This window comes from Salvelinus namaycush, chromosome 35, assembly GCF_016432855.1.
Source record: "Salvelinus namaycush isolate Seneca chromosome 35, SaNama_1.0, whole genome shotgun sequence".
Taxonomy (NCBI): domain Eukaryota; kingdom Metazoa; phylum Chordata; class Actinopteri; order Salmoniformes; family Salmonidae; genus Salvelinus; species Salvelinus namaycush.
In genome coordinates, this window is record NC_052341.1 from 15,445,480 (window position 1) to 15,517,568 (window position 72,089).

Consider the following 72,089-nt stretch of genomic DNA (forward strand, 5'->3'; position numbering starts at 1 on the left):
TTCAAGTTTTAACCCAGGTCTGCTTTAACCACCACTCAGAGAATCTAAAGTAGTTCCTTACTGGGTGCTGAGGAGGGTATGACATCATTTCACACTGGGTGGCATCTAACTCTGTCTTTTATTTAGCTCTTACTTACTCTCTTAATTGAGCTCTTAAGTGGCTGATGCCACTTCAATTCTCATAAAAATGTGATGTTTTTAGGACTTGCTCTGTTTTTTAAAGAGTTGCTCTGTTTCAGCCAGAGAGAAAAAAATGAGCTTGTGGGGAAAGTTTTTTTTATGCTAATCATAACTTACCCCAGGGAACATTTTATAAATCCGAAGTCAACTTTGTCCATTTGTAAAAGTTTTTAATGGTAGTATATTCATTTAACAATGTGTGTACTGTGTTGGCCTCAGACTAAATGATGCTGTGTGTCAATAATATTGTATTACAAGTTCACAACATAACCTCTAATAGTGGGAAACTTCTTCTGACCATGTCCGAATCCCACCCGGGAGTCCCAACATTTTGATGAAATTAGTATTCCTGTTTTACAGCCTTGAATTTCCAAGTCCAGAAAACTGCAGCAATAATAGTTCCTAAACCTCAGAGCATAAAGCTGTCTGACAATGAAGTGCAGTACTGAGACGCCCAGTCTGCATCCGAAATGGCACCCTATTCACTATATAGTGCACTACTGTTAACCAAGGCCCATTAAGTGCACTACCTTTGACCATGAGCCCTATGGTCCCTCGTCCTAAAGTAGTGCACTATAGGGTGCCATTTTGGACACACCCCTAGTCTCCTTATGTACCCAGACTACTTGGTCAATTCAATAATTCGAACAAGGAAATGTTGGAGCAACCAAGGTTTCATTGTTAATACGTAGTACATTTGAGTGGAACATCGTCAAAATCTACAGCGCTAGAATAAATATTTCAATATAACTTTATAACAACAATCAAGGACAGATTATTCAATGTTTTGGTATTTGTCTTCTCTGTGGACAGTGTTAACTTTGCCTCACCGTGCCCTTAGAATTGATTCAGTATGCAAAGTAAAGTGTAATTCTGTTCTGAGGGTAATAAACAGCTTTGTGTTTTGCATTACCTTTAAACTCTGCATCCAAGATTCCAACAAGGCTGCGTCGATGGAACCATAGTACAGTCATTTGGATAAATGGCGAAGATGAAAGTGGGATTTTGTTTTTACATGCCTTCTAGACTGTTTGCACATTTTTGCTAAAGCACCAAAGTCTGGGTGTATAATTAAACTCTAAATGCTGTTTTTTTGTGTTTGAAGAAAATGTGTATCCCTGCACTCCTTGCACAAACATCTAACATTCTCCAAATGGCTGTTACACAGACACACCCCGGATCACATAGACTAAGTCGCTAATACTTTAGAAAAGCTACTAGATTGCTTGTTCTGATGAATCACTACAAACTCCTGACTAAGGAAGGAACAACTGTATTGGGTAAGACATGCAGCTATGAATGAGGAAGAGACCCATATCTTTCTTCTCTCTTTCTCGTTGCATTCCTCCATCGATTTGAAATATTTGACCCTTGGGGGTCTGCTGGGCAGCACAGAGGGCTGGAGAGAACCCTCCTATCGCCTCTAGTCTTTTAGGGAGATAGAAAGGCATTGCGTGTGATTTGTTAAATGTGGGGTGCCCCCTGTATTGTGTCCCCAACACGGGGACATCTGGCAGTAGCAATACGGCCCTGTGATAAAGGCCTCTGTGGTCTCTGTACTCTTTCTCAACCAGTGAGCTGTGCAGCATTGAAGCACTGCCCAGACATTCTCATGCTAATACACAGAAAGGATGACAGCAGATGTGAAACATTTGGTTCTGTTCTTGTTCACTTGTAAAGAAATAATGTGCCCGTTATCATTATTTTACTTTCTGCTGTTCCGCTCTGTGTTATAAAACAGAGAGAAAGAATGTTTACAATGGAGGCCATCTTCTTAGGTGGCCTGAGGCAGAGAGAGGGTTGACTTTATGTGTGACTGTTGGGAAAGGGAATATCTAAGGAGAGTGATGGCTCTGAGGGTGACTCAGTGAAAAAGCATTTTAGCTTCAGAATAAGGGTAAACTACAGTAATATAATCATACTAAGAAACATTTGAACAATGAGTTAATCAAACAGGTGTGTGTGTGTGTGTGTGTGTGTGTGTGTGTGTGTGTGTGTGTGTGTGTGTGTGTGTGTGTGTGTGTGTGTGTGTGTGTGTGTGTGTGTGTGTGTGTGTGTGTGTGTGACAGCCCATCAACAGGCAAGGCAGGTTTGGGACTAAGTTCCCTCCCTACTGCCATTTCATTGGATCCTGACATGCCTCTCACATACCTTTGCAAAACGTTTACACACTCTAATTAGATGAAGACATGCCCATCTTCCTCTCTGAAGTCATACAGAAGTTTGATACAACTGCCACGTGTTTAAAATGAAATAAAGGTGCTGAATTTATGCATAGTCATTTAATTTAAACAACAAACAGCCTACATGTTGTATTCTAATCGTGGCTAGAGTACTGACAATGCTCTTTTGGCAATACATTATTGGTTTAATGCGGGATAGCCAGCCATTGACATTTAGAATTGCACTGCGTATTCAACTGTTTTCTGACGTTGAAGTAGACTTACAATATTATTTATTATAAAGACTTTAACAGCTCGAGCGCTGGGACACATGTGAGGGTTATTTTTGAGTGAGCCGCGTGCAAGGTCTAATCCACTAGTGGATGCGGAGCAAGCTCCGGTAGCCTACGAGCTGTCCCCTCTATTTCTTAATGGCAAGACCCGATAATGTCTGCCTAGCATGGCTGTGGCTTCTGAACCGGAGACCCAAGGACCGTTATGGCTTTTAGCCGAGTCTATTCGGACCCCCTGTCCCGAGGAATTTTCAAGAAATTCGTGGTCATGCTGTGTTCTCTCCTCACCTCCCTGTACCTCCTCCACTGCCTCACGGACCGCTGCAGCAGCATGCCCACGCCGGTGAAAGCATCCAGCCAAGTCGTGGGCTTCTTCGCCTCGGAACTACACGACTTGAGGTCGCTGAGGAGGAAAAGACTGTTACAGAAATGGACCACAGGGTCCAAGCCGGGCTTGAGCTACGAGAGCGCCGACGACGCTAAACGCACCTCCGAGTACTCCCGGTTCAACGATGCTGATACCGGACAGGTTTTGTACGAACCGGGACATCAGGTGGACAGTGATAGCGAAAAGAACCGAGAACTGTCGCATTATATGCAGCCTTCTTTGGGTGATATAGTTTATTCGAAGAGATTAGCACCTCGGTTTATGGTGAAGACGGGGAGTACAGGTAAACTCAGTCCGCTTGGAGACGGGAGCAAGAAGCTTCCACAGGCGATGATCATCGGGGTAAAGAAAGGAGGGACGCGCGCGCTGCTCGAGTTCCTCCGCGTGCATCCAGACATCCGAGCTGTGGGAGCCGAACCGCACTTCTTCGACCGCAACTACGAGAATGGACTGGAGTGGTACAGGTAAATGTTTAAATAAATACATTAAATATAAGTGAAATTATTATTTTTGTTATTTTTTATTAGTAGTGGGCTTATTGTTAGTATTATTATTATTGGATTATGATAAGCCTATGCCTCTACTTATCCCAAATTCATCAGTGCAGAGTGAAATATTGTTTGGTGACAAGTTTTAAAAGTTGTGCTGTTGTGTTGTTTTAAAAGTTGTGCACCGCCAGTGCCTCTCACTGGCAACACTTGTTCAACGGACCAAGTTTTATAGCACACTTATTTTCTATTACTTTGTTGCCTTTTGTCTTTGAAGGGGCTTTAATTACAGTATACGGTCCTTTTTTTCATTACAATATACAGGATATAAACAAAGATATTTACATATAAATCATGGACAACTTGGTGCCCTATAGGCTACTTTATTCAACTGTTAAACTAGTGTCAAAGTTGTGGGAGAGCTCTCATAACACCTAAATATATCTTATAATTCACTACAGATTCATTTGATATTTTGGGTATTTTTGATATTAGGAAAATACGCATTTAAGATTAAAAAAAGGTATTTCTGTAGCCTACAATTAACACTGCGTAATTATGACCTATGAACTAGACTAACGACATGTTTTTCCTAACCAATTATATAGGCTATTGTCTTTTTCAAAGACCAATGATGGGGATTCATTTGTAACGATAGTTTACATGATTAAGTAGCCAACCTTATCAATAACCTTATCAATAAGGTCATATTTTATTTACTCAAAATGTATCTTGGCAAATTGGCTTCTCTTTAGGTTTCATGGCAGATCACAATATCACCTTATAAAATGTATCTCCCCAAAATCCTAAAGAAATATATTAGTGTATTAACGTAATTTATGACACTTTCCATTGCATTTAAAATGAAATAAAGTGAATACTTTTCATGTAAAAAATACACTTAATTGCTGTCTTGTAATTATTAATTATCAAATATAAAACATATATAAAAAATCGAATTGTTCTTCATAGGCCTATTCAACATCACCAATAGTTGAATGGGGAGATACAAATAAGTATTATAGGGAAAAGGCCCAGATTTAGATAACATGCATAGTACCGCCTTGCTTCCAAAGTGACAAGCACTTTAAATGCTGCGGGAGTAGGGTCAATGTCTGGCCTAAAATAAATATTCTGAACAAACTCTAAATACACATAAATACAGACATATACTCTCTCCCCCTCAATCCCCTCTCTTCTTTGAGAGTTACCATATTTTATCCCACTTTTCTCTCTCTCTGTGTTCAAGCCTATGGATTTGTGATCAGTAGGTTCACGTTGTTGTGTGTGCATACGTGTGTGTGTGTGTGTGTGTGGTTGTGCACATGCCCATGTGCGTGTGTGTGGTTGTGCGTGCATCCATGTATGTGTGTGGTTGTATGCGTGCCCATGTGTTTGTGTGTGTGTGGTTGTGCGTACGCCATGCGTGTGTGTGTTCTCTCTTCGGGGGTGCATGTCTCTCCCTCTCAGTGGGTCTGTGTGTAATGGGGCATTGCCGACGCTGCAGCTCTGTTTTTAAGAAGGATTAGGGTTATAACGAAGGGTTACCTGAGTGTCTCAGGAGGTTTGATTCACCTTTTGATTGAGTTAACACTATGCAGTTCACTCTAAAAGCTTGGAGAAACTTCTCCTCTCACCCGGGCCCCCTCCTTCTAACTCCCCCAAACCCCCCATCCAGCCTCGGCCCCCTCTCATACCCTAGCTCTCATACCCTCTCCCCACACACAGACACCTCCCTCTTTGTGCCTCTGTGAGCGTGAACACTCTCTCTTTTGGCCATCACTCTTTCACACCCTTCTGTTTACCTATTCATCCATTGTGGGAGTGTATATCCATGAGGGTTCCATCTATCCTGAGGAGTTGCCAAGATTCTTCTACATGGAATTTGGTCCATGAGCTCCAAGGACTAGCCGAACAAACTCAACCTCAGGGCCTGTTACACTTAATGCCTTCCATTAAAATGGGGAATGGGCCCTTGAATTAAAATGGCCGGAGCAGAAGAAATAAAGAAGGGTTACAACAACGTGACTGACTAGTCAGCCTGAAGGAGTGCATCTGCTGTGTAGAGGTCCACTCCTGTCAACTCTGTTCCAGGAAGTCTGAGAGAGACTCCCTTTATTAATAGTCTTTGTGTGTGGACGCTTTAACGCAGTCATTTAGACTTGAACTTGATTGAAGTGTGTGAAACTTTGTTGTTTTACTCAAGAAGTGTCGAACACGCAAATGGAAGTGGAATGCTGTTGCTGAACTGTTAATAACCTCTGTGTGTATATGCTTTTGATAGGAAGTAGCCCTCTCATTTAGACATAGGGCTTGATTCAATCAGCCAAAATCCGCCTAGCGGTTGTTTTGGAGGTGTCTCAGTTGGTTGTTTTGGAGGTGTCTCAGTTGGTTGTTTTGGAGGTGTCTCAGTTGGTTGTTTTGGAGGTGTCTCAGTTGGTTGTTTTGGAGGTGTCTCAGTTGGTTGTTTTGGAGGTGTCTCAGTTGGTTGTTTTGGAGGTGTCTCAGTTGGTTGTTTTGGAGGTGTCTCAGTTGGTTGTTTTGGAGGTGTCTCAGTTGGTTGTTTTGGCGGTGGTAGAGGTGGAACTATGTTGGAGCTGTCAAATCCACAAGAGGCTCCTGGTATTATACCTAAAGCGGACATTACCATTGGTTGCACGGAGTTGCATTAAGAGAAATCCCATGCAGCCTTGTTTACAAGTTAAAACAGTGGAATGTGAGATGTGATCTACACCTCCATTATGATGATAGAAACCCTCATTATTTAGTTTAATGATATTTCAAGTTGACCGTCATTTCTTTATAGCCTACACTTTCTCCTTCTGAACTTCTAATGCGAGTAGGGTGGGTGTGGCATCATGACAATGATCCCAAGAGCAGCTGCTCACCAATTTGACGGCTCCAACGCAGTTCAACCTCCAGAACCGCTATGCGGCTGTCTGCTGTCGTCAGTAAACGCTTGATCTGATTGAATCTAGGCCTTAGTTTGATTGAAGTATGTGAAGTTTCTTTTTCCCTCTATTCAAGAAGTGTCAAACGCTAATGGAAGCGAAATGGTGTTTCTGAACTGCAGTGCACTCGGAGTTCATTCACTTGACGTCAAAACCCTCTAAATCTGGGCTTCAGCTGTCAAGCTCTGAACATTTTTTTTCATTCTCTTTTTTGGTCTTTTGTACTGCTGCATGGAATGGCCCAAAAAAATCTGCAGATTATACAACACATATGACAATGTGATGGATTTGTGCAAATGGCTAAGCATTAAGAAAACAAACAAGAGAACGGTCCGGCGCTATTCATTCATGCTACTTGTCATTTTTGTGTATTGTTTCACAATTCTAGAAAACGGTTTTGGTTCTAGAAAGGCGGTCTCGGTGGTAGAGGGAAACAAGGCCATGGTTTTCTATAGCTAATCACTGCATCCAATTTCCTGGAATTACGTGATTCTTTTCATTAGTGTGTGTGTGTGTGTGTGTGTGTGTGTGTGTGTGTGTGTGTGTGTGTGTGTGTGTGTGTGTGTGTGTGTGTGTGTGTGTGTGTGTGTGTGTGTGTGTGTGTGTGTCTGTGAATAGTTAAAGGCAGAGAGAGCAGAGGCATCCATCTCATGGGACTTAGAGTCTTTGTTTAGAGTAATGGCCGATATGTGGACTGAACATGAATCACTATGGCCTGTCTGTCTGTCCCTGTGGGAATGTGTGTGTGTGTGTGTGTGTGTGAGCGAGCGTGTGTGCGCGTGCGCACGAGCGAGCGTACGTACGTACGTGTGTGTGTTTCCGGTGTGTTTGTGTGTGTCTATGGGAATGTGTGTGTGGGGGACATAGTTTAACACTTCGAAGTCCTAATGTGACATGGCATCAACAACATCCAGCGGTCTGTGTTTTCCTGCTTTCCCAGTGGAAACATAGACAGACATATTGTAGCCCCCAAGTCCCTAAGGAAAGTTATCACTTTGTGTAGAAGTTACCAAGATATATTGTCAATATTTGCATAATATTTTTCATATTATTTTCTATGTAATATATCCAACAGTTGCAGTGGCGATTTTAGTATGTAAATCTTGGTGGGGCAATCTCAAAAAGACACAACACAACACTAAACAATGTATTAATTGCAGTATAACGGCAATAAGCGATGCCCACAAATTGTTAGGGCCTACATAAAGCTGTCCCAACTGCAGAGCTTTCTTTCCAGCACCATGGAGTGAATCCTTACCACCGCTACACCTGGCTATCAGCGGAGCCTTGTCTGGCAGCGAAACAATTAATTCAGCCTCGTTTACTGCCTTTTTAAAAAACAAAGCTGATATGGCTGACTTGCTTAAACAAATGTGACAATTGAGATGATCAAACTATGGCATAAAGGGAACGATGAGCGGATAAGAGGCATTCCGTCATTTATTATTATTATTTATTACTTTAATGAGCGAGAGACGATGGAAGTAGTCAATATATGTGTTCAGCACTTTTGAAATATACAGCGACAGAATGCAGAACATGGGCAGCTCTTACAGTATTTTCCCTGTACACCAAGTCAGAACCGTAGGATAAATAAAGACTTTGAAAATAAGATGTTGATATGATCAGTCCAATCAAAGCTACTGTACATATAACGTGATTTGACGTCATTTTATCTGTGGCCAATGACCTTGAGCCTTCTTGGAAGGGCACTTGTAATATAACTCTATGGCAGCACCCAAAGGGCTGACATTTTGGATGTCTACCCTTACTAAGGACATAGACTTTGGGATGACGTACTGTCCCCATGAGTGACAGAACACTGAGCCAATCACGGCGCAATGCTCCTATGTTTGGCTGGCTCACCCCACCACAGAAAGCACTGAGCTAGGCTGAAACACCTGCATTTTGGAGCTGCCTTTCTCAAGAAAATAATAAAGAGACCATGTGTGTATGCGGCTTTATTATTTAACTCGATATATACACTACTGTTCAAAAGTTTGGGGTCACTTAAAATGTCCTTGTTTTTGAAAGAAAAGCAATTTTTTTGTACATTAAAATAACATCAAATTGATCAGAAATACGGTGTAGACATTGTTAATTTTGTAAATTACTATTGTAGCTGGAAACAGTAATTTTTTTATGGAATATCTACATATGCGTACAGAGGCCCATTATCAGCAACCATCACTCCTGTGTTCCAATGGCACGCTGTGTTAGCTAATCCAAGTTTATAATTTTAAAAGGCTAATTGATCATTAGAAAACCCTTTTGCAATTATGTTAGCACAGCTGAAAACTGTTGTCTCTGCCCCACCTGCCCTGATTAACGGGTCGCCACTGGACAGTTGTAAATAACGTTCACCAAGTTTTTGGAGTGAATTCAGCATACCCAGTGTATCTTCCTTCCCCTGACAAAGTGAAATCTGATTCACACCGAAGTTGTACTAATGCATTTTGTACAGCAAACCATTATCTTTTAGTCTTGTAATACATTGGGTAAAATGTATGATTTATGCATTTACATGTGTGTGTATCTGCCTCTCTGTGTACAATGTAAGTAGTTGTACAGTAGGTCTACATTGTTAGCCATTAAACAGGAAGTAGTTCTAGGTCTACATTGTTAGCCATTAAACAGGAAACCAGCGGCTCAGTGTTATATTTCACTACCCATCTCTCTACCTTGTACCGAGACAATCATGCTTGACCCGACAAGCTATTGTTGTGGAAATGTGATGTACTCCAAGTGAACAAGGTCACAGACAACACTCTGATGTAATGAAAGGTCCATGTTGATGGTAGTTTAGCGTTATGTCTGGGACCTACTAGGGTTACCCTCTAGCTCAGCCTTCTACCCTCTAACCCAGCCTTCACCTGTCAAGGCCAGGGGATTTGGAGGGGGGGGGGGGTTGAGCGTGGTCTGCAGGGGTCCGAGGGGGTGCGCTGTCTGACATCACCAGACTGGCTGGATTAGGCCAGACCAAACCATCTAATGAGTTAATTGCCCTTCATAAAAACACATGTGACCTGCACCAGACTAGCAGTCTGAGGTCCCTGCCTGCCAACACATCATCTATCCTATACATAGTATATTTCCAGAAACCCATGTTATTGTCTTGTTAAGCCAAGTCTTACAAGAAAAATAGATGTTATTATTTTGGATTCAGTTGTTTGCATGAAAAGTATGTTGTACCAAAAGCAAAGCACAAGGGAGTGAATTATGAATGAAAAAGCTCAGCTCCAAAAAATAGAAATTTGTGTAAAATTAGGGCCTTTACCTGTTTATTGAACTGGCTGTATTTTACAGGAAATTAAGTAATGGTACTAAAAGTGTTCTGATAATAAAAGCATTGACCCAGTCGGGACCCATAGAGAATGGTTCTTTGGGGATTTTCTGTAGTGCTGCTCTCTGTTCCTCTGGCTAGCCCTGTCTCTGTAGTGCTGCTCTCTGTTCCTCTGGCTAGCCCTGTCTCTGTAGTGCTGCTCTCTGTTCCTCTGGCTAGCCCTGTCTCTGTAGTGCTGCTCTCTGTTCCTCTGGCTAGCCCTGTCTCTGTAGTGGCCTGTGGTGAGAGGCCGTCAGATGTAGGGGAAGACACTATCAAAGTATGTTTTTACTGTACTCCAAATGCCAGGCATACATTACAAGATCCAGATGTAAACATTTGGAATAATATTTTGGACCTTGTCCCATATATGAATACCATAAACATTCATTTTTCAAACTCTTTTGTGATTATCATGATTTCCTACATGAGTCTAGTCGTCCAGCCAAATAGCTTCGCTGATGCTGCTCCATGTATGAAAAGTTGCACAAAGAAAATACATTGACTCAGTCGTCAGAACTGTTGGTGAAAAGTGGTTTAAATTCCCAGCATTTTCCGTGAGCTTCACTTCCAAGTTGTTCATATTTTGGCAGGGTTAGGTGTCAATTAAGTGGGTGGCAGAGTTGAGAGTGCTGCCTTGTTTGTTGCTCTCAGACATGTCACTCGTCATTGGGCCTGTGAAGAGGTCTGGAGGACACGTGGAAAGGAAAGGCTGGCAGCTTATTGGTAGGGAGGAGAAACATCCCAGCAGTTAGCTATATTACTGTGGACGCCTTGAGTAGTGTGAGGAATTTCTGTAGTTTTCCATTATAGCAAAGTCTATACAGGCACACAGAAGCAATGCATTTACAGTAGATGACTTTGCAACTATTCATATTTCATAAGTTCATTAGTTAGCCTTCATTGTGGTGTGTGCTGCTGGTTGTCATGTGAAAGCAGAACCATACCAAGCAAAGAGACTCCTGTGTGTGTGTGTGTGTGTGTGTGTGTGTGTGTGTGTGTGTGTGTGTGTGTGTGTGTGTGTGTGTGTGTGTGTGTGTGTGTGTGTGTGTGTGTGTGTGTGTGTGCATGCGTCCACGCTGCATGCATCCCCCCAGTGTACCACTGGCAGTCAACATTGCTTTGATCTGGCTTGGCCAGGAGTCCAGCTATGACATGTTCTTCCTCTCAGAGTTTTAAACAGAGCGAGTGAGTTAAAATGGGCAAAAAAATCCACTGCACACACTGGTTGAATCAACGTTGTTTCCACATCATTTCAATTAAATTACATTGAACCAACGTGGAATAGACGTTGATTGAATTGACGTCTGTGCCCAGTGGGTCTGTCTCTTTATTTCTCTCTCATACGTACAGTACACTAACTCTCTGGTACCAAGGTGTTTGAAGTACATTTAATACACTCGCTTCTCTGAGCCCAATTGATTTATCAGATTTTCCTTGAAGGTGCACTACTGAAAACACAAAGCTGCATTGAAGCACTCAGAACAGTGCTGGACAGGGTGGTAACCCGATCCCCTGAGAGAGCAAGAAAGAGAAAGAGAGAGAGAGAGCTCATGAGCATGAGACCCTGACTGCCTCATGGTTGTGAAAGTGATTATCATGGAGTATAATTGTACTTGTAACACAAGGGGCCCCTCACCTTCCACTGGAGGAATGTAACCCACCATCACCACACACATACACAAACACACACACACCAAGGTTATTATAGTTTTGTGTTTTTATTTCTATTAGACTAAGATTTTCGTTTGAAATGATGTTTCGTTTCAGTTAGTTTTCACATCTACTTTACTAGTTTTATTCAGTTTCACTTTTATAAAAACGTTTCTATTTCGTTTTGATATTATTTAGTTTTAGTGTTAGGGACAGAAAGTAGCCTAATGTGTGGGAGGCTAGAAGCCATTTATTAGTTGTTGTGTTTTTGGAATGTCACTTCTTGTCACTGTGGGTCAGTAATGCATAAGGTGATGGGTCAGGTTATAGGTTAGGTTAGGTTTAAAGGTAGACTCGGTGAGATGACATAGATAGTGGGTCAATTTCTGGGTCAACCAGGAGCGCTAAAGCGCCAGGCTCAACATTTCCACTGTTTCGGTCCCGTAGTTACCATGTTGTAGCAGCGTGAAGCGCACCTGTGCAGATAATCTGTGTGACTGTGAGAGCAAAGTCTTGCGTCATGCTCATCTCAACGGGTGCGTTCGAGCAGATCACTTTTGTCAAGTCTGTGACCATCGTTGGTCACGGCCTTTCTAAGTGTGTTGCATTCAGGGGATAAAAATGGTCAGACTGGCACCTACACTGCCTTCAGAAAGAATTCACACCCCTTGACTTTTTCCACATTTTGTTGTGTTACAGCCTGCATTTAAAATGGATTCAACTGAGATATTTGGTTACTGTCCTACACACAATACCCGATAATGTCAAAGTAGAATTATGTTTCTGACTTTTTTAATAATTCATGAAAAATTAAAAGCTGAAATGTCTTGAGTCAATAAGTATTCAAACCCTTTGTTATGACAAGCCTAAATAAGTTCAGGAATATACACTTGCTTAACAAGTCACATAATAAGTTACAGTGTTTTAACATGATTTTTGAATGACTACCTCATCTCTGTACCACACATGTACAATTATTTGTAAGTTGAGCAGGGAATTTCAAACACAGATTCAACCACAAAGACCAGGGAGGTTTTCCAATGCATCGCAAAGAAGGTCACATATTGGTAGATACTGTAGGTAAAAAAACAAACAGACATCGAATATCCCTTTGAGCATCGTCAAGATATTTACATTACATTTTGGATGGTGTATCAATGCACCGTCACTACAAAATACAGATGTCCTTCCTAACTCAATTGCTGGAGAGGAAGAAAACCACTCAGGGATTTCACCATGAGGCCAATAAAAAATATTCCAAAACATGCATCCTGTTTGCAAAAATGCACTAAAGTAATATTGCAAATAAATGTGGAAAAGTAATTCACTTTTTGTCTTGAATACAAAGTGTTATGTTTGGGGCAAATCCAATACAACACATTACTGAGTACCACTCTCTGTATTTTCAAGCATAGTGGTGGCTGCGTAGTTAGGCGTATGCTTGTAATCGGACTGCTGTTTTTCAGTAAAAAAATATATAGAATTGAGCTAAGCTAAGGTAAAATCCTCGAAGAAAACCTGGTTCAGTCTGCTTTCCAACAGACACTTGGAGATTAATTCACCTTTCAGTCAGACAATAACCTAAAACACAAGGCCAAATCTACACTGGAGTTGCTTACCAAGAAAATAGTGGATGTTCCTGAGTGGCCGAGTTACAGTTTGGACTTAAATCTACTTGAAAATATATGGCAAGACCTGAAAATGGTTGTCTAGCAATTATCAAAAAACAATTTTACAGAGCTTGAAGAATTTTGAAAATAATAATGGGCAAATGTTGCACATTCCAGGTGTGGAATACTCTTAGAGGCTTACCCAGAAAGACTCACAGCTGTAATAGCAGCCACAAATTATCTTACAAAGAATTGACTCATGGGTGTGAATACTTATGTAAATTATATATTTGAGTCTCTCTCTCACTAATTGGTTGTACATTGTGTACATTGTGTACACATATAACATTATAATTAGGATTTCAGTTTGTGAGTGTGTGTTATGAGGTTAGGTACATGAGAGTTAGTCTAAAGTCTTTACCATTCAAACGCGCCCAATATCTGCGGTGCTGCTCGGGGCAATGTCATCTCGCTGGCCAGGTCATCTGATGCAGCACTCCATCATCCTTCTTGGTCAAATAGCCCTTACACAGCCTGGAGGTGTGTTTTGGGTCATTGTCCTGTTGAAAACAAATTATAGTACCACTAAGCACAAACCAGATAGGATGGTGTATCACTGCAGAATGCTGTGGTAGCCATGCTGGTTAAATGTGCCTTGAATTCTAAATAAATCACTGACAGTGTCACCAGCAAAGCACCCCAACACCATCACACCTCCTCCTCCATGCTTCACGGTGGGAACCACACATGTGAAGATCATCCGTTTACCTACTCTGCGTCTCACAAAGAGAGACTTCAAAGTTCAAAAAATGTTCTGGATTGACTGACCTTCATGTCTTAAAATAATGATGGATTGTCGTTTGTCTTTGCTTATTTGAGCTATTCTTGCCATAAATGGACTTGGTATTTTACCAAGTAGGGATATCTTCTGTATAACACCCCTACATTGTCACAAAACAACTGATTGGCTCAAACACATTAAGAAGGAAATTCCATCAAATTAACTTTTAACAAGGCACACCTGTTAATTGAAATGTATTCCAGGTGACTACCTCGTGAAGCTGTTTGAGAGAATGCCAAGAGTGTGCAAGCTGTCTTCAAGGCAAAGGGTGGCTACTTTGAAGAATCTCAAATATAAAATGTATTTAGATTTGTTTAACACTTTTTTGGTTACTACAGGATTCCATATGTGTTATTTCATAGTTTTGTAATTTATGTAATACATTTCATCTCTCTTATTTTTTTGAAGTCCACAACCATGTGTGTGAGGTGTATACTTGTGTTTCAAAGTACATTTATTTAAGACTACCAAGAATCACTCTGTGTGACCCTGATTTAGCCCAGTGCAGTAAAAGGTTAAATTATAAAGTACATCTCAATGTGACCCGCCAGAGTCAGAAGCTTGAAAACTCCATCAGAAATAAAAGCTTGAAACCTCATTAGATTTCTGCCCCTCAAAAAACAAAAACTTAACATAATTCATAATGGTTTGTATTGTATTTATTTAATTTAGTTTTGGAGTGAAAGATAATAGTTTTAGTATAGTTGTTGTTTAAAATAACGTGTTTGTTAATTATTATATTTCAGTTTACTAAATCGTTTTTTGATGAATAGATTTAATTTCACCCTTGACACACACACACACACACACACACACACACACACACACACACACACACACACACACACACACACACACACACACACACACACACACACACACACACACACACACACACACACACACACACACACACACACACATGCCCTCGATCCCCACCATCACCCTTACACACCCCAGCAGCTGACCCTAAGAGGTCCCCATACAGGGAAGTAGGGAAGCGGGGTAGGTTGGGGAGGGGGAGGTGGGGAAGGTTGGGGAGAGCAGGGCAGGTTGGGGAGGTGGGGAAGGTTGGGGAGGCCAATATAGTTTGGGGAGGGAGGTGGTGCGGTAGGTTGGGCCACGGTACTGGCTGTCAGCAGCTGCCCCCTGGCATGCAGGGAATCTTCCCCCCGATGGGAGGATGGGGTCAGGCAGCAGGTGCAGGGTGATCCTCAGACACCTCCTGAATTCCCCAGACGCTCACACCTGATGTTTTCACCTGACTGACCAAGGCACCCAAAATAACCTGTTTGTTGTCTGTTGGCCTGCGTCTGTCCGTCGGTCTGTCGTTCATTTCTGTGGGGGTCTAGTTGGTAACTTTGGTACAAATGGCTGAAGCCTCACCGACCAGGGACCATGGTGAGCTGCAGACTTGATATTTGATATTTTGCTTGAGCCTGCCTGAAGTGCCAGATGGGTGGTTTTGCTGTTTTGGGACTATTCAATTGGTTCATTAAGACAGGCAAGCTCAATCAAGCACAGATAAAGTATTTAAAATGATATCAAATAGTATTTGAACCCAGGTCTGGTGAGCTGAGCTTTACCGAGAGCCTGTAGAAAGAAAGGTAATTGATCATTGTTAGGGTTAGGTCATCGAGGGCCACCTAGAGGGCTTCACACAGAATGTACCACCCAAAAGAGTTCAGAGTTCACTACAGCAGACAGCAGATGGTATTGTTGGGGATGGAGTTACACTTGTTGCAGCATTCTGCTTGTTGTTTATTTGCTCTGGAGGTTTGCGTCCACACTAGTCAGGCAGGAACCTGTTTGTCCCTTTCTTATCTTAAGAACACTTCCGTTAAACAACTGTTCTTGTTTTATGGGGTATTAGTAACAGTAGTAAGCAGTATCCGCTCAAGGATTCAGATTACAAAACCATTTGGTTTAGGCCTACAAACGTACAAGGCCTGCAACTCTCCGCTATGGTTTGAAATGTTATAGAGCTGAAGCAATTTACTGAAGCAATTTTCGATCATATCTTAAACTTCTTATGGCTGCAAGCCCGACGTCGGTACACTTATGACAACAGCCAGCTCAAGTGCAGGGTGCGAAATTCAAAAGATATTTTCTTAAAATATTTAACTTTCACACATTAACAAGTCCAATACAGCAAATGAAAGGTAAACATCTTGTGAATCCAGCCAACATGTCCGATTTTTGAAATGTTTTACAGCGAAAACAGCACGTATATTTATGTTAGCTCACCACCAAATACAAAAAAGGACAGACATTTTTCACAGCACAGGTAGCATGCACAAAGCCAACCTAACTAACCAAGAACCAACTAAACTAACCAACAAACAACTTAATCAGATGACAGTCTTATAACATGTTATACAATAAATCTATGTTTTGTTCGAAAAATGTGCATATTTCAGGTATAAATCATAGTTTACATTGCAGCTACAATCAGAAATTGCACCGAAAGCAGCCATAATAATTACAGACACCAACGTCAAATACCTAATTACTCATCATAAAACATTTCTGAAAAATACATAGTGTACAGCAAATGAAAGACAGGCATCTTGTGATTCCAGCCAATATTTCCGATTTATTAAGTGTTTTACAACGAAAACACAATATAGCGTTATATTAGCTTACCACAATAGCCAAAAATACAAGCCATTTCCCAGCAGTAAAAGTTAGCGATCGTGACAAACCAGTAAAAGATATATAATTTTTGACTAACCTTGATATTCTTCATCAGATGACAGCCCTATAACATCAGGTTATACATACACTTATGTTTTGTTCGAAAATGTGCATATTTAGAGCTGAAATCAGTGGTTATACAATGTGCTAACGTAGCTACTATTTCCCACAACGTCCGGATATTTTTCTGACACTTTTTATGACACACATATTCTGACCAAATAGCTATTCATAAACATAACTAAAAAATACATGTTGTATAGGAAATGATAGATCCATTAGTTCTTAATGAAATCGCCGTGTTAGAATTCTAAAAAATAACTTCATTACGACATCCAGCTTCGGTATAGCTAGAGTACCCAAAACTTGGGCGCCGACGACTAGTTCACATCTACGACAGATATATGAAATAGCATCATAAAATGTTTCTTACTTTTGCTGATCTTCCATCAGAATGTTGGACAAGGGGTCCTTTGTCCAGAACAGTCGTTGTTTGGATTTAGAACGTCCACTTTCCCTCTTGAATTAGCAAGCACACTAGCCAAGTGGCACGGATCTCTCCATCGTCAACAAAGTCAGAGAACGGAACACGGCAAAACTCCCGAAAAAAATTCAATAATCTGATTAAACTATATTGAAAAAACATACTTTACGATGATATGGTCACATGTATCAAATAAAATCAAAGCCGGAGATAGTAGTCGCCTATAACGGCAGCTAAACAGAAGGCAAATTCAGGTACCACCTCGCGCTCTCCAGAGTACCGGAAATGGGGGACACGTCATACAAAGAGCTTGTATTCCACTTCAGACCAAGATAAACACTAAATTTCTTCTCTCACCGCCTCTTGACATCCAGGGGAAGGTCTATGAAGTGCATGTATACTCATACGTATCATGCCCATTTATAGGCAGGAAGAAGAACAGAGCCTCGATTTCAGACTTTCCACTTCCTGGTCAGGAAGTTTGTGCCAAATGAGTTCTGTTTGACTCACAGATATAATTCAAACGGTTTTAGAAACTAGAGAGTGTTTTCTATCCAATAGTAATAATAATATGCATATTGTACGAGCAAGAATTGAGTACGAGGCCGTTTGAAATGGGCACCTTTTATCTGGCTACTCAATACTGCCCCTGCAGCCATAAAAAGTTAGGGCCAAATATGCAATATCCAAACATTAGACCTCTCTAGCCTTTGCCTATAAGTCTGCAACACTGTTCCACTGTAAGGCAATAGGTGTAACTCCTAAAAAGAACGATAGTGATTTACCGGTATTCAGCGAATGTTTGTGAATGTCAATGTTGTTTATTCTCCTTGAGCTCCCTTTGTGGAAACTTGCCATGTAATGTTTTCTAACATTATAGAGCTTTACTACAGCTCCTTAAGGTGCTTCTCTTATAAGTTAGTGTATCCACTTTATATGAGTCTGAATGAAAAGGACCCATGTCAGTAATTTCACTGACTGCCATTTATGTCCCCCCCTTCTACTTGGTATTTCAGTTTTTTCTGGCAGCCCAAGGGGGATGGGAGTAAAGTGTTATTCTTCCACAAACAAAGTGAAATCTTAAACCTATCATTTGGTACTGAGAACCGTTGCGTTCAAGTTTTAGGCTACTGGCACGGTCTCTACGGTCTCTCCACTAAACAAATCACTAAAGTACTGAAAAAATGTATGCAGATGGATCATTTCTTTAGAGCTTTAGCATGAAAGCCACAATATTGTTGCAGATTGAGGTGAGCCAAAACCGTGTTATTTGGGCAGAGAGAAGGGCGGTTAAATGATGCGTGATGCAGAGTACATGCATGTTACAGCCCTCAATGGTGCGGAATGATGGAATATAGCCTCTGCCTTAGCATGATGGATCTCTCTCTCCCATCACACAGGCAACAGCTTTATCACAGGACAGGGAGCCGTCCGCCGTGTTTTCCACAAAAGAGAAAAAAATAGGATGAGGAGAGAGAGGGGGGGGACCCAGATCTTTGGAAAGCCTGGGAACTAATAAAAAGAAGGAAGCCCTCAACTCTTGAGTGTTCTGTTTTCCGTTTTGACCGTAATATATTTCTCTGAAATGACTTTGCCACACATCCAATATGTCCAGCTTTTTGGCACAGTTTTTGGAGTGCCTGTCAAAATTAACAGCGGTTTGGTCAGTTAAATAATGACTCCTCAAAAGGTTACAAGTCCACAGTCCCTTAACCACCTCTGCAGTGAAGTCTTGTTGCTCTCTTCCTCTCCACTTTACTTATTCATCTGTTCAAACATGAAAACAACACACTCTCTTCTTGGTGCCTCCCTGCTCTCTATCTCTCTGCTCTCAGCCTCCCTGCTCGATCGGCAGCCTGAACACACTTGCCATGTGTGTGTTATCTGCAGCCGTCCATGTTGCGATAGGATGTTTCCAAACCAACCTTCCTTTTTCCCTCCTGCTCCAGAGGGGCATGTGAAGAGCCAAACAGGCTCTCTGGCAGAGTCTAGATCTCCCACTGCTCCTGTCTGCAGACCAGACTCTGCCAGAGCATGGAGAAAAGATGAACACATCCAAATACCTCAGACAGACAGACACCGCACAACCTCTACCTACTGTGTGAGCACAACAGAGATATACCTTAACTTTTTGGGGACTGGGGGGCAGTATTGAGTAGCTTGGATAAAAAGGTGCCCAGAGTAAACTGCCTGCTACTCAGTCCTAAAAGCTAGAATATGCATAGTATTAGTAGATTTGGATAGACAACACTCTGGAGTTTCTAAAACTGTTTGAATGATGTCTGTGAGTATAACAGAACTCATATGGCAGGCAAAAACCTGAGAAAAAATCCAACCAGGAAGTGGGAAATCCGAGGTTTGTAGTTTTTCAAGTCATTGCCTATCCAGTATACAGTGTCTATGGGGTCATATTGCACTTCCTAAGGCTTCCACTAGATGTCAACAGTCTTTAGAACCTTGTTTGATGCTTCTACTGTGAAGGAGGGGGGAATGAGAGCTGATTGAGTCAGGGGTCTGGCAGAGTGCCACGAGCTCAGTCTTGCGCGCTCCCGTGAGAGTTAGCTGCGTTCCATTTCATTTCTACAGACAAAGGAATTCTCCGGTTGAAACATTATTGAAGATTTGTGATAAAAACATCCTAAAGATTGATTCTATACTTCGTTTGACATGTTTCTACAAACTGTAATACGACTTTTCATCTGAACATTCGCCTGGACTTGCCCGCGCCTCTTGAGTTTGGATTTGTGTACAAAAAGGAGGTATTTGGACATAAATTATTGACTTTATCGAACAAAACAAACATTTATTGTGGAACTGGGATTCCTGGGAGTGCATTCTGATGAAGATCATCAAAGGTAAGTGAATATTTATAATGCTATTTCTGACTTCTGTTGACTCCACAACATGGCGGGTATCTGTATGGCTTGTTTTTGTGTCTGAGCGCCATACTCAGATTATTGCATGGTGTGCTTTTTCCGCAAAGTTTTTTTGAAATATGACACAGCGGTTGCATTAAGGAGAAGTTTATCTATAATTCCATGCATAACAATTGTATCTTTTAGCAATGTTTATTATGAGTATTTCTGTAAATTGATGTGGCTCTCTGCAAAATCACCGGATGTTTTGGAGGCAAAACATTACTGAACATAACGCGCCAATATATACTAAGAATATGAATATGAATATAAATATGAACTTTATCGAACAAAACATAAATGTATTGTGTAACATGAAGTCCTATGAGTGTCATCTGATGAAGATCAGCAAAGGGTAGTGATTAATTTTATCTCTATTTCTGCTTTTTGTGACTCCTCTCTTTGGCTGGAAAAATGGCAGTGTTTTTCTATGACTAGGTGCTGACCTAACATAATCGTTTGGTGTGCTTTCGTCGTAAAGCCTTTTTGAAATCGGACGCTGTGGCTGGATTTACAACAAGTTTATCTTTAAAATGGTGTAAAATACTTGTATGTTTGAAGAATTTTAATTATGGGATTTCTGTTGTTTTGAATTTGGCGCCCTGCAATTTCACTGGCTGTTGTTGAGGTGGGACGCTAGCGTCCCGAACATCCCAGAGGTTTTAAAGGAAGACTCTTGTGGAGTAAGTCTTGTCACAGAAACTGTACTGTAGGTATATACACTGAGTGTACAAAACATTAGGAACACCTTCCTAATATTGAGTTGCACCCCCCTCCTCCCTTTTGCCCTCAGAACAGACTCAATTTGTTGGGGCATTCAACAGGGATGCTGGCCCATGCTGATTCCAATGCTTCCCACAATTGTGTCAAGTTGCCTGGATGTCCTTTGGGTGGTGGACCTTTCTTGATACACACGGGAAACTGTTGAGCGTGAAAAATCAGTTCTTGACACACTCAAACCGGTTCGCCTTGCTGTACGTAGCTGTATCAGTCTAATTACTGGTGGTGTCATCTTGGAGAGACAATGAACCTATTTTCATTGTGACTGAAATTCAGCTCACCCTGGACTACCATCAAATCAGTTGCGAACCTTCTGATCCTGCCTGTTTTACTGATTGATGTCTCATTTACAATCGTCTAATGCGCAGAAGCCAAGTAAAGAACGGTAGAGAGGACTTTTGTGAAAGAAACAGAACATGCAGGAGATTAGGGTTTGGCAGTGCTATCGTTGCTTGGCCAGAAACCCTGCAGATTGTCTAATACGGGCTGCATCCCAGGGGTGCTATTTGGGATGCAGTCATGGGCTAATAATGTAGCAAGAGAACGAGGAGAGAAAGACGAAGCGGAGTTTAATCTGTCCTGAAAGACATTTCATAGAACAGAAGCATCATAGAATCATTACATTTGTGGTTTCTAAAAGAGGTACCTGAGTTTCTCTCAAGCAGGAACCCAGCTGTTCAAACATATGTTTTACACAATAGGTATTGTATTACTGTACGGGACTGAAATAAAATACATCTGCTTAGTATAAGAGACAGTCAGTCGTATTAAGAGCCCTATGGTAGGGCTCATCAACTAGATTCAGCCGCGGGCTGATTTTTTCTTGAGCGAATGGTCGGGGGGACGGAACATCATTTGTAGACTGTAAATTGACAGCAAGAAGCCCAAACAGATATAACATTTCAAACCTTGCTTACATTTGTATATGATCACGTCTCTCTATTATGCGTGGGAATACTTGGGAATATATTTCCAGAATTAAAATCACTTGGAGCAGATTTCCTGGTGTTTTTACAGTCTTTTATGTCCAACAATGACATTTGCTCAGAAATAAAACCAAATGCAGCCCATGGGCCGCCAGTTAGGGACCCTGCCCTATTGAGTGCTTTGTAATAATGCCCCTGAGCAAGGCAGTTAACTTACTGTTTCCCAGGCGCCAATGACGTGGATGTCGATTAAGGCAGCCCCCCGCACCTCTCTGATTCAGAGGGGTTGGGTTAAATGCGGAAGACACATTTCAGTTGAATGCATTCAGTTGTACAACTGCCTAGGTATCCCCCTTTCCCTTTCCCTAATACTATACTGTAGGTAAAAATGAGATACACTGCCTTCAGAAAGTAGTCACACCCCTTGACTTTTTCCACATCTTGTTGTGTTACAGCCTGAATTTAAAATGGATTACATTGACATTTTTGGTCACTGGCCTACACACAATAACCCATAATATCAAAGTGGAATTATGTTTTTCTATATTTTAACAAAATAATTTAAAATGAAAAACTGAAAAGTCTTGAGTCAATAAGTATTCAGCCACCTTCTTATGGCAAGCTTAAATAAGTTCAGGAGTAAACATTTACTTAACAGCATTTACTTAACAATGATGAACAACCAATTTGACAGAGCTTGACGAATTTTGAAAAGAATAATGGGAAAATATTGTACAATCCAGGTGTGCAAAGCTCTGAGACTTAACCAGAAAGACACAGCTGTAATCATTGCCAAAGGTGATTCTAACATGTATTTATTTAGGGTTGTGTATGTAAATGAGATATTCTGTATTTAATTTTCAATACATTTGCAAACATTTCTATAAGCATGTTTTCACTGTCATTATGGGGTATTGTGTGTAGCCTCTTATGAACCATTCTGATCTTGCGAGCATACATTCTGTTTTCACCACTATAATGTGTGTAGATGGGTGATAAAGAAATATCTATTTCATAAATGTTGATTTCAGGCGGGAACACATCAAAATGTGGACTAAGTCAAGGGGCATGATTACTTTCTGAAGGCTCTGTATGTCAGTGAATATTAGAGGTTTGTATATAGGGCTCCGTTTACTATTAATATCTCATACATTCATTCACACAACCAAGATTGCAATCACAACAGCTCTGTTTCTGCTTAATTATTTGTGTTATTTATTTCTCTGCAAGATACAGTAAATAAATATGGCCGGTTTTACTGACTATCACCGGTGTCATACTGCTGCTTGATTAAAGAGATGGAAAGTGTTAGAAAATGAGTGTACCACCCCGTACCAGTTTATTGATAGATGGAGTGCAGCAGCTCGGGCCGGCCATTTTGCATAAAGAAGCAGGGAGGATCGGAGGATAGAGGGTGTGTGTACACGTTTGTGTGTGTGTGTGGTGATTCAGGGTCTATCTGGCTCCGAGGAAGTGATTGATACGCCCACAGTGAAGCACGGGGGAAGCCACCCAGTAATTCAATTAATCTTAACCTGAACACTGTAATTGCTAATGTAACTAGCCCTGACTGTACATTAGGCTGAGGCATGGGGAGATTGCTGCTGTCACAAGAGCATGTAGCTGTACCTGGACGGTGATAGAGAGAAGGAACATCTTCAATGTTCCAAAGTTCCAGAACAAAAGAGGTTCTTTCTCCAGTGTGATTGGGCTATAGCTTCTCTCCTTCTCTGCTTTCTCCTAAAGATGAGGATTTGCATGCTAATGAATGAAGCTGGGATCAGACCGCAAGACTTGGATTGGCTGGGATACTGCAGAGAAATGAAGAGAAAAAACTTTAGGGAAAATAATGAGTATGGGGAATTTTATCTCTGTACAGATTGTCATTCTATAGTTCAAGTGAGCATGATCATTATGCGAAATTAAGTGTAGACTAGTTGTCCCTTTTGAAACTAGCTGCCAGTTAATAAAGCACTGACTAGTGCTAACATGGCTTAATGGTGTGGTCCATAATATGTTGGTTGTCATGGAGAATACATGCCAACACATGGAGAACACATGCCAACTCATGAAATAAAAAATATTTTTGTTATTCTTTTGTGTTCGACCTCCATCGTTTCCTGTCCCCTTGTGTCTTGACATCAAATGTTTTAAACCACCTGAAAATCCTTTGAATATCCCTGCTGATATTGATTCTATTATTTTGAATGGTAAAACAATGGTTCTAAGGTGCTGACCCCAAGAGACAGAAAGAGAGGGTGTTTTTATGAGCTGGGTTTTATGCATCCTCTTGACACTGGACACCTTGAGAATGACAGATAAATCACGTTTGCAGTCAAATCTGCAAACGTGCCCTCTTGTGTCCCATTCATTCTCTCATCTCACACATTTCCGCCTATCAACTCTAATTCTGATCTGTGGTGGCTCCCACCACAATTCCACCCACCACCACCTCCCCAAACACACCACCGTCCATTATTACTTCAGCCACTTAGGTGAGCTGCATTATTGTCCATGTTCCAGAGCTTAGACATTGCTGATGCCTGACAGATCTTACAGCGCCTGGATAGTTGTTTAAGTATGAGCTAGCCACATCATATCTTATAGCAATCTGTCAATCGATGACACAGTCGATAACGTGGCATGCAACCTTTGGTTGTTGCGTCGCCTCGCCTTAGCTGTGGAACACGACCCATTCACTAGATGCTGTGATCATGTCCACCACTCCCTCCTACACATCTCAGAATTCCCCACCCAGGAAACATACTACAGTGTAGGGTGAAGTTGTCCTAGACACTGATCTTGGGTCAGTTTAAAATTGTCCCTTCTAATGGTTAAGGTTAGGATTGGGGGCGGGACAACTGATCATTGATCTATACCTTGGGGAAACGTCACATACTACATGCCACCGTCACAAAATGGCGTCCTCTTGGTCTCTACTTGGACAAACCTTAAGAAAACAGTGGGGAAAGGACATCAATCTGTATACTCACACATTTACATCCATCCATCCATAGACCTTTACCTCATAATTATGTTGTGTACTGTAAACTCATTAATTGTGTCATGCCCTCATGGGTCATGGCCTAGTCAAGGCCTAGTAAGTTTTAGAGATACGTGCGAGACCAACACAGTACGGCCCCCCTGTTCATCTCAGATGAGGAAGTAGTGATAGCAGTCCTCCCTTTGTCCTGAGGCCTGAAGAGAGGACAGACTATAGACAAACTATAGTATTTATTGCTGCTGGTTGGTGTCATGACGATTTATGACCCCTCTAATCGCTCAGCAAAATGGCTTCCTGCTTCCTGTTTCCTCCCTGTTGTTTACTGGACGGCAACCGGCCGGCGGGTCACCATCAGAAGTGATTTATTTTAATTTGCTTATCTGTTTAATTGATGTCCCCCAGACCCCCCCCCCCCCCCCCCCCCCCCCCCCCCGCCCCGATGATGTTAATTTCATTACACAAACAATTTAGAGAAGTTTTATTAACACAAATGAGAGTTCAGGGCTCTCCACTGCTGTTCCCATGTTGTTCCCATACGTTGAGGCCCTTGGTCATTCCTCACGTCACACACACACACCATTCCGCACTGTTCCTTGCATTCCTTTACAGAAAAACCACATGATTTCACATGTGGAAAATCGCATGATTTCACATGAAATGTCACGTTTTTGTTTTTTCACATCGCATGTGATCACTTTTTCACATGTGTATTTTCATGATATCACATGTTGCTTTACATTAACTTCACATGAGATCATATGCGATCACATGAAGACATGTTTTTGGAACACTTCACGTGTTGATGTGAAATTCATGTTGTTTTTCAGCAAGGCCTTGTCCTAGGGTCATTAATAACCAACTCCCTATTACAGAGGGAAGAACGTAAGGAGGGAAGGAATCTCATTATTTGTCTGTCTATTTATCTCTTAGATAAGTATTTCTCTCTGACAGTAAATGGAATGTACCCCTTTCTGTGGAATTTGAATGAAGGAGGAGAGAAATGGTGAAAGAGTCTTACAAACACTCCCCATGTGCCAAACAGCATATAGTTACACTGTATGAAAGTCCAATATGTTGTTTCATATTGGAAACTAAGGGAAATTAAAAGTGAGTGAGTAGTGAGTAACTGAATAAAAGCCAGGAAATCACTTGGCCGAGGTCAGATATATTATTCTCACTTCCTTGGTAACTGTAGAATTGCTTACAGTAAAAAATTGTCTAAATCCAATTATTTTGCAATAATAAATTGAATATTTTTAATCAAATTGTTGAGTTCGCATTGTTATCTTTAGTCATGAAGCATATTTTTTCATAGCTGGTTATTACATTTATATTACAGTGGTTGGAGAGAGAGATTATTTTTATTGCTTATCAGCAGTGAGGGTCTTGGGAAATGTAATTGTGATTTTTCTGTGAAAAAATGTGCCTCTCGTTGGACCTCCTTAAAGCTAGAATCCTTAATTGCTACATCCATTTTTGGACCAATAAATGTATGTTTTTAACTTGAACTAAAACCAGTTAGTTCAACTGTCATACCCCATCAGAACCCAAAATATAAGCTTGTTTTACTCCAATGTTTGTAAACTATGTAAACAAATACAGTATGGCCTCAAAATATGGTTAAACTATCATTGTGATATCATGGTTGGTCAATCCTTAATATTGTGTTTGTGTCGTTTCACACCTTATTGAGTTGTAATTGAGCTTTGATTAACCAATCAATGGTTTATTTAGATTCAGAACATTCACCTTGAACTACATTATCTCATTACGGACGGTCCGCCTTGAGAAGCTCAGTATTGATTAGGTTGTAGGGATCCACCCTAACCGTTGATTCGAGAGAGAGAGAGAGAGAGAGAGAGAGAGAGAGAGAAGCTCAGTATTGATTAGGTTGTAGGGATCCACCCTAACCGTTGATATGAGAGAGAGAGAGAGAGAGAGAGAGAGAGAGAGAGAGAGAGAGAGAGAGAGAGAGAGAGAGAGAGAGAGAGAGAGAGAGAGAGAGAGAGAGACCGTCTTAGTCAAATGGTCAGACTAGTGTTTCAGGTGCAGTAGTTGTAGGGCTGCTTCAGTGGCCCGGGATGTTTCTGACATACCATTCATTACATCATATTATTTTCCACTTAGACAGCACCAGTTCCTTTCACTGCCCTGTTTATGGTGTTTATTTTCTCTTTCTGCTATCCAACTGGCTTCTACTTTAACAGAGGTCTGCTGGGCTTCAACCCACCAGGCTTTCCCTAGCCCACAAACCTTTTGTGGTACTCCTGCTCATGTTGTAGGGCCCTTGTTCATTTCTATCTCTCCCTGGCGATTACCTCAATGGACATTATAGCAGAAGTGACCTTTAAAAGATGCATTGAGTCACTTGCACAAAGGCACACATACAGTACACACGTGGGCGTGCATACACACGCTAGGGCACATACTGTACAAATACATGCACAGCTAGTTAGCAACACAAACGTAAACACTCATGTACACATGCACACAATCCCAAAGACTTACCACCGGCCTGGATGCTATTTGTCCAGTTAGAGCTAGTCAGTTGTACAACTGAATGCCTTCAACTGAAATGTGTCTTCCGCAGTTAACCCAACCCCTCTGAATCAGAGAGGTGCACACCACAGATAAAGCCTACCATGCAAGGTACTATCCAGAAGCACTTCTTCCAATAGTGTATGCATTCTGCATGTTTAGTGTTTACTATTTCAAGGATGGAACACTAATGTGTATCTAAATGGGACTGAAAGCGACTTGTCATACGGTCAATTCATTTATCATGAATATGAACACTGTTAATGGGAATATGCATTCTGTTCTTGTTTTCCGAGCTATACTTGGTAACCTAATTTTACTCCAATGATCTTGTACCACCCAGCTCATCCACATACATTTTTTTTCTTATAGCAGTTTTAATGCTGCATATTTATTCATGGCATGGGAGTATACTTTTTTGGTATGGAAGACGCATCAGTCATTCAAGGCTGGCAGAGTTTGACTCAATAACACTGAAAATATTCACACATTATGACTCTCCTCAATGTTAATGTATTTTAGGATGATTACATCGATGTGAAAAATGGAAAACTAACACCCTGATTGATAATATGAATCATCAAGACGCTGTCCCCTCCTTCTTGAATGCCTCATTAAGCATCCCCCTGGCAACATATAGGGAGCAGTGTTTGCGTGTGTGTGTGTGCGTGTGAGTCTGTCTGTGTGTGTGTGTGTGTGTGTGTGTGTGTGTGTGTGTGTGTGTGTGTGTGTGTGTGTGTGTGTGTGTGTGTGTGTGTGTGTGTGTGTGTGTGTGTGTGTGTGTGTGTGTGAGAGTCTGTCTGTGTGTGTGTGTGTGTGTGTGTGTGTGTGTGTGTGTGTGTGTGTGTGTGTGTGTGTGTGTGTGTGTGTGTGTGTGTGTGTGCGTGTGTGTGTGTGTGTGTGTGTGTGTGTGTGTGTGTGTGTGTGTGTGTGTGTGTGTGTGCATGTGCGAGTGTTTGTTCGTGTGTGTGTGTGTGTGTGTGTACGTGCACGTACAATCACCTGCTCACCAGAGATCAGGGTGTGTGTGGGCTGGGTTGGTAATCAGACAGCCTGGGGAGAATTAGGACATTAGTTACTGGACAGATAACACAGGCAGACAGCTGCAGGGTTAGCTGCTTCTATAACGCCGTACTGAAATAGAGAGCAGGACTGCTGCTATAGGAATGAAGGGAAACATCCCTCATGCAGATAACTGTTCATCTATAGCCTAGTAGGTCATGTTTAGAACCTTGTCATTTTCTATTTCATTTGTGCTGTGAGGGTTAACCCTTTAGATTCTGGTGCAGGGCATGAGAGGTAAAGTGTAAGTTTTTTGGTTTGTTTTTTGTGGTTATTTTACAGGGGGTTCTTCTTTATGTGGTAGGTCTGCAGAGAAACTCACAATCCTGTCTATCTGTTGTTTGCAGAGAGAAAAACCTCAGCTCTACACGATGCCCATTATGTCCCTAAACCCTGAACACAACAATGAAGCTTTACTCTATAATTCACTTCTATTTCCATATCCATCTCACAGGGGTTGACAGGCTGAAACATCAGCACATATTGTCAACAGCTTCTCAGACGATTTACACACACTGTTACTTACACTCCATATTATTTTACACTCTTAGTTTCAAACCCAACTCCCAGTTGAGGTTACCTACAGTCTAGGTTTGGTCTGGGGAGGCGGTGGTGTTGTCCCTGTTACATTGGCTACGCCCCAAGTGGCACCCTATTTCCTATATAGTGCACTAACTTTGACCAGGGCCCATTGTGCATACTTTTGACTAGAGCCCTATGGCCCTACATAGGGAATAGGGTGCCATTTGGGATGCATGCATGGTCAGTTTAGCATGCCGACAGGGCGCTGGGGCTTCCAGGTTCTTACCAGGGTCTATTGACTCTGTCTGTTGGGCTGGAGCCCAGTCAACCACCACCGGCCTGGCCCTGCTTTAGCCATTTGAGTCATTTTACCCACATTCTAGAGTAGACTTGTTCTGCACCTCACCTCTCTCTGCTCCTTTAAACACCATCTCCCTCATCTCATCCCTGTCCTCTGCCTCTATTCCCATGACTTACTGTTAGCATTAGATTGTGTGCAACTTGTGCTGATAGCAAGCAAGGTCCCCTCTCTCTTACTTCATAATCACCTGTTCGTTATGCACAGCGCCGGCGCCGTTAGCTCCCACTACCTCGACAGAAAGAAACGAGGTGCTTTAAGTTCCATTTTCCCCGGGCTATTTACTTAATGGATAATGCAGGGGGCTCAGAATGGAAATCGTGCATCCGACCATGTTGTTAACCCTTCTCGTCTCCCCCACCACTGGCAACCCACCATACAATGCTAGCTACATTTACATCTCAGAATAAATCATTTTAGTAAGTCGTTCTCATTACCCCATCTCTCTCTCTCTCTCTGTCTCTCTCTCCCTGTCTCTCTCTCTCTTTCTCTGTATCTCTCTCTCTCTCTATCGGTGGCTTGGTGAAAACCTAGAGAGAGGATACAAGCCTGTCGTGTGTGTAATGAGTTTATGTCGAGAGAAGCGATAAGAAGCCGGTTTTAGACATGCTAATCTGAACCCCTCTCCAGAGCATCTTCTAGAGGGACTGATGGCAGGATGGAGGGGAGGGTGGAGGGATGGAGGGTGAGGAGTGGGGGGATGGAATATGAGGGGATGGAGGGTGAGGAGTGGGGGGATGGAGGGTGAGGAGTGGGGTTATAGAGGGTGAGGAGTGGGGGGATGGAGGGTGAGGAGTGGGGTTATAGAGGGTGAGGAGTGGGAGGATGAAGGGAGAGAGATAGAGAAAGAGGGGTGAGGGATGGTAAGGGCTCGCGGTGCCTGCTGTGTTTTGGCACACAGATGAGGAGTGTGATGTGATGCTGCCAGTTCCTCTTTGTATTCTCAGGGCTCAGAGAGTGGGAAGGGGGAGCAGGAGTGAGAGAGGGGGAAGGGGGGGGGGGCAGAGAGAGGGGATGAGGGAAACAGCAGGAGGAAGGGGGAAGAAGAGAGAGAGATAGAGAGATGGAGGGGGAAAGGGAAGGAGAAAGCGAGAGCATGAGAGAGCCCGAACAGACAGAGAACAGAGAGATCATGAAGACAGTGTAATCAGTTTAACACCCCTCACTCCTGTGCAGTGCCTGATGCTTGACTCTCATCCCTAAGCCCCCCCCCCCCTCTCAATAAACACTAACTCGAACAGATGGGCTATGGGCTGATGTGCAATATATTATCTCAACAGTTTTTCCGTTGAGCTAGATACATATTAGCATCTACATCTACAAAGCTCACTTATCAATATCATATTATCTTCAAATCTAGAATCTGATGTTGCATTGTGATTGCTGTGGGATTGAAACATGCATGCTCTCTGCTCTGTGACATATGATACACAGAGTAGATTTACACTATCGTGTTATCATTCAGAAAACCTGAAAGAAAAAATAAAGTTTTCTGAGCAAAAAAAATCTACATTTATTCCGACACAGGACAATATGAGATGACTTGATGACAATCCAATGAGGTGCAGAAGTTCTTTCAGGAAGCGGAGCGACGTGAACTCATAGTGTGAGATACATTATTTAGCATGTTTAAATAGAGACAACTTGACAATTTATAGATTTACTTGTAGGAACCTTTAAAGAAGCATACTTGATAGGTTTTGAGCATATTTTGTTTTTATTTATATTCAAAAATGTAGTTTTATTTTTGGTCCCTCAGGCAACGTTGTGCAGTTAGGCTACCTTTCAGGGCAATATTGTGCTCAATGAAAGACATATACATGTATGTCAAATTATGGCCTTAGTCAGTGTTTTTGCCAACATATCCACTGACATTCACAGGCAATGGACATATGGACATTCTATCAGAGAAAGTAGCCTAATTGAGCAGTTAGGATCATACCCTCTGATAGTGAGGACAGTGAGCTTGAGGACAGTGACACTGAGGAAGAATGGACCCCAGAATCAGGTTTGAGAGGCAGTGAAATATTTTCTTATGAAAAGAGTGCTTGTTTCTACTATATTTCACTGAATAATTGTTCTGAAAATATCAGATTTTCCTTGGTGTTTCAATACCCTAATGGCACAGTGTTGCCTTGAGGCCACAAAAAAAATGATGGGTGTGGGGAGTAAAACATTTATTTTTATATTATTAATACATTATCAGAAAGCCTAAATCTTCCCAAAAATAGGATGGAAAAACATTTTTTATGAAAAAAACAAGTGTGCGATAGCGGGTTATTGTTGGACATAAAATACTGTAAAAACACCAGCACATCAGCTCCAAGTGATTTGAGTTTTGAAAATCTGTTCCAAAGTAGACCTATTGCCACTCATAACAGAGAGATATATGTGATCATATACAAGGTTTGAAATTATTCTGCTTTTGTCAAATATTATATCTGTTTGGGCTTCTTGAGGTCAATTTGCAGTCAACAAATAATTTGTAATTATGTTCTGGCCCCCTGACCATCCACTCAAGAGAAAATCGGGGCTCGGCTGAATCTAGTTTATGATCCCTGACCTGCTTATTTTAAAGAAGTGCACTATATAGAGAATAGGGTGTCATTTGGGACGCATCGACCGTTAAATGTAACCTACTACTTTACCAGTAGAGTCTTGGCAGCTCCTTTACTCAACCTCTCCAGGCTGGGATGCTACCTGACTAATTCTGGACTCCTCTCCTAACTTTTGAAGAAAACAATGGTTCCTTTTACAAGACCCGAGCTATTTTAGTGAATCCCAGGCTTTTGCAATCAGAGCTCTGGGTGCCAGGACCACTGGGGCTTTCCTCTTGTCAAGTAGCTAACTACGGGCCTCCCAGGTGGCGCAGTGGTAAAAGGCACTGCATCGCAGATGCTAGCTGTGCCACTAGAGATCCTGGACCAGGCTCTGTTGCAGCCAGCCGCGACCGGGAGACCCATGGTGCGGCGCACAATTGGCCCAGCGTCGTCTGAATTAGGGGAGGGTTTGGCCGGCAGGGGGGTCCTTGTCCCATCGCGCTCTAGCGACACCTGTGCACATGCACGTTGACATGGTCGCCAGGTGTACAGTGTTTCCTCCGACACATTGGTGCGGCTGGCTTCCGGGTTAAGTGGGCATTGTGTCAAGAAGCAGTGCGGCTTGGTTGGGTCGTGTTTCGGAGGATGCATGGCTCTTGACCTTTACCTCTCGTGAGTCCGTACGGGAGTTGCAGCGATGAGACAAGACTGTAACTACCAATTGGATACTACAAAAATTGGGGAGAAAAAGGGGTAAAAGTATATATATATTTTTGAAAATAAATAGCTAACTACAGTAGTGGTGTGTGTGTGTGTTTGTGTGTGTGTTGACTATTTATAGCTAACACTTATTGTTCAACTACTTGATTATTATGAGCAGATTTGCCTGTAGCCCAAACCACGGTTATGGCAGAGAAAAGGAGGATTCAAATGATGGATGACGTTAATGTATTGAGCTTTCTACCATATGTGACTAACAGATAAAGTGCAGTCTGAAGCCCTGTCTAATTTATAACCTGGAGCTACACACACACACGCACACACGCTCACACGCACACATGCGCACACACACACACACACACACACATTCATGCATTGACCCCCTTTTTGTTTTTGCACTCTCTTCCACTGGTTCTATGCACACTCACTGGACTCTACCAATACACTCACACATACTGTAATACACACACACACACACACACACACACACACACACACACACACACACACACACACACACACACACACACACACACACACACACACACACACACACACACACACACACACACACACACACACACACACACACACACACACACACACTATATAGGCTCACACACACATGCACATTGACGCTATACTCTGTTTAGTATCTATCCTGATTGCTTAGTCACTTTTACCCTTACCTGCATGTAAATATTACCTCAATTACCTCAACTACCTCATACCCCTGCACATTGACTCGATACCGGTACTCTTTGTATATAGCCTCGTAATTGTTATTTTATTGTGTTAATTTTTCATTATTTATATTCTGCAAATGTTCTTACTTTTTAACTCTGCATTGTTGGTTAAGAGCTCGTAAGTAAGCATTTCACGGTAAAGTCTACACCTGTTGTATTCGGTGCAAGTGACAAATACAATTTGATTTGATTTGACACACACACACACACACACCCACACGGACGCCCACATATCTCTCTCTCTTTCTCTGTCTCTCTCTCATTCCTCACAGAAGGAAGGTTGACTACATCCCATGGATTCCATGTCAACCCCAGTTGATACAGTATATTGTAAACCCCAATGTTCTCTATTCTGTGAGAGGGATCCCGAGACTCTTAATTCACCTTCACTGAATCTTACTCCAATGTGATAAAGACATATGAGGTGCATCCCAAATGGCAACCTGTTCCCTATATATAGTGCACTACTTTTGACCAGATTCGTATGGGAAACAGGGGGCCATTTCGGACGCAGGCAAGCTATTCCAGGTTCTACTGTTATGTCCTTGTTAGAATGTCAAACAGATGCAAGTGAAAACCGAATCCAATGAAGGTTAGAAAGTAGTTTCGTGCTGTTGATTGTAGGTAAGCCAGGGTTTGAATGATACAAAGTTTATCATTATGTGTTTAATGTTTATAAGGGGATGGGGAGAGTGCTCAAGGTTTGATAGCGACCACAGTAGGCTAACATAATGGTTGGTTAATAATGTTTTGAATAAATAATGTAATGTAGTGCAGATGTGAATACCATACATGTAACGGCATTCAGAAGAAGAAGGTGAGGACCAAGGTGCAGCGTGATACGTGTTCATATTATTTATTCGAAACTGAACACTAAATACAAAATAACAAAAGGAATAACCGAAACAGTTCTGACAGGTGATACAAACACTAAACAGAAAATAACCACCCACAACTAACAGTGGGAAAACAGGCTACCTAAGTATGGTTCTCAATCAGAGACAACGATAGACAGCTGCCTCTGATTGGGAACCATACCAGGCCAAAACATAGAAATACAAAACCTAGACATACAAACATAGAATGCCCACCCACATCACACCCTGACCAAACAAAAAATAGAAACATACAAAGCAATCTACGGTCAGGGCGTGACAATACACATATAGTATGGATTTACTATCATATAAACTCTTGTAAGGATACTCTTTATACATTTGCAACTACAGTTGAAGTCAGAAGTTTACATGCACTCAGGTTGGAGCCATTAAAACTCGTTTTTCAACCACTCCACAAATTTCTTGTTCACAAATTATAGTTTCCAACAATTGTTTACAGACAGATTATTTCACTTATAATTCACTGTATCACAATTCCAGTGGGTCAAACGTTTACATACACTAAGTTGATTGTGCCTTTAAACAGCTTGGAAAATTCCAGAAAATTATGGCTTTAGAAGCTTCAAATATAGGCTAATTTACATAATTTGAGTCAATTGGAGTGTGTACTTGTGGATGTATTTCAAGGCCTGCCTTCATACGCAGTGCCTCTTTGCTTGACATCATGGGAAAAGCAAAATAAATCAGCCAAGACCTCAGAAAAATAATTGTAGACCTCCACAAGTCTGGTTCATCCTTGGGAGCAATTTCCAAACGCCTGAAGGTACCACGTTCATCTGTACAAACAAAAGTACGCAAGTATAAACACCATGGAACCACGCAGCCATCATACCACTCAGGAAGGAGATGCTTTCTGTCTCCTAGAGATGAACGTACTTTGGTGCGAAAAGTGCAAATCAATCCCAGAACAACAGCAATGGACCTTGTGAAGATGAAAATGATGTGGATATATTGAAGTAACATCTCAAGACATCAGTCAGGAAGTTAAAGCTTGATCGCAAATGGGTCTTCCAAATGGACAATGACCCCAAGCATACTTCCAAAGTTGTGGCAAAATGGCTTAAGGACAACAAAGTCAAGGTATTGGAGTGGCCATCACAAGCCCTGACCTCAATCCTATAGAAAGTTTGTGGGCAGAACTGAAAAAGCGTGTGCGAGCAAGGAGGCCTACAAACCTGACTCAGTTACATCAGCTCTGTCAGGAGGAATGGGCCAAAATTCACCCAACTTATTGTGGGAAGCTTGTGGAAGGCTAGCCGAAAGGTTTGACCCAAGTTTGCAATTTAAAGGCAACGCTACCAAATACTAATTGAGTGTATGTGAACTTCTGACCCACTGGCAATGTGATGAAAGAAATAAAAGCTGAAATAAATCCTTCTCTCTACTATCATTCTGACATTTCACATTCTTAAAATAAAGTGGTGATCCTAACTGACCGAAGACAGGGAATTTTCACTAGGATTAAATGTCAGGAATTGTACAAAACTGAGTTTAAATGTATTTGGCTAAGGTGTATGTAAACATCTGACTTCAACTGTATATGAACATGGACAAATCAATGAAGAGTGTGCCCTTTTTCTACCATTGATTGAGGCATTTTATACAGAATGATACTTGTCTGGTAATAATGTCCTAGCCTGGGTACCAGACATGTTTGTTCTACATTCCACCCTAAGGAGTGGCAAGGAGTGGAATGGCAGCACAAACAGGTCTGGTACCCAGGCTAATAAAATCCTGCTTGAGTTGGTTTACCTGGTCAACACAGCCGTAGCGCTTGAGATGAAGAACATCCCAGAGACTTAACTAGCGTATAATGCTCTTTGTGTGTGACATCTTCTAGAGTCCACTCACGTTTCCTGGCGCTGCTAACTGCAGTGAAACGATCATCTCGGATTTTACAAGGCCTTATTTAATAGGGCCTCTATACGCTGGAATACCTATTAGATCATAGAGGAAGGGGTTGGGAGAGAGGAACCACAGAGCAGTGGCCAGGGTAGAAACCCCTCTACTGAACCATTAAAAGGAGCAGAATTGGCTGAGATTCAACTTCCAAACAAGCCTTTATACTCTCTTACGCCCCAGTCATGTATTCAGTGAACCTCCTAAAACATAGATGATCAAAGAGGCTGGAAGGCTGAAAACACACTGAACCACACTGAAACACACTAAACACATAACACTGAACCACACTGAAACACATCATACTGAACCACACTGATGCATATCATTCTGGAAACATAACACTGAACCCCACCACAGTCAGACAGGAAGCTATGAGAGATGATTGGAAAGTCTTACCCACAACAACATTCAGCACAACGTCCAGCAGCAGCAAAGTAAACAGCAGCATACATACAGTGGATACGACTTGTATTTTCTCAATATTAAGATCTACTGTGGATGTAAAAGTGCCAGAGTGCATCACATTGTAAACGGACGAGGAGGAGAATTGGATTGTCTTTTTGCCAGCCCATCATTTTACGGCTGTATTTACAGCTGTGTTCTAGAAATGCACTTAGGGAGGTTTAGAGAAAGCAGAGCTTGACTCACAGAGGCGTAATCTCCTATCAGACTTTCAGTTAGCTCTAATATTTATAAATCACAAGCTTTTTGTGGGGCTTCCCCGACGCTTTACTGCTTCTTTTTCTTCCTCTCTCTCTCACAAGTATCAACATCAGCAACATACGGATGGAGGTTGGGATGGACGATCTGTGTTAGCAAAAAATTGGCTTAAAAAGGATATATTTCACTGATAGCTTATAGTGGCGGTTAGATACATTCACCAAAGACTGGAATGGAATGTTTAGATTGAATATTTGAGTGGGGTGGAAATCACCATGGTAATGGTCCAAGAGACAGAAGCGGTGTCCTTTTGTCATGGGTAATTATAGAGGAACAGATTTCTACTAAGCCTTCATTTTGGCTCTGAACAAATTCCCACTTAATTATGCTCCCATGCGTTTGACACAACTTTATTTGAAAATCACGTAAAATAAAAACTCTCCCTCTGTGAAACAGGCTCAATTTGAGGGACTCAATCTGTGTGAGGTTTCCACAAAAAATGTCAGCTACTATTCCAGAGGCTAAAGAAAGAATCAGGATCCAAGTGGATATGCTATCAGGTCCAAAATGAATGGCATCCTTGATAAAGATGACTAAAAAATACTGTCTAAAATAAATAATACAAATACTGAACTATAGTGAATGCATGCATGTAATTTTTTTAAACAATTATTTTATATTAATACAATTGCTCAGAAAAATGTATTTTGCGCAACAATAAATACATTAAAATAAAAATAAAATGTAGGGTCAAAATGATTGGCACCCCTGTTATCAATACACCCAATAAACCCAGCACCCTCCCCTTGCGAGGATAACAACACTGAGATGTTCTCTAAAATGTCGTTGGGGGAGATATTAGACCATTGCTCCATACAGAATCTTTCCAGATACTGTTCAGAGTATTTTTTATTCCTTGTTAAAAATATATATATTCTCTGAGCAAATGTATTAGTATAAAATATAATATTATTACTTTTTACCATAAAATATAGCTCAGTATTTGTAATATTTATTTTATACATCATTTTTTGCTCATCTTTATCAAGGGTGCCAGTAATTTTAGACCTGACTGTGCATAGAGTGACGTCTTATATTTTAATTGAGCGCATGCACAAGAAGCACCTAGAAGCTGACGCTGGGGAAATACAATACCTTGAAAATGAGCTTGGCCATTAAGCCTCCATTTTAGGTGTCTTATCTTTCTCAAGCCGTTGAGACCCTAAAAACTGACTTGGCGGAAAGAAACAGACAGAAGAGTAGTGCTGTTACTGAAGTTGATCCCCATAGCTCTGTACCACTGCCTCCCTCCACTCAACCATCTTAAACTCCCCACAACTCTGAACAAGTGGGTCAGAGCACTATTAAAAAGTTGTGTGTGTGTGGGTGCGTGCGTGTGTGTGTGTGTGCGTGTGTCCGTCCCATGTCTCAGAACCTGCTAAAAACATACACTACACACACACACACCTAGATATTATACACATCCATTCAAACAATCCCTGTTTGTTCCGCTTGTTTTTCAGGGTGTTGTGGGGTAACAGTTGAAAGGAATGAAACCTGGATTGATCTTGTCAGTCCTCAGTCACACTGAACTCAGTTGAATGCTCTTTCAGTTCATGTACTGTAGCCTAGTTCAGCTTCCCCATGAGAGAGGAGAGAGAGAGAGGAGAGAATGGTCAATGTGAGACCTCGGTTGAGTTGGACAGTCTCTACAGTGGATGCTGAACTCCAGTCCAATGGAAACAAATCAAATCAAACTTTATTTGTCACATGCGCCGCATACAACAAGTGTAGACTTTAGCGTGAAATGCTTACTTACAAGTCCTTAACCAACAGTGCAGTTCAAGAAGAGTTAAGAATATATTTACCAAACAAAATAAAGTAAAAAAAGAATAAAAGGTAACACAATAAGAATAACAATAATGAGGTTATATACAGGGGACACCGGTACTGAGTCAGTGTGCGGGGGTACAGGTTAGGTGAGGTAATTTGTACATGTAGGTGGGGGTGAAGTGACTATGCATAGACAATAAACAGCGAGTAGCAGCAGTGTACAAACAAATGTGTCAATGTAAATAGTCCGGTGGCCATTTGAATAATTGTTCAGCAGCCTTATGGCTTGGGGGTAGAAGCTGTTAAGGAGCCTTTTGGTCCTAGACTTGACGCTCCGGTACTGGTTGCCATGCGGTAGCAGAGAAAACAGTCTATGACTTGGGTGACTGGAGTCTTTGACAATGTTTTGGGCTTTCCTCTGGCACCACCTATTATATACAGTTGAAGTCGGAAGTTTACATACACCTTAGCCAAATCCATTGAAACTCCGTTTTTTTACAATTCCTGACATTTAATCCTAGTGAAAATTCCCTGTCTTCGGTCAGTTAGGATCACCACTTTATTTTAAGAATGGGGAAATGTCAGATTAATAGCAGAGAGAATGATTTATTTCAGCTTTTATTTCTTTCATCACATTCCCAGTGGGTCAGAAGTTCACATACACTCAATTAGTATTTGGTAGCATTGCCTTTAAATTGCTAACTTGGGTCAAACCTTTCGGCTAGCCTTCCACAAGCTTCCCACAATAAGTTGGGTGAAGTTTGGCCCATTCCTCCTGACAGAGATGCTGTAACTGAGTCAGGTTTGTAGGCCTCCTTGCTCGCACACGCTTTTTCAGTTCTGCCCACAAATGTTCTGTAGGGTTGAGGTCAGGGCTTGTGATGGCCACTCCAATACCTTGACTTTGTTGTCCTTAAGCCATTTTGCCACAACTTTGGAAGTATGCTTGGGGTCATTGTCCATTTCGAAGACCCATTTGCGACCAAGCTTTAACTTCCTGACTGATGTCTTGAGATGTTGCTTCAATATATCCACATACATTTCTTTGCTCATAATGCCATCTATTTTGTGAAGTGCACCAGTCCTTCCTGCAGCAAAGCAAACCCAAAACATGATGCTGCCACCCCCGTGCTTCACGGTTCGGAAGGTGTTCTTCGGATTGCAAGCCTCCCCCTTTTTCCTCCAAACATAACGATGGTCATTATGGCCCAACAGTTCTATTTTTGTTTCATCAGACCAGTGTACATTTCTCCAAAAAGTACGATCTTTGTCCCCATGTGCAGTTGCAAACCATAGTCTGGCTTTTTTATGGCGGTTTTGGAGCAGTGGCTTCTTCCTTGCTGAGCGGCCTTTCAGGTTATGTCGATATGGGACTCGTTTTACTGTGGATATAGATACTTTTGTACCTGTTTCCTCCAGCATCTTCACAAGGTCCTTTGCTGTTGTTCTGGGATTGATTTGCACTTTTCGCACCAAAGTACGTTCATCTCTAGGAGACAAAACGTGTCTCCTTCCTGAGCGGTATGACAGCTGCGTGGTCCCATGGTGTTTATACTTGCGTACTATTGCTGGTACAGATGCACGTTTACCTTCAGGCATTTGGAAATTGCTCCCAAGGATGAACCAGACTTGTGGAGGTCTACCATTTTTTTCTGAGGTCTTGGCTGATTTCTTTTGCTTTTCCCATGATGTCAAGCAAAGAGGCACTGAGTTTGAAGATAGGCCTTGAAGTACTAAACAGGTACACCTCCAATTGACTCAAATTATGTCAATTTGCCTATCAGAAGCTTCTAAAGCCATGACATCATTTTCTGGAATTTTCCAAGCTGTTTAAAGGCACAGTCAACTTAGTGTATGTAAACTTCTGACCCACTGGAATTGTGATACAGTGAATTATAATCTGAATTATGAATTATAAGTGAAATAATCTCTCTGTAAACAATTGTTGGAAAAATGACTTGTCATACACAAAGTAGATGTCCTACCCGACTTGCCAAAACTATAGTTTGTTAACAAGAAATTTGTGGAGTGGTTGAAAAACAAATTTTATTGACTCCAACCTGAGTGCATGTAAACTTCCGACTTCAACTGTAGGTCCTGGATGGCAGGAAGCTTGGCCACAGTGATGTACTGGGCCGTACGCACTACCCTCTTTTGCGCCCTATGGTCAGATGCCGAGCAGTTGCCAAACCAGGCGGTGATGCAACTGGTCAGGATGCTCTCGATGGTGCAGCTTTAGAACTTTTTGAGGATCTGGGGACCCATGCTAAATATTTTCAGTTTCCTGAGGTGGAAAAGGTGTTGTCGTGCCCTCTTCACAACTGTCTTGGTGTGTTTGGACCATGATAGTTTGTTGGTGATGTGGACACCAAGGAACTTGAAACTCTCGACCCGCTCCACAGGAACTAAACTTGCGGGGACTCTTCTATCCTCTATTCTGTCTGCATCCTAAATGGCACCCTATTCGTTATGTAGTGCATAACTTTTGACCAGAGACCTATCAAAAGCCATACCAAGAGCCCTGGTCAAAAAAAGTACACTAGAAAGAGAATAAGGTGCCATTTGGGATGTGGACTCTCCTCTCTTCTGTTTTTCAATGTCTTACCTTTTTTTAATGGGATGGCTCTAGTGTATAATGTAGGTTCTATTTCTCCCCACCTCAGTCTCTCTCATCTTCTTCCTAAAACAATTGTAGTGAGGAACAATTCACTGGCAGGTTTCTGCAAAGATAAGCCTTATTTTCCCCCTTACGCAATGAACTGGGGACTTACACTCAGCACCAGGAAAAGTGGTCTGCTTAAAACACTGTTGATGAATTAGAAGAACATACTGCAAAGCTAACTATAAAATATTTACTAAACCGCATGGTGGTAGTTGATATGGAAGAAGAAAAAGGGGACAAAAAAGCACTCAGCTCTTACCAGCACAAAGAGCATCTAGCGGGGAAATGTATTTGCACACGAATTGAGAAAAAAATGACTAAGTGTAGGCTGTTTTTGTTTCAATGCATGGTATTATTCTAACACCCCGCTCAAGGACAGATAGGGTTCTATTTTCTTCCATATCCCTCCACAGTTTATGACTTTTCTAATATTATGAGTTAGGGTGGGACATTTTGTTTTATTTTTCCTTGCTTCTATTTCAGGTGGTAGCCAGACTAAACCCAACCCAAAAAGGTTTAGCTAAACTGGTGCAGAAAATCAGAAATCCATTTGACAATGGCGATTTTCCAATGGTGCTTTTCTCTGGTCTGGTGTGGGTTGAATACGGGCGGCAGGTAGCCTAGTGGTTAGAGTGTTGGGCCAGTAACCGAAAGGTTGCTGGATTGAATCCCAGAGCTGACAATGTAAAAAAAAAATGTTTTTCCACTGAACAAGGCAGTTAACCCACTTTAGGCCGTCATTGTAAATAAGAATTTGTTCTTAACTGACTTGCCTAGTTAAATAAATAAAAATATAGTATGTCAGGTTTGCAACCTATGCTTCACTTGGCTTTTTATTAGATTACAGCAGTAGTTTACATCATTGAGGGAATAGACACTAGAAGGTACTTTGAGCCTTGGAGTGTGTGTGTGTTTATGTTATGCCTCTAAATTTGGTGACAAACTGAGCAAACGGAGCGAAAACACTTGAGCATTGTTTCTTTTTTGCTCATTTGGTAGTCAGACAGCCAGCCCAAAGGGATTAACAACATTAAAAAAATATATATATATATGTTCTACGACTCAGCTTGTTCAGCTGTAGCTTTTAAGTGAAGGACGTTGTCTTGACTGTGCTCAGACTGTTTCTTCCTATCTCTTACAGGTCATTTGACCTATATCATCACAGCAAAATAGGATTTGAACATTTAGTCCATAATGTCGCTTTATCTAAATCATGAAGCTCATCTACATTTCCTGTGGTGCAGGAAAAGTCTCAGCAACAAAAGAGTGATCAAATTAAGGTCCTACATCTGTACCAATCTGTTTCCCTTTACCAGTTTTCTCAGCAGTTATTGCTGTCCAATATGTTGATATTTTATCCCACTAGTCTTGCTGGTATCCCTTCATGACCCCACATAGTTTTTATCAAAACCTTGTTGTAATTTTCTCAGAGGAAAGACTAACGGAGGTCCTGTCCTCCCTTTTTTTCCAGGAAGAGATGAGATGTCTCTTATCTAGTAATTGTGTCACTCTCCAAAATGACTTCCGACCTCTTAAAATTCCCATGCATCACTCCAACCCCACCACAATTCCCATGTGTGATTCCATACGAAACCAGGACAACTAAATATTTTGTCTAAACTGAATCCATAGAATGGTCCTTTGGAGGAAGGATTTTTGACACATAGTTGACATTTACATCGAAAAGCATAATTGAGAAATAATCAAAGTTGGCATATTTATGACATTTTGGTCTTACCCAGGCCTCCTTTAAGACTCCATAATGTATAATCTGTAGGTGTTACAAAGCAAAAAAATGGGTCATATTAAGCTTTAATGCTTGCTCTGTAATATTAGTAGTATTTTGATTTCAATAACATTGTTTTAAACAATTTATGAATATTGCAAAATATCAACATGTATATGAAAAAAGAAATGGGGGGATTTGTCAATTATTTAAAAGGGATACTACGGTATTTTGGCAATGCACCTGCTGATGAAACATTATGGAGTTTTAAAGGAGGTCTGGGTAAGGCCAAAATGTCATAAATATGCCAACTTGATGAATGGGCAAGACAAAAGATTTAAGTGCCTTTGAATGGGGTATGGTAGCAGCTGGCAGGCGCACCGTTTTGTGTCAAGAACTGCAATGCACGCTCAATAGTTTCCCGTGTGTGGGAAGTATTGGAGTCAACATCGGCCAGCATTCCTGTGGAACGCTTTCGACACCTTGTAGAGTCCATGCCCGGAAGAATTGAGGCTGTTCTTAGGGCAAAGGGGGGGGGGGGGGGGGGGGGGGGGGTTGCGACTCAATATTAGTAAGGTGTTCCTAATATTTGGTATACTCAGTGTAAATAAAGTGTAATATTGGGATGCAAACTCAAAATGTTATACATTTCAACTCTATATCTGAGATAGTACAGGTGTCTTCTTTTTCTAAAGCCCATAACCATGTGTGTGAGGTGTATACTTTTGTTTCAAAGTAGATTTTTAAGGCTACCAATAATCACTCTGTGTAACCCTGATTTAGCCAACTGCAGTAAAAGGTTAATTCATTCTCAATTATGCTTTTAGATACAAATATCAAATATACTGTTGTGTATACTCATGACGTTGGCCTGGGGGTAGGTTTATGACAGTCATAAATACCCCCCCCCCTTTTTCCTCTCTCTACCCTACTGATGTGACATTTGAAAATCCTTTGGTTAACATAGAGATTCTGGGAACATCAGAAGGTGGGGGGAAATGAACTATATTCTGGTAATCCGACCAATTGAACATATGCGGTGGTACTTAATGAATATGATGTCAGTTCGGTTGTCATCTGAGACATTCTCATCAATAATAGGAGGACATAAACTCTACAGTGGAAAGTCTGCACATTGTAGTTATCAGATTCACATGGAATTGTTGTTCAATTTAAATGTTTGAACATAAAATTATTGGTGAAGAGATTAAATGTAATTTTAGCTTCCAAATGAGAGATTTGGGTTTTCATAAGGTTAGGGCTCTGCTCAATCAGTGGCCCGCCCCTGTGAAGAGACATGGGTTATAAAACTTTTCAAACACACCCTTCTCGCTCCACTATATAAAGCCTTGACGAAAATATAACCTCCTGTTCCAAGTACGTGAGGTCTGCAGCCTTTTGCGTTAAAAGGACTAACATGTCAACTACAGAACTAAGCCAACCTCAGCGTGAGCTTTGGTTGCGAATGGTATGAACTTTGAACTCTTATTCACTACAGAAGTGATACCTCCTAGCCGTTGAGTTAGCAACAGCAGTTGCAAATGTGGGCTAGGAAAGAACAGACAGAGTATCCCGTCTACCACACAACGACATTACTACAACGTATCCAATTTACCACCAGAGACATTCTTCAAAGGACAAAGGACTCGGTTGGGCAACACGGCCTTCCATCTACCACCAACCTACCGAAGCGCAGCTCAGAGTAAATATTTATTGCATTTTCCTTTTCCAAATGGGCGGTAATTTAGAATGCATAAGATACTGTATTTACGATAGCATGGCTTCTCCCTTGGTTCCTCAAGTCTTCCCGCTCTTTCACTCAAACCCAGCCCCCTTTTCTTTTGTGTAACCAGCTGTCATATCTGTTCCGCCCGCTAGGGACGTTTTCCTTTATGACGTAATTTGTAATCAAGGTATGATTCATTCTGTGTATATGAAATTCTGTGTGATTAGTTAGGTATTTAGTAAATAAATAATTAAACCCAATTTTGTATTGCTGATTCAACTTGTTAGCCAGGGTTCGTGAAGATAACCAAGAATTTACAACTTTCAGATGAGACTGAAATAAGGTGACGATTAATATTGACTGCTATTGATGTAAAATATGACTAGGTCTTTAAGAGTTTATTCGGAAGATAACAGCTCTATAAATATTATTTCGTGGTGCCCCGACTTTCTAGTTAATTACAATTACATTTACATGAAAGGATTTTATAGAATAGCATGTCATATCACTTAATCCGGCATAGCCAAAGACACGACACTGTGTGTCAACAATCTTTTCTCCAAAGGACCATTCTTTGGATTACATTTCGTGAAAATCCCCCCAAATCATGGTATTTTTTTGTCCTGGTTTCGTATGGAATCACTCATGTCTTTGTAGATTATTTGGTTTTCCTCAAAGTGCCTGTCAGTCGCATGAAAAAATACATTTGGTCTCAAATGAGCAATATAAGGACCGTATCTGGTAGAACTGAGCCACCCACAATCAAGGTGTCACAACTTGAAGCAGATGTATCTGCATGCAGAATATATCTCCCTAATGCAATCTAATGAGATAATTAGTCTTTAATGACGTACGATTTCCTCAAGTTGTTTTCCAAAGGTCAGAGGGGACATCAGTAATAGCTATGTGGCTTGGACAGCTACACTGCATGGCAATGTGAACCCCGGGCGGGAGGGGAAGCTAGGGTTTGTGTCCCAAATGGCGTCCTATTCCCTATATAGTGCACTACATTTGACCAGAATCCTGTGGGCCCATAGTCAGGGGGCCCATCCTGTGGGCCCATAGTCACTATCCATAGTGAATAGGGTGGACTTTGTAACACAGTCAGGGGGATTTTGAGATATAGATCACAGGAGGGTTAGTAGTAGAGGAGGGGAATGGACAGGGGAGATTATAAATACGCTAGGGGAATAAAGAGCAGGTGAACAGACAGATCCCAGGGGCATGGAGCTCTGGAGCTGACAGGGGCAGGAGGAGGGACACTAAGCCCAAACGGAGAGCAGGATTTGGGGTTAGTCTCACACCTGTAATCCCCCGACCCCAACCACCATGATAAACGGCTGGATCTCTCACCACCGGAGCTGTTGGTGACAACCGTTACCCAGTATCACAGTTTACTTTCTACACCAACCACTGTCACCAAGTGCAGCTACAGTATATAAAAATAACCATGGGATAGAATGAAACGGGGAGTAATTCTATTATATAGCTAGCTCACCTGTCCTTTTATTTTGTCACTTGTCAGAGATTACAGTTGGAATCCCTGATGTTTCAGTGGAGTACATAAAGTTAAACAGTTGTTTCTCCATCTCACATCATAGCCTACTACTTTAACTCCCCTCTCACATCACATCTCCTATGCCAGCCCAGCCCAGTCCCAGTGCCTGGGGCGTTTGCTAGCCCCAGGGCCGGTTGAGGTGCTACATTGTTACCAGAGGGGTTGACAGAGCTGTAAAGTAGCAGACCCAGCAGAACAGGAGCAGGCAGACATACCAGCACACACAGCAGTCAATTCTCTAAATCACTGCCCCCCCCCCCCCCCCCCCCCCCTCCCCAGCACTATCCCCCTCCTGACCTCAGCTCGAGACCAGTGACCTGGAAAATGGCTGCTGAGCAGAGCTGCGGACAGAGAGCCAAGCGCTTCCCCTCCTTTTCCCTCCCCTGCAGACAGCAGAAATATTCAGCCAATTACCAGATGATTATCTGGTCACAACACCATCCACGGCGGCCGGGTGGGAAACACTCTGGGAGTGGATGAGTGGATGTACAGCATGCTTGGCTGGCTGTCAGCCTCTCTCCACACTGGAAGGGAATAATTAATCAAAGGCTTCTACATGGGAAGAAGTGGACCGGGATGCCCACTCCACTCGCCTTTTAGCCATTATACCTCCATTGACAGACATGTACAGATATAGGATCTTAATTTGACCTGTATTGTCGCAGCAAAATAATCCTACAGGTTTTGAACATTTAGGATTCCCTAGTGGCGCAGCAGTCTAAGGCACTGCATCTCAGTGCAAGAGGCGTCACTACAGTCCCTGGTTTGAATCCAGGCTGTGATTGGAAGTCCCATAGGGCGGCGCACAATTGGCCCAGCGTCATCCGTCATTGTAAATAAGAATTTGTTCTTAACTGACTTGCCTAGTTAAATAAAGTCCATAATTTTGTTGGTTAGGCTATTAGCTGGTCAAAATGAGGCTATGTGAAACTGTAATACTGTTAATATAACTGTGTGTTAGAGCAGGTTTTCAATGAATTTATGTAAATCTCAGCAACAAAAGAATAATCAAAGTAAGATCCTACATCTGTAGAAGTAAATGAGGGATCCCCCTTCTTCACAGGTCCCCAGACACACATTCATTTGGGCCAGACATTAGACCCAGTCCAACCCCAGACCCTTTCATTCCCCAGCACCTTTCTGATTCATATGGGATAAAGCAGAGGGATTTGCTCACTTGCTAGTTTTGTTGTTTTGTTACATTGGATTGGGGAACGTAAGCCGTGATGCCGTGATGCCCATCAGACGCCTTGTGCCAAAGTGTTCTTTTTATAGACAACCTTACAAAGGACTCATTGACTGATATAACAGGGAATAGTCCCCCCAATGAGTGTTGGCAGGCTACATTGCCTAGTTAGTAGAACCATATGAGGGTATTCTCTCAGAGTACAGTTTATACCATGTTCTGTTGCACATACTGTACCTTCATAAAAACAATATTGGTTATTTGTTTGCACTCCCATAAATTTACCCTTCAACCTTTGTCATTTTCAAATTTTGGGACGACACCATAAATCGTCATTTTGCTTTCCACTTTCCGCTATATCTATGTTAGTTTTAGCATCAAAATTGAAATATAAAAAAAGGTTAGGCTCACATAATGTATATCTTTATTCAGTTCTGCTCTGTAGTCGCGTTGTTTCACGAGTTGAAACCTGCTGCCTGTATGTCATGCATCAGTGTGTATGAGTAGTCCTATTCTAGCAGCGCGAAGAAGACATCAAAGCAGCGCTGTGGAACCGCAGTAAATCTCAGGCAAATCTCTTGGAAGGTGCCTCGTTCGTTACATCACCTAAGCTGACAATAAAGTTTCATTAGAAAGAACTGCATGCGGTTCCTGTTGGAATGGAAATAAATACTCTTGTATAGTCCACATAAACCAGAGCCGCTCTCTGCTCTCTTCCCTGGGCTCTCCTTTACCGTGGCCAACATGAGTAAAACATTTAAACGTGTAAACCCTCGCAAGGCTGCCGTGCCAGACGGCATCCCTAGCCACGTCCTCAGACCCTGGGTCTCGACCGCACCCTGTGCAACTGGGTCCTGGACTTTCTGACAGGCCGCCCCCAGGTGGTGAAGGTAGGAAACAACATCTCCACCCCGCTGATCCTCAACATTGAGGCCCCACAAGGGTGCGTTCTCAGCCCTCTCTTGTACTCCCTGTTCACCCATCAATCAAATGTATTTATAAAGCCCTTCTTACATCAGCTGATGTCACAAAGTGCTGAACAGAAACCCAGCCTAAAACCCCAAATAGCAAGCAATGCAGGTGTAGAAGCACGGTGGCTAGGAAAAACTCCCTTGAAAGGCCGGAAACCTAGGAAGAAACCTAGAGAGGAACCAGGCTATGAGGGGTGGCCAGTCCTCTTCTGGCTGTGCCGGGTGGAGATTATAACAGAACATGGCCAAGATGTTCAAAATGTTCATAGATGACCAGCAGGGTCAAATAATAATAATCACAGTGGTTGTAGAGGGTGCAACAGGTCAGCACCTCAGGAGTAAATGTCAGTTGGCTTTTCATAACCGATCATTCAGAGTATCTCTACCGCTCCTGCTGTCTCTAGAGAGTTGAAAACAGCAGGTCTGGGACAAGGTAGCACGTCCGGTGAACAGGTCATGGTTCCATAGCCGCAGGCAGAACAGTTGAAACTGGAGCAGCTCGACCAGGTGGACTGGGGACAGCAAGGAGTCATCAGGCCAGGTAGTCCTGAGGCATGGTGCTAGGTCTCAGGTCCTCCGAGAGAGAGAGAAAGAGAGAAAGAAAGAGAAAAAGAGAGAGAAAAGAGAGAGAGAGAGAGATAATTAGAGCGAGCATACTTAAATTCACACAGGACACCAGATAAGATAGGAGAAATACTCCAGATATAACAGACTGACGCTAGCCCCCCGAAACAAACTATTGCAGCATAAATACCAGAGGCTGAGACAGGAGGGGTCGGGAGACACTGTGGCCCCGTCCGACGATACCCCTGGACAGGGCCAAACAGGCAGGATATAACTCCACCCACTATGCCAAAGTACAGCCCCCACACCACTAAAGGGATATCTTCAACCACCAACTTACTATCCTGAGACAAGGCCGAGTATTGCCAGTGACTCAACCCACTCAAGTGGCGCACCCTTCCTAGGGACGGCATGGAAGAGCACCAGTAAGCCAGTGACTCAGACCCTGTAATAGGGTTTGAGGCAGAGAATCCCAGTATAGAGAGGGGAACCAGCCAGGCAGTGACAGCAAGGGCGGTTTCTTGCTCCAGTGCCTTTCCGTTCACCTTCACACTCCTGGGCCATGACTGCGTGGCTTGATTACCAACCACGATGAGACGGCCTACAGGAAGGGGGTGAGGGCCCCCGGAGTGTGGTGTCAGGAAATTAACCTCTCACTCATCGTCAACAAAACAAAGGAGATGATCGTGAACTTCAGGAAACAGCAGAGGGAGCATCCCCCCATCCACATCGACGGGACAGTAGTGGAGAAGGTGGAAAGTTTTAAGTTCCTCGGCGTACACGTCATGGACAAACTGGAATGGTCCACCCACACAGACAGTGCCTCTTCAACCTCAGGAGGCTGAAGAAATTTGGCTTGTCACTTAACTTTTACAGATGCACAATCGAGAGCGTCCTGTCGGGCTGTTTCACCGCCTGGTACGGCAACTGCTCCGCCCACAACCGCAATGCTCTCCAGTAGGTTGTGCGATCTGCACAACGCATCACCGGGGGCAAACTACCTGCCCTCCAAGACACCTACAGCACCCGATGTCACAGGAAGGCCAAAAAGATAGTCAAGGACAACAACCACCCGAGCCACTGCCTGTTCACCCTGCTATCATCCAGAAGGCGAGGTCAGTACTGGTGCATCAAACTGGGACCGAGAGACTGAAAAACAGCTTCTATCTCAAGGCCATCATACTGTTAAACAGCCATCATTAACATTGAGTGGCTGCTGCCAACATACAGACTCAAATCTCTGGCCATTTTAATAAATGTAATAAATGGATTTAATAAAGGTATCACTAGTCATTTTAAATAACGCCACTTTAATCATGTCTACATATCCTACATTACTCACCTCATATGTATATACTGTATTCTATACGATCTACTGCATCTTGCCTATGCTGCACGGCCATCGCTCATCCATATATTTATATGTGCATATTCTTATTCAACCCTTTACATTTGTGTGTATAAGGTAGTCGTTGTGAATTTGTTAGATTACTTGTTAGATATTACTGCACTGTCGGAACTAGAAGCACAAGCATTTCGCTACACTTGCATTAACATCTGCTAACCATGTGTATGTGACTATTAGACTTTGATTTGATTTGATTTATAGTCCTCCCAGACCTGTGAATGGATCTATCTGGGTTCAACTTCAAACTCTCTCCCCACTCAATCCTCAGTCTGCACTCCTTGGGAATACATTTAGAGATGTCTTTATTTCTTTAGAATTGCAGAGTTTATTTACAATATAAATCCTCCTTTGAAATATTCATGGAAGCCAAACATCTGGAAAGTTCTGCTTTGTAGAAGAAGAAGAACATGGTTATGGCTAATAGGTGTCTGTTCACATGACTATATTTGTTAGGGGACCTATACTATTCTTACTGTAATCACCACAAAGGTTGCATTCCAAATGCCCCCTTATTCCCTTTATATTACACTGTGCACTACTGTTGACCAGGGCTAATAGGGCTCAGGGTGCCATTATGGATACAGCCTATATCTGATGCTTCAGTTGAGGAGCTGGTGGATAACCTCAATGAACCACAGTCTCATTCCTGTACTCTGCACCTCCGAGGGGAGCAGACCATAAACCAGGGTGATTGCTCTGCCTGTAAAGGAGATGGACCAGAGATAATGTGAATGGAAAGAAAGCTTGTTCCCTGCAGTTTAGCCCCTCCTCCCTTCCCCCTCCTCCCCCCCTGTTACAGCTGTAGGTGTGCTGCCTCTCATTGACACTGAGAGGACTGGGGTCAGGTGACAGTCAATGTTGGGGGTGCAGTGCGAATGTCAGAACACAGGAGAGCCTTGTAGCCCCCTGTCCCCATCAACCACTTCCTTCTCGTGTTGGCTTACTTCTTGTCTTATCAACCCACTTCCTGTCTCTCTGTCTGTCACCATGGTAGCCCTGACCTTGTGAAATGAGGCTGCCAGGTTAGAGTCACTCAGGATGCTCAGGCTCTTTTCCCTGGATGCATCCGCACCCCTGTACTTCTGTGCTGGGCCTAGAAAGGCAGAAGAGGCAACATAAACCATTGATTTCCACTTTAAAAATGCATTATGCAGAAATCTCTACACCATTTTCTGGTTGCTAAAATTCTAATAGTTTGCCTAATTTCAGTTTATGTGACAAAACAAGCAAGTATCATGTAAATCATTGTACCATCTAAACCGTTGTGAAATATATTTTCCATAGAAAAGATTGTATTTTCAGCTGTTTTAAGCTGGTGTACAAAACCAAAAGTAAAAGACACAAAAACAAAACTTAAGAATGTGAAGCATAGAAATAGTGCACATAGAACTGATCTACCACTTCTTAGACTTGTTTTCTATGAGAATGACAGATCTATAATACACATTTCTATGTGAATTTGGTCAGGTCATCCAAAAAGTGACATATTGCAGCTTTAAAATGTCAGAATAGATTTTGAATCTGTATCAACCCCTACAAAAATGTCCATTAATTATAATTCACATTTCCTTTTGCTGCAGGATACTTTTCCAGCTTTAGCAAACTGGCTCAAATTAAGTTCCTACATCTGTATAGATCTTGGCAGAAAATTAGGTATCATGGCGGAACCCAGAAGACATTGCCCAAATTGAAGGTGGTAATGTTTTGTGTGAAACCAAATCCTCTAATTTCAGACTGGATATTTACATATACAGTACCAGTCAAAAGTTTGGACACAACTACTCATTCCAGAGTTTTTATTTATTTTTACTATTTTCTACATTGTAGGATAATAGTAAAGACATAACAACTATGAAATAACACATATGAAATCATGTAGAAACAAATCAAAATATATTTGAGATTTGAGATTCTTCAAATAGCTACCCTTTGCCTTGATGGCAGCTTTGCACACTCTTGGCATTCTCTCAACCAGCTTCATGAGGTAGTCACCTGGAATGCATTTCTATTAACAGGTGTGCCTTGTTAAAAGTTAATTTGTGGAATTTCTTTCCTTTTCAATGCGTTTGAGCCATTCAGTTGTGTTGTGGCAAGGTAGGTGTGGTATGCAGAAATAGCCCTATTTGGTAAAAGACCAAGTCCATATTATGGCAAAAACAGCTCAAATAAGCAAAAAGAAACGACAGTCCATCATTACTTTAAGACATGAAGGTCAGTCAATCCGGAAAATTTCAAGAACTTTGAAAGTTTCTTCAAGTGCTGTCGCAAAAACCATCAAGCGCTATGATGAAACTGGCTCTCATGAGGACCGCAACAGGAAAGGAAGACCCAGAGTTATTAGAGTTCATTAGAGTTACCAGCCTCAGAAATCGGCAATTAACTGCAACTCAGATTGCACCTCACAGAGTTCAAGTAACAGACACATCTCAACATCAACTGTTATTTGAAATACATTCCAGGTGACTTCCACATTAAGCTGGTTGAGAGAATGGCAAGAGTGTGCAAAGCTGTCATCAAGGCAAAGGGTGTCTACTTTGAAGAATCTTAAATCTCAGATTATTTTGATTTGTTTAACACTTTTTTGGTTACTACATGATTCCATATGTGTTATTTCATAGTTGTTATGTCTTTACTATTATTCTACAATGTAGAAAATAATAAAAATAAAGAAAAACTCTTGAATGAGTAGGTGTGTCCAAACTTTTGACTGGTACTGTATATCTACTTTTCCAGTATAAGTGCAAGAAGAAAATGTTGTAGAGAAGCATAATGGTGTAGTAAATTCATCCAGTACACAGTCTGACAGTTGGCGTCTCTCTCCCTCTGAGAAACACATATCTCTGGTTGCATCTCAGATGCCTCTTGTCTCATTTAGCTGCATGGAGGTTAAACGGAGCATCATTGTTTACCTGCATGTGGTGCCGGTGGTGCCCATCTCATTAGGAAAAGGACAAGTTTGTTGGCGGTGGACAGCTGTGTATTTTTTATTTTGTTCAATATGGTGGTAGCCGAGGCCTATTTGCTGCTATTTGTCGCTTTATAAAGAGCCTGAGATTGAAAAGATGAGTAGCCTAACCCTCATTCTGTCCTCCTGTCCTCTCATCCTCCCTCTCCTCCTCTCCTACTCCCCTCCTCCCCATTCTGACCAGCTAGGGGACCTGAGAGAGGCTGGGCCCTCCTCCCTCCCCTCATACAGCTCAGTAGTTCTGTCACGGCCAGTAAACTGCGTCTGCCATGGGAGCAGCGCGGGTAGGCGACTTTGTCAGCACACACACACACACGCACACACGCACACACACACACACACACACACACACACACACACACACATACACTGGGCTTTAAGCAGAATTGCACCAGCAGAGAGATAGAGAGAGCTAGGATAAATAATTGAAGTGTGCATTCTGTACTTTGGTGAATTTTAAAGCTGTATTCTGCAGAGGCTGTAAATGTCGGGGAGAAGGAGACGTTAATGATTCATGGGCTGCTTTTATCTGCTTTGGTTCAGGTCACTGTCCTGAAGGAACTCGGGGCATTGGGGAGAGGGGGGAGAGGCAGGAAAGGTGGGGTGTCATGACCGAAAAGATTAGCCTGTTTCTCGCCTCAGTGTGTTTGTGTGTGTGTGAGTTCTCAGTGAAAAACGCGCCCGCACAAATGACATTTTTGCCAAAGAAAACGTTAAACCAAATATTATGGCTGAGCTGCCTGCCCAGTTGAACTTTTTTGCTATAAATATTTGAGGTGGAATTTATGGATATTCTTTTATCACCGGGATTTAATTTCCGAAAATGTGTTCCAAATGTGGGAATAGGGTGCCATTTGGACACACCCCTATAGTCCAACACATTTAGGAAAATGTGCCTTTACGACTGCTGTTGCTATGATTACTATGTCTCTGCTATGTTCTGTTCACTCATCTGCGACGGTTGATAAGGTGCCCTGAAACATAAGGTTTCTCTTTTCCAAATGAAGTGTCCAATAAATGTGATATTGAAACAAAAACATAACAATTATCACAATGTTCTGCGTTCCAATTCTAACACTTGTAATTTCTCAATATCTAATGAATAACAACGCGTAAATATATCCAGGCAGCAATGAATCAAATCGTGCTTCTAAAATACTCTATTAGATGCCGTTCCAAATTCGGATTCAGGTAAGCTTTATAAGCATTTTGTTCCACTGCTGCTTGTCACAAAAGAAGGATGTTTTTTTCCTGCTGAGGAAATGTTGTTAACGTAGGTTTAATATGTTGTTGTTTTTTTTACTAGCGATACAGTACGTTATTGGGATTAACATGGGTAACCGGATCCCGGGACTGTCAAATGAAATGACAGGAACTGGGAAATTAGGCCCTTCAAATGTTTTCCTCCAATGTCGCACTAATGCAATTCCACAAAATACATAACATGCACAGCAGCAGATTAGCCAAAAATGTTATCACATTATCCTAACAGGTTGTTTGCATGGAAGCATTTAGCCTAGCATATTTACTTCACACAAAGTCACCATTAATTCAAAGCACACGTGTAATTGACACTGAACGACTGCACACACGACCCAAATGCAATTAATAAACCCTGCAAGGAAACCTAGAGTACAGACTATAAACGTGTGTGCCTCTTTGAGCAGTCATTGTGACTCTTCAGACAGTCACACATTTGATAGGCCTACGCACAATTCACTACATAGCCATCTCTGTCACAGACATTCAATCTGTTAAGTGTTAACAACTCAGAGAGGCATGAGGGAAAATTCAACTTTCCTTTCCTAGAGCCTATGCTATTTTTCTATCCAGTCCCATTCTCACCTGAATTCCAAAATCCTGACTCCTGTCTCGCTTGAAAATTCCTAACTTTATTCTGTAATCCATAGTTTGCAATGCATTATCAAAGCACGTCTCTCGCCTATGCATGTCAAAATACCGGTATAACATGTCCCCCGATTCTCTGCGATGTCTCTTATGCCAATTTGCTGCCCATATGAGAGCTTCGGTAGAGAATGTGTGGTCAACAAACGGGATGATAGTACAGTAGATATGGATATATTTTTAAACACAGTTGGTCTAGTTTAAGATACCTTAAACTATTTCCTCTCTTCATATCCTCGTTTTTCATGAGCTGATCTGCTATCTGTATAGATCATCAACACGATTTTGCCAAATATAGGAGATATTCTGTAATTTGTTGAAGGAAGTTATCCAGCAAGCTTGGCAACTTTGGTCATTTGACTTTAGTTTGACTGACGTTACAAAGTTTGTATGATTTGACAACGCTCTACTCGGGGTGTGCTCTGTCGAGATAGCCTACTGCTGAATTTTCTATTTCTTTAACTAGGCATGCGCTGAATTAATTAAGGAAGATGATAAAGCTTGGAATTTATGAACGGCCTGTTTAGCAATTCACAACAATGACATTTGCGATCAAAGATAGTTACTCTATCATTACTAAATATTTGTATTTTCTCTGAAATCTTTACATAGTGGCGCCATGAAGCTGGCAATGTGGTGCAACGACAATCTTATTTGGGGAGAACCCTGGCATAGTGACCATATATTGGTATTAAACACTTTAAATGGGCAACTACGAGTTTTGCGGTGTTTCCTGTGAGTCTCGGGATAAATATAAATTATTCCAGGTATTGAAAGTTGGTAGATTTTCAGGAAAATATTAATCCTTAGTATGTCAGATGGATGGAGATTGACAGAGATCCTCTTAATGCTTTTCCGTGTTGTGTGTGAGAGTGAGGGATACCCTCCAAATGGACCCTAGGAAGAAGATCTCTGGGTTTCCGTAGCCCTTTGGCTGCATTAGGAAACACTTGGAGAGACATCCGTTCCCTCGCTCTACACAACTGTCAATACTCTCAGAGAAGTGGTTGAGTATAGGTGCTGATGTGATGCTGTACATTCCACCCCTGCTTCTCTGGCTAGTAGTAAAGCTTGCCAACATACTATAGCCGCCTGCTAAGGAATAAAGTGTTACATGTGTTTTGTATTTTCTCAGTCTCACGTTTGGTGTGTTTTGAGCTGTGTTATCATTGTCAAAGTTTATATGTAGTCATGAATTTGCTTCTTATCCTATCCATTTCTTCTCCACTCCTCTCCTCAGGGAGCTGATGCCCAAGACCCTGGAGGGCCAGATCACCATGGAGAAGACCCCCAGCTACTTTGTGACCAGAGAGGCCCCGGCCCGGATCTCCGCCATGTCCCGGGACACCAAACTTATCGTGGTGGTGCGGGACCCCGTCACCAGGGCCATCTCTGACTACACGCAGACGCTGTCCAAGAAGCCCGACATTCCCACCTTTGAGAGCCTGACCTTCAAAAACAGGACTACGGGGCTCATCGACACGTCCTGGAGCGCCATCCAGATCGGCATCTATGCCAAGCACCTGGACAACTGGCTGCAGTACTTCCCCATGGGTCAGATCCTGTTTGTGAGCGGGGAGCGTCTGATCAGCGACCCGGCCGGAGAGCTGGGCCGGGTGCAGGACTTCCTGGGGCTCAAGAGGATCATCACTGACAAACACTTCTACTTCAACCAGACCAAGGGTTTCCCCTGCCTCAAGAAGGCTGAGGGCAGCAGCAAGCCCCACTGCCTGGGCAAAACCAAAGGGCGGACCCACCCCAATATCCACCCAGAGGTGGTGCAGAGGCTACGGGACTTCTACAGGCCTTTCAACATGAAGTTCTACCAGATGACTGGACAGATATTTGGTTGGAACGATTGACTGGGCCTCAAGTACTGGATGTTCAGTGGAGAACACTGAGGACTATTGACACTACCAAATGACTGTGCGACATCCACAATACTAAGCCTAGAAGCAATATTTGTCTATGAGGGAGAAGAAAGTAGCCTAATCTGCTCTTACTGGCAAGCCAGATATGCAATATGTTTCACTGTGTTACGTATTCCTCCATCTGAACTGCCTCAAAACCAATATCAGCAGCCTACAAGATGCTGGTTGAAGAAAATGCATGTGGTGGTTCCAATACAGAAAGATACTGTGGGTACTGTCTCTACATCTCTACAAGGTTTTCCCACCACTATCAGAGTGAAGTGTTTTCTGTTTGGAACATTCCAGTGCTGCAAAAGACAAATATGCAGTGGTGTTTCTGAAATGTTATTTGAAATGGCACAGAGAGATGTTGGATATAAAGTCTTGTCTGAGTGGTTCTATGCCATACTTTAAAGCAAACCTAGCTGCTTTGCATTTTTTTCGATAAAATATTGAAAAAATAAATACTTGTTATTTATTTAAGATGATGTACACATACAGTATATAATATACATATTTTGAATAACTTTCATCACTGATAATATTCTTTCATATTATGTTGTATATGCCTGTAGAGTTACATTTGTTTTATACTGTACAATATATTTTTTGCTTTATCAAGTTATTCATTTTCATTTGTATATTCTTTACATTACATTGATGCGGTTCCTACACCCTTTCCCGCTGAGCTTGCAATTCCAATCCTGTGAGGGTTTGTTTTTCCAAGGGTAGTTTCCCCACCTTCATTTAATGGAGTTCATTGAATTACAGTGTAGCGCGAGAGACAGAGCAAAGATAGCACTTACTGGATGTGTCCAATGGCACCCTATTCCTTATATAGTGCACTACTTTTGACCAGGGCCCATAGGGATTAGGGTGCCATTTGGATGGATAATCAGTCAGCTGTTGTATCATCAACAGCAACTCCTCCACTAATGTTATAACGAGATCTCCAGTGGGCCTATCCAAATGATTCCTCAAATTTCCTCTTCGACATGCCTCCTTGTGAACTGAATACAGTTGATGTCAGTCTGCCTTCCTTGCCTCGGAGGCATCCGTGGATGGCGGTCTCTCTCTCTCTGTGTTAAAAAGAGCTATAGCACAATGGTGAAGTTGTGTTTCTGATTTATATCTGCCTGGTTGTATTGTAAGCTTCCAAACGATCCTCTCTTCTCTCAAAGCAGATGTGCCTCAAAGGGACACTTAATCACGGTCAATGTTTTCTATAGGAGTTCATAGGGAAACATATCCTTAGGTTTTATGCAATCTGCCATCCGTCTTTATCATACATACATACAGTTATGATTTTGTCTATTTCATTTGAATTCATGTTGGATTTATTAAGCACACTTTTAATAAAAGATAACAGTTATATAAACATCTGGTGAGTGACATTTGTAAAATCCTGAACCTGCCTTTTTATCATCACCATTCTGCCTGTTCTTCTGCTTTAGAACAGGTGTCCACTGGACTAAAGTACGTGCAGATGTATTCCTATGAGGTTGCAGTGTTAGAGTAATGTACTGCAGCTTCAAAGTGATGTGGAGTAAAGCCTCATTTACACAGTACGCAACACAAGAACTACAACTAGCTATGCAAAATGACCATCCTGCATAGATTTATAGCAAAATACAGTATGTGATTAGCCATTCAATTATAAACTTTACACAAGTAGGCATGCAGGATTGCCATTTTGGGAAGCCAATTGAGTTCCTGCATTGTGTACATACATACAGAGGGCATAAATGAGGCTTAACAGATGTTAGAAACACCTGACTTTGTTGACTTGTGTGAGGCGAAAAAAGAATGAGTGGTGTATGTGGTGAGTTACGAGGTAGTTGAGGTAATTGTAATGACTGGGAACCCCCCTACCATGTTGTGTGTAGAATATCCACATCTCAGGGAATCATTTGCGAGCTAGTGATGTTAGAAGGCCCGAATGTCTGGCGAATATCGAAACTCAAGCCAACTTTACCACGGTTTTGCACCAAGCTTTTCGCTTCAGACGTTTTTATCTGCTCTACCACACACCTGTCTGGTAAGGTTGAACACCTACTCTCCTACTCAGCCTCCGAAAAAAGCTTCTCCCAAGTGGGTGTGACACCTACTCCCGTTGCCTGCTGCACTGCTGCTTGGATCCCACCCGGCGGGCTATTCCCTGTCTGCCCTGGCCTGTCTCCCCCTGTCTGCTACAGATACCCCCGCCACACTCCCCCCTCTCTCCATAGCTTATGCTGGCCTCCAGCCACACGCACACACACACACACACACCGCAGACTTTTGACTGATATGAATTTTGTGTTGGCTAATTAACTTGTGTAGGCTAGTTAACTTATTATGTGAGCTTATTCAGAAGCGCTTTAACTAACTACTATAGGCCTACTATTTATTTATTTTATCTCACTTTTATAGGCTACTGAACACATAGAGAGCTACTCTCTCAAGTTATCTTGTTGGGACGAGTGACTCTTTGAACAATGGCTAGCCCCAAGTCGTTTTATTATTTTCTTGTGATTTATACTATTTGCCCTATGACTCCCGACCATAGAATGATGCCTCCTTTATTTAAAGTGGGAGATCAAGCTGATCCTAACTGATGTAGGCCAATTCATATCTTGTCCTGTTTATGTGTTATAATCAACTGTGAAATAATAATCAACTGACTGGTTTTCTTGATGTCCATATTATTCTCTTTGGTATACAATCTGGTTTCCGCTCAGGTTATGGATGTGTCACTGCAACCTAAATGTCCTAAATTATGTCACCATTGCCCTTGATTCTAAGCAATGTCGTGCTGCTATTTTTATTGATTTGGCCAAAGCTTTTGATATGGTAGACCATTCCATTCTTGTGGGCCGGCTAAGGAGTATTGGTGTCTCTGAGGGGTCTTTGGCCTGGTTTGCTAACTACCTCTCTCAAAGAGTGCAGTATATAAAGTCAGACAATCTGCTGTTTTAGCCACTGCCTATCACCAAGGGATTACCCCAAGGCTCGATCATAGGTTCCACACTATTCTCAATTTACATCAACAACATAGCTCAGATGGCTCTCTCATTCATTTATATGCAGATGATACAGTCTTATACTCAGCTGGCCCCTCCCTGGATTTTGTGTTAAACGCTCTACAACAAAGCTTTCTTAGTGTCCAACAAGCTTTCTCTGCCGTTAACCTTGATCTGAACACCTCCAAAACAAAGGTAATGTTCTGTTCTGCCAGTCACATTCTGTTAAAAGTCCCCAAAGCACACACATCCCTGGGTCGTTCCTCTTTTCAGTTCGCTGCAGCTAGTGACTGGAACGAGCTGCAAAAAACACTCAAACTGGACAGTTTTATCTCCATCTCTACATTCAAAGGATCAAGCATGGACACTCTTACTGACGCTTGTGGCTGCTTTGCATGAGGTGTTGTTGTCTCCACCTTTTAGCCCTTTGTGTTGTTGTCTGTGCCCAAAAATGTTTGTACCATGTTTGTGCTGCTGCCATGTTGTGCTGCTGCCATGTTGTGTTGTTGTCTTAGGTCTCTCTTCATGTAGTGTTGTGGTGTCTTTCTTGTCGTGATGTGAGTTTTGTCCGACATTTTCATTTTTAATCCCAGCCCCTGTCCCCACAGGAGGCCTTTTGCCTCTTGGTAGGCCGTCATTGTAAATACTAATTTGTTCTTAAATGACTTGCCTTGTTAAATAAAGATTCAATCAAAATGTAATAAAAATAATATGAACTTTGGAGTGCTGTTGATCTCTCCCTGTCTCTCCCACCATACAGTACGTACAAACACAGTAGCTAATAGCCCCTCTCCCATCTCCCCCATTACCCTTTCTCTTGTTGTCTCTGCTTATCTCTACCAAGCCTCCAGGACAGAATGTCAAAAGAGGCTTCAAGGATGCTAAAAGATGCTTTCTATCTAAAAGCCTTATTTTTGGACTGCGGCGTCCCTTGCGGGGTGAGGACTGAGGACCTAGTCCAAAGGGCTTGTAGAGCATAGCCTTAAGGGTGTGGTGACTGCACTCCTCATGTCCCCTGGCTCTGAAACGCTGAGTGTGAACTGGTCGCTAATGTGTATGGGTTAAGAGGGTGCACTGGCAACCACAGATGACGCTCCAGGGAAGGAAGGTTTTGAGACACTAGCCACTCTATATCGCTTGGTACCCTCACTTATTTGAGTTCCTCTAGAATTTAGACCTTGGGGTTGATTCAGTCGTTATCGCAGAAGATCCTTTGAAATATAAAGGTAATTCCCGATTGAGCCGACTTATTCAGTGTTTACCGTGAATGCAGTCTCCGCGAACGCGGGAGCATTATCTTTAGACTTAAATTACACTATAGCGCTGATCTTCTGCGATGCGGATTGAAACTAGGCCATTCTCTCTTTCTCTGTCTTTCCCTCTGTCTCTCTTTCCCTCACTCTCTCTCTTTCTCTCCCTCTCTCTTTCCCTCTTTCTCTTTCTCTCTCTCTTTCTCATTTTCTCCTGCTTTCTCCCTCTCTCACTCTCTCTCTCTTTCTCTCTCTGCTACCATTTCTCTTCAATTTTTTCTCCAAATGCATTTGTTTTCATATGCATAAGGAATCTCAGCATCATAGCGTTACTTCTACCTCTTCTCCTGTGCCACTAGATGTTACAGTTGTTAATAACCCCTTAATAGCTACACCTTCAAGTCACTTCTGATTTAGATGAATATATAATGAAAGCATGTCACTGTCTGACACTGACACTTAGCAGATGTGAGCAATTCTCTCGACATCAAAGCGTATGACTTAAGTTGTGACGTTAAACCGTGTTGATCATCATTGAAAAAGACCTGAAAGTCTAAAAGACCTAAAGGCACAAGTTATTTTTCGAGCAGATGATCGGGGGGCCGGAACATAATTACAAATCATTTGTAGACTGCAAATTGACTGCAAGAAGCTGTTTGACTAAAACATCATCATTTCAAACCTTGCTTACATTTGCATGCTATCACGTGTCTCTCTATTATAACTGGGAATGCTTGGGACAGATTTCCAAAATTAAAATCACTTGGATATGATTTCCTGGTGTTTTTACCATTTGTCATGTCCACCAATGAAAATGTTCCTAATTGGGGGGCCAAATAAAACCATCCACAGGCCAAATTCGGTGAACCCTGATTTAGATCATTAACGTTCTGGATGTTGTTTATTATTCCTCTCTTACTGGATCAGCGAGCCTCTTCAGAGAAGTTTCAGGGAAATAAACTGAATTGCATCCCAAATAGCACCCTATTGCCTTCATAGTGCACTACTTTTGACCAGATCCATATGTCAACGTAGTGCACTATATAGAGAATAGGGTGCCATTTGGGACACATATTCCATGTTCCTGTCTCTCTCTGAAGAAGCGAGAGGGTAACGAAAGAGGAAATGAAAGCGTAACATCTTCTGTGGAGAAAATAGCACACTATTACGTAGCGCACTACACTTGACCAAAGATCTATGTGCCCTGGTCAAAAGCAGTGCACTGTGTAGGGAATAGAGTGCCATTTTGGATGCAAACATGTTCTGTACAGACTGACAGAGACAGACCACCCCAGTCAGAGAATATTCAGCTCAACATCAATAGCAGCACGAACAGAGAGAAATAAAGACCACCGTTTGACCGCATGTGGTTTATTAAAAAACAGACAGAAAGAGAGATGCTGTCGAAAAAGAAAGGCATTTCTGTTTTACTATCCTTCTCTCCTTCTCACTCTGACCTTCTCACTATCCCTCTGTCTTTCTCTTTTTCTCTTTCTCTAACACACACACCCCACACTCCAAACACATACACCATCTCTCTTCTCCCCACCATCTGTCTGTGTCTGTACGTGCCAGGGCAGCAGCTGGTATGTTGAAGTACCTGCACAGAGTCACCTGTGCACAATTAACCCTCCCTCTATCCCCAGAGCCCCCAGAACCCGGAGTAAGCCACCCGCCCCTCTCAGCCTCTCTGATCACCCAAACGCTCCACTATCCGCACGCACAGAGTCTGTTTTTCCCTACAACAGAGCAGAAACAGTCCAGGCTCCCCAGAAAAATGGGGTCCTGCGTGTGGCACTCCATTGAAATACGTGCCGGGGGCATCAGATATGCCACGCCACGCCGCCACACATAAACTGATGAGACAGGCGGATCAGAGAACAGCCCTTTGAAGGATGGAGGAGAGACTGTCGTGGTGGTCTGAATGGGAGAGGCACACACACAGAGATATGTACGCACACGCAGACACACACACACAGTGCAACAGTCACCACCACACAGCTTGGTCCTGCCCCACAGAGGACATGGAGGAGATCAGCCCTCTGTTTTCTCTGGATGTCAGGAAAGAGCCCCTAAATCCCTTTAATAGTCTGAGCAAATATCTGTGTGAGGCATGCTCCAGACCCAGCATTAATAAAAACAGCAAGGGACTGAGGGTCCTACAGTACCTACAGGGTTCTGTTCTGTTTTCTCTGTTCTGTTCTCTTTGGTGTTTCTGTATGTGTCCCATATAGCACCATATTCCCTTGATAGGTCACTACTTTTTATGGGCCCTGGTCAAAAGTAGTGCACTCTAAAGGGAATATGGCGCCATTTGGGACTAAGCCTCTGTCTGAAGGACCAGGGCCCAGTTTCCCGATAGCGATAGAACTTAGGCGTGTTTTGACAATGCATTTTTTCTACAACGGCCAAAGATTTAACATGCGTTTCCCAAAGCACCACGCACAGAGAATGGTCGCTAACTGTGTCGTTGGAGCTGATATTGATAGGATAGGATCGAAAGAAAGGGAGCGCTGCTCTCGGATCAGCTTTCTCCATTCAAATCTGACCTTAATATTATAATTATTTCACAACACTGACGACGGATCAACTCCTATAGAGATGTTACCACCTACTGCTGCAAATATTGAGGGGACATATTTTAATGCTTACCCAATAAAAATGCACTAAATCACGGATTTGGCGCATCATTGCGCACATGTTTGGCTACACATCATGAAATGTATTGAGACAAATTACAGAGAGTAGCCTACAAGTAGCAAAATAGATCTCAAATGATTGAACATGAAATGTATTTCAATAAGATTGAATAAATATGCCTATAGTGTCACGCCCTGACCTTAGAGAGCCTTTTTATGTCTCTATTTGGTTTGGTCAGGGTGTGATTTGGGGTGAGTATTCTACGTTCTTTAGTTCTATTATTTGTATTTCTATGTTTTGGCCGGGTAGGGTTCTCAATCAGGGACAGCTGTCTATCGTTGTCTCTGATTGAGAAACATACTTAAGTAGCCCTTTTTCCCACCTGTCTTTGTGGGAAGTTGACTTTGTTAGAGGCATCATAGCCTATGTTAAGCTTCACGATCGTTTTGTTGGCGACATTTACCTAAATTAACAGGAATGTACACTCACCACGCTGCGCTTTGGTCTATTTCAGTCGACGGCCGTGACATATAGCCTACTGTTTATATTTGAATGCATTCATCTCGGTTTTCATTTGAGTCATCTTTTTATATGTCACTAGTTTGTATCAATTGCAAAGACATTGGCAACTTTATATTTGTAATAAAAAGCATGAGCTGCTGCACACCCAGAGAAAATTATTTAGTGTAGAAAATCAAATCAAATGTTATTTGTCACGTACATGTGTTTAGCAGATGTTATTGCGGGTGTAGCGAAATGCTTGTGTTTCTAGCTCCAACAGTGCAGTAATATCTAACAAGTAATATCTAACAATAAACACAATCTAAAGTAAAGGAATGGAATTAAGAATATGTAAATATTTGGACGAGCAATATCAAAGCGGCATAGACTAAGATACAGTAGAATAGTATAGAATACAGTATATACATATGAGATGAGTAATGCAAAATATGTAAACATTATTAAAGTGACGAGTGTTCCAATTATTAAAGTAGCCAGGGATTTCAAGTCTATGTATAGGGCAAAGTTACGAAGTTCCAACAACGAACTTAGCCTTAAAATGCTCCTGGGAAACCGGGCTCTGAGCACAAGCATATTTTCCCTATTGTGACAGAAGAGAAGAATAAGAATAGTGGCCTGGTGTGAAAGGCATAAGAAATGTCTCTCTTTCCCTGCCAAAATAACTGTTGGTTTAGCATTTAAAGATGCATTGGTGGTTCTCATGAAACGACCAATTGTTTGAATATGATCAAAAGAGCATTTCACAAATGGTTTGCATGCAATGCCGGGGAAAAAAGGTTTTTGTTCTTACTTTCATCTGCCACGTCTGTGCCTGTGTAGGCCTAAAAAAAGACAGCACACCAATAAACTGGGCAATTAACATCTTCTGGGGAGAAGGACAATTTCCAAACATATGCGTTTCAACTTTTGCAGTAATTTTCACGCATCCTTCCGAAGCTCTTCTTCAGAAGACGCTTTATCGTTCCTGACACTTGATAAAAGGCGTGTTTATGTTAAACTCACATTTTCCTTCCCTGGGACGAAAACCAAGGCAACAGTAATCTAAACAAGTAGGCCAGGGGGGGCAGAGGGGCCCTACTCTGCCAGCTGAAGGCTCTGTCAGGCCCTGCCTCACCCTGCCACTCTCTCCCCGGAGCCTCAGTGGCCCTGACTGACATGACATCCCACTGGTCCTGGTGACAGCACAGTAAGGGAGTGCTTTTTCCTTTTCTCATTAATTACCTTTGACTAGACAGATTTTAAAATGGTTTTAAAATGGTTGATTTTATTTGATTGCTTAGGTCCTTTTCCTATGTGTATTTCTATTAGAATGAAATTACACAACAATACCATAGCTCAGGACAACCATAGACTGAGATTGTATGTTATTTGAATGTACACTGGTCTTGCCTGATATATTGAAAGTATAACAACAGAAAACGACGAGGTGATAGAGATCGACATAGAGGAGACAACTATAGTTGTATTATTTTTGCTCCAAAAGGAAGTCTTGGTGGTCTGAAACAAACAGCTGTAAATTAATAATCAACACTTTTTCCTATTCAGTGAGCAGTTTCTATTTGCCTTATGAATAAAAGAGGAGACCGCTGTTTACCCCCCTAACACCCCTCACCACCCCCCCCCCCCCCCCCCCCCCCCCCCCCCATTACAGACTGTGTCCCCCGCGCTCTGAGGTACACAGACACACAGACATTGTTACAGCCAACTGCCCTTAACCTACACACACACCAATTCAACAAACCACTGTGTCTTTTATCCAGTCCTTCTCTCATCCAAACACAAACACTCACTCACACTGTCCTCACATGTACACATACACCCTGACTTACCCACCCACGCACACAAACAGCAACAGACAAACGCACACCTGCAGTGTATTCACCTGTCAAACCACATTTACACATACAACCAGGTGTTTGCGCAAAAGAGTTTGTGCAAGACAGTTATATTGACTCCATGACGCCACAGTCTATTGCAGCCTTACACACCCACACTCCCACTCTGTACACAGCTAGACTCCAAACACACAGAATGTTCACAGAGGCAAAGGAAGTTATCAATATTTAATGCCATTAGAGCGCCAAAGTGCTGCACAATGGGGCAACATGCAAACAAGCCAGAAGAAAAGTCAGGACCTCTATGAGTAATTATTCATTACCTGAGCTGGCTGTAGAGGCCTTGGGGGCAGGAGGGTCGGGGTAATGTGTTAGTTTAGAAGTGGGGGCAGGTGGGTCGGGGTAATGTGTTAGTTTAGAAGTGGGGGCAGGTGGGTCGGGGTAATGTGTTAGTTTAGAAGTGGGGGCAGGTGGGTCGGTGTAATGTGTTAGTTTGAAGTGGGGGCAGGTGGGTTGGGGTAATGTCTTAGTTTAGAAGTGGGGGCAGGAGGGTCGGGGTAATGTGTTAGTTTAGAAGTGGGGGCAGGTGGGTTGGGGTAATGTGTTAGTTTAGAAGTGGGGGCAGGTGGGTCGGGGTAATGTGTTAGTTTAGAAGTGGGGGCAGGTGGGTTGAGGTAATCTGTTAGTTTAGAAGTGGGGGCAGGTGGGTCGGGGTAATGTGTTAGTTTAGAAGTGGGGGCAGGTGGGTTGGGGTAATGTGTTAGATTAGAAGTGGGGGCAGGAGGGTTGGGGTAATGTCTTAGTTTAGAAGTGGGGGCAGGTGGGTCAGGGTAATGTGTTAGATTAGAAGTGGGGGCAGGAGGGTTGGGGTAATGTCTTAGTTTAGAAGTGGGGGCAGGTGGGTCGGGGTAATGTGTTAGTTTAGAAGTGGGGGCAGGTGGGTCGGGGTAATGTGTTAGTTTAGAAGTGGGGGCAGGTGGGTCGGGGTAATGTGTTAGTTTAGAAGTGGGGGCAGGTGGGTTGAGGTAATGTGTTAGTTTAGAAGTGGGGGCAGGTGGATCGGGGTAATGTCTTAGTTTAGAAGTGGGGGCAGGTGGGTTGGGGTAATGTGTTAGTTTAGAAGTAGGTGCAGGAGGGTTGGGGTAATGTGTTAGTTTAGAAGTGGGGGCAGGTGGGTCGGGGTAATGTGTTAGTTTAGAAGTGGGGGCAGGTGGGTCGGGGTAATGTGTTAGTTTAGAAGTGGGGGCAGGTGGGTTGAGGTAATGTGTTAGTTTAGAAGTGGGGGAAAGTGGGTCGGAGCAACCTGGTCTCAAAGCATTAGTATTATTCTGTACTTAAATCGGAGAACTTCATTTAGTATGAGATGTTACGTTTCGTATGGTATATATTCATTTGTGGATGTCCATCACCCATTTCGTATAATATGTTATGAATTTGCAAAATGTAGACTATGTTATGAATTTGCAAAATGTACTATACATTTTGAATTTGCCAAACATGACATGTTACAAATTCTAGCTAGGTGTCTAGGTGGCTTGGCTAGGGGTTAGGGTTATGGGTTAGGGTTAAGGTTAGGGTTAAGTTTAAGAGTTAGGTTAAAGGGTTAAGGTTAGGGTTATGGGAAGGGTTAACATCCTAAGTCCTTGCAAAGTAGCTAAAAAGTAGTAAGTAGTTGAAAGTTGCTAATTAGCTAAAATGCTAAAGTTGTCCGTGATGAGATTCGAACTAGCTAGACGTTCGTGATATACGGCCGACCAACCACCCTACTTTTGTTTTTGCCTTAAGTAACCATCTGTCTCATGCAACCATAACAAACATAGCATATCAGTCTAATTTGTTAGTCTCGGATTTACATTTACTATGTTACGTCTGGTTTGAGACAAGTCTGGACAGAGAAGCATTAATGAGAATATGATGAGGTGTTTACTTCAAGGTGGGCATGACTCCCCACATGTACACTGGACATTGCTGGAGTTGGAACATAAATTAAATGAATCAATTTATTTGATAAACAGAAATACATATAAAACGGCTCCAGATGGAGACAACATTACATAAGCCTACTGTACATACATACGGAATGATGAATGCATAGATCAAAAATACATATGGATTGATGGCTGTATGGAAGGAGAAAAGCATGAGAAATCTGAACTGAGTCCAATGGGGGGAAAAGCAGGTGTGTTTAAAGCTAGCCATGACTACTATCTTTGTGCTTTATGTAGAGGTGGTGTGTGTGTGTGTGTGTGTGTGTGTGTGTGTGTGTGTGTGTGTGTGTGTGTGTGTGTGTGTGTGTGTGTGTGTGTGTGTGTGTGTGTGTGTGTGTGTGTGTGTGTGTGTGTGTGTGTGTGTGTGTGAGCCTGTTTCTCTCTCACCTTGTCAACGTGGTGGGGTTTAACACTGAGCATGTCAGGCAACCAGATACAGCCACAACGTGCAGCTCTCTGTGTGTTTATCCAACGTCTTGTACACACATGCACGTACATGCACACACGCACACACACACACACACACACACACACACACACACACACACACGCACACGCACACGCACACGCACACGCACACGCACACGCACACGCACACACACACACACACACACACACACACACACACACACACACACACACACACACACACACACACACACACACACACCCAGTAATGTATGGCACCATGTTTGTTTATCCAACGTCACTTTCAGATCACCCACTACATGTTGTACTGGGCAGGTTCTCCACTCTTTCATTCTTTCGTTCCCTCACTCCGCTGTTCTATGGTAAGTTATGACTTATCGTTATGACAAATGAGGGTCCCGAGGGGGTCATTGTGAGAAGCATGCATTAGCTGTGACTGTTCTCAACTCAGGCCTCAGACTCATAAATACAACAGGTATGGCAGTTTGTTATTTCTTTCCAAAGGAGTGTGTTTCTTTAGCTCTGAGTATGTGGCCAGTGATGAAAAGTTTTTTTCTGAAAATTACTGACATAGTAATCAGTAAAGTTGTATTAAGTTGCTATTCTATACCGTAGGGGTATGTGAATCCAATGGATTTATCGCATTCTTTCCCGTTTACGTTTTTCAAGACACTGCAAGACACTGTACAATGGCTGTACAGGACATCAGCTTTGTAGTCAGGAGGGGCGGGTGCAGGTGAGTTCAGGTAAGTGATCCAGGTGGATCATAAGGGTTTCTGGTGTCAGAGAACAGGTGGTGAGTGTAGACCCTCCCCCTCCTCCCTCACCCCCCGAGTTCACCCTCCTCCCCCCTGCCCCCAGTCACAGAGCCCCCTGGCTCAATGGCTCCACTCCACCCTCGCCTGTCATCATAGTCATTTGATCTGAGCTGCCACGTAGAAGAGAGCAGCGGCTTGTCCACATGACAATGGAGCTCTTTTAATTAGCGGGCAATGGATGGAGGCCTTTCTCGCTCTAGTGATGATGAGGGAGAGATGGATGAGCGAGAGATGAATGTCCCTGTCACGGGACTTACAGTATAGACATTCAGCCTGTCAGGTACTATGATAACTGATCATGTGACAGAATGGATTGTACAATGACCTGGTAGACAAAGATAGTATCTACCAACTACCTCAGGCTAAATCGCCGATGAAATGTGGAGCGTGTAAGACATCTAGAACCTGGGCCATATAAGCCATGATCGGGCCAATATGAAGGAATGGGAGTTGTAGTTCCTTTTGGAATTCCCCACAGACAATGACCCTCTGGTTCCCTCTCATCGTCTGTGTTTACTTAGGGCTCTATTCAATCACATCCGCTTTAGCCGACATCCGCCTAGCGGTTGTTTTGGAGGTGTCTCAGTTGGTTGTTTTGGCGGTGGTAGAGGTGGAACTATGTTAGAGCTGTCAAATCCACAAGTGGCTCCTGGTATTATACTTAAAGCGGACATTACCATTGGTTGCACGGAGTTGCATTTAAGAGAAATCCCATGCAGCCGTGTTTACAAGTTAAACAGTGGAATGTGAGATGTAATCTACACCTCCATTATGATGATAGAAACCCTCATTATTTAATGATTTTTCAAGTTGAGAGTAATTATGTGTATATTGCCTACACTTTCTCCTTCTGAACTTCTAGCTTGAGTGGGGCGGGTATATCTTCTTGACAATGATCGTAAGAGCAGCTGCTCACCGATTTGACTGCTACACAGCAGTTCCACCTCCAACACCGCCAAAACATCCGCTATGCGGGTGTCTGCTATCGCCAGTTAATGCTTGATCTGATTGAATATAGGCCTTAGTCACTCTATCTGGCCCATTTTACAGGACCAACTTGTCATAACCAACAACATGCTGAGGTCTCTTTCAACAGCGGAAGTCTGGCTAACCTGGCTGCCTGCTGCATCGCTCTCGCTCCCCCACAGTGAACCACTATACAGCTCACATACTCCCTATTACCAGGCCCCTCACTACAATGACGGATGATGCTGCAGAGCCGAGGCCAAAACAGACTTGCACAATGGGCGTCCCTAAACCAGAAGGAAACAAATGGGGCTCTCCCAGAGGTTTTGACTAAGGTTTAGGTCTAGGTCAACCCTGTGTCATTCTCACACAGTAGCTGGCTGGGGATAGGTAAGTAGTTAGCTGGGGATATGTCTGTAGCTGGCTGGGGATATGTCTGCTCCATGGATTCAGGAGCCTTGAGTGTTGTTATGCAGAGCAGAGTATGGGGCCCTGTGTGGACTTCTTTTGGACTTCCACAAACACCTGGCTGAAAGATGAGGGGCCACACTCTTTGCTTTAGGACTTTACAGTATTTAGGGAACTTGACCATCTGTAATACACACCAATAATGTTTATGGATATCTACATTTTTTTTACATGTTGCATGGATAAATTCAGTCAATCATGAAATAATATTTGGAGGGTTACACTTGACACAGATTCCATTCCCTCTATTGGTTCTTCAAGTACCTTCAATCTGGTCTCACACTCCCTAAACCAGGGTGAGAGCTTCAGTAGGGATAATATAGGACAAATTAAAAGAGCTTCATGGCCTGGGTTTTAAAGTGTGGCCTCTCCAGCGCACTAAGGAAATTGAGTTTGCGACGGGAAAAAAATCACTTTTCCTCTTAACCCCCTGACCAAGCCTTTTACAGACACACCAACTTTCTCTTTGAAGGCTAAACGGGCAGAAACGAGGGAGGATTGGCTCTTCACCAGAGTTATGGAAACCCTGATCCTATTATGCCGCACCCCTGAAAAATGTGTCTGCGGGACTCAGGAGCTTTTAACCTTTCCCCAGTCCGCTCTTTGATTCATGGAGAGGGGTAGAGGAGCTCCCATGTGAATGTTGCTTTATGTCAATCTGTAGAGGGCTCTGGAGAGTATCAGCCATTTCAGTCTGTGTGTGTGTGTGCAGAGGGAGATAATGATGTGTGTGTGTGTGTGTGTGTGTGTGTGTGTGTGTGTGTGTGTGTGTGTGTGTGTGTGTGTGTGTGTGTGTGTGTGTGTGTGTGTGTGTGTGTGTGTGTGTGTGTGTGTGTGTGTGTGTGTGTGTGTGTGTGTGTGCACTCACTCGTTTGACAGCATCACTACAACACTGGAGGGATTCCCTCTACCCAGAAATGTATTTTGGCCGAAATATGTCAACAGTAGGAAATAAGAAGCATGGGGTTGTACTGATGCGTATCGGCAGTTTCAGGGAAAAGAATAACCTCGTCAAAACAAAGGGAGAGAATGAGACGGCATGAAAGAGTAAATCATTTAGCGCTTTGAGGCACGTCAAACTGACATGTCTGTGGAGAGAAATGCAACATGGGAGGC

The 72,089-nt window shown here is 42.4% G+C and overlaps 1 protein-coding gene across 1 annotated transcript; it reads left to right on the forward strand.

The window, feature by feature from the left end:
- Positions 1-2,686: 2,686 nt before the first annotated feature.
- On the forward strand, positions 2,687-57,034 carry si:ch211-216b21.2 (heparan sulfate glucosamine 3-O-sulfotransferase 3A1). Its single transcript, XM_038975317.1, has 2 exons — positions 2,687-3,487; positions 56,386-57,034. Exons 1-2 carry the CDS (start codon positions 2,841-2,843, stop codon positions 57,005-57,007), a joined length of 1,269 nt encoding a protein of 422 aa, XP_038831245.1. The 5' UTR covers positions 2,687-2,840; the 3' UTR covers positions 57,008-57,034.
- The last annotated feature ends 15,055 nt before the right edge of the window (positions 57,035-72,089 follow it).

Excerpts from the sequence above, each read along its gene's own strand:
- si:ch211-216b21.2 (XM_038975317.1), top strand. The coding sequence starts at position 2,841 with ATGGCTTTTAGCCGAGTCTATTCGGACCCCCTGTCCCGAGGAATTTTC. Across the intron at positions 3,488-56,385 it reads AATGGACTGGAGTGGTACAG|GGAGCTGATGCCCAAGACCC; the intron begins GTAAATGTTTAA and ends TCCTCTCCTCAG.